Genomic DNA, 70,313 nt, shown 5'->3' on the forward strand with positions numbered 1-70,313 from the left:
ATTCTTTGGATTGGGTCAAATTGACGTGTCTTTTCCACCATGAACAGGTCACACCTCACCTTTGGAGCTAATTCTGCACTAATTAGTTACAAATGTTCCCTCTCATCCTTCCTATGGGATTCCATGAAATTCAACAGCCATTTACTGAGTGTCCAGCAAAAACCAAGCTCTGCTCCAAGCAGGATCCATTCTGCGCTCCTCTAGAAAAGCCCTCTCCCTCCAATTGGCAGAGGTAGCTCAGCAGTGCCCTTGCTAATTCCTTCTTATTTCTTTACCATGAATACTCTCCAGCCCTTGGGGGAGCAGAAAGAGAGAAGAGGCAAATAAGAACTAAAAGAGGAAGAATGCAATAAGCCTGAGAGATACTCAGGAAAATTTGTTCCCAACAGTTTGGAGAATGCAGATCCCTTTCTAACAAGTAGATATTTCACAGACTGGGGATTCGCTTTGAGTATCTGTTAACTGAGAATATGTGGAACAGAAAACACTAAATTCAGTAATTATTTGAAACAGGATGCTTTCATTGGCAAGACACAGAAATTCAGACGCACCTGGCTTTAAAAATATGGATATTATTTTTTTTATCTCATACAACAGAAAGTCCACAGGAAGAAATTCATAGAGGGCTGATTCACCAGATCAGCATTGTCATCCTGAACCCAGGGTCTTCCCTTCATGCCACTCTGCATCCTCACTATGAGTCTCATGCTCAGACTGTCAGAACAACAGCAGTGACACTCCAGCTGTCACATTCAGACGCATATCTGAAAGGTAGGAACCCATCTCTTCTTATAGCTCTCTCTTAGAAAAAGGAAATTGTCCCCAGGAACCTCCTGAAAACTTTTCCCTCAAATTTCTTTGGCCTAAATATATATGCATGCCTATTCCTGGGCTAATCAGGAACAAAGATTAGAATTAGACAGACAGATGAGGATTACTCCTAAAAATGGGAGTAGAGTCAATTTAACTCAGGTTCTTGGATGCAAGGAAAGGGAGTAGATGCCTGGGGAAAAACTGGGATTCTGTTAAGAAGAAGGAAGGAATACACATTGGGTAAGCAAACAATAGTGTCTATCACAGTCTTTTAAGTAAATCCATAGTTCACGAACATGCATTTGAAAAATAGAAGTGAATATATGGCACTTTTAATGGCAAAAACCACAATTATTTTTGTACCAACCTAATATCCCTGAAGCCCTTTGTAGATACCCCTTTAACTAATGTCTCATGGTTTCATTGTCCATGACTGTGTGTCATGCTCATCCCTAAATGCAAAGGAGGCTATGAATATGTGCATGTGCCATTTATAGCCTCCGGAATAAAAGGTGGGCTTTGCCAGCAAAACACATGAGAGTGGGTATGTCCTGATCTGTGTAAGGTATTGTTATAAACTCCTTGTTAAATTTCTGTGCCCAAGGAAAAGAGAGGAGAAAGTCACCAAGATGATTTGGATGAGACTGCTGGTTATTCTCTAGCATCCTCTCTTCTCTTCCTCCACACTTACAGAATATTTGGGGCAGCGCATGTCTGCCCAAAACAAAGGCTGCAATTCCCAGCCTCCTTCACAGCCAGGTGGGTTTTGTGCCTCAGGTCTGGACAATGAAACTGAGCAGACGTAGTATGTGTAACTTAGCGGGTGAGAGTCAGAAGGCTTTTTGGAACCGCAATAAGAAAAAGGAAAAATAAAGAAATAACAACATTTTATTCTGTTTCTATTTTGTTCTCAGCCGGGTCTGTTGCTTAGATGGTACTTCATTTTTTATCTTCGTGTCAACCTGTGAGGAAGACATTATCATCTCCATTTTATAGCTTAGGAAACTGAAGCTCAAATATACATTTGGAGCTGACATTAAAGACAGAGGGAGTCATGTAAGGGAGGCAAGATTATTTCCTTTAGTAACTGTCCTTTTGTTTCAGCGTATTTCCTTCTCCTCTCCTCTCCTCTCTCACAGGTGTCTTGAGGGTCTTTTCCCCTCCCCCAGCGACTCTCATAGTTGTCAGAGTCATTCAGTTGGTGAGTAACTGCAAAGACCAAGTGCCTTAAAGCAAAAGACAGAGGTTTGGGGTGCTTGTTTGCCCAGAGAGGTTTTTCCTCTACCCAAAATAAGATTAGACCCAGTAGAATAAAAGGAAGAGGATGAGCAGGGCAACTGTGATGCTTGGGAAGGAAGTGAAAATTTAGTTCTACTGGAGGGTGGATTGGTGAAGTCTTTGCATCTCAATGACCAGGGAGCTGGAAGCAAGCTGAATCATGCTCAGTGACACCAACCTGAGGACCCTGCCAGGTATTCTGCACCCCCACTGGCCCACCATTTACACAAAACCCACTACCTAACAGTCCTAATACCTTAGGGTGGCAGATGGCCAGAAAGGAAAGGCTCTCCCCTAACCAAAGGGGGCCTGGGGAAAACCAATTGGATATATCTCTACGAGCCATGTCATGAAGGTAGCTTAGCACAGGAGTGACATGTGGAGTGTTGAGTTTGGTTTTAAAATAGATATCTAGTAATTGTGCAGAGTAGTTGAAAACAAAGAGAAACTCTTGTCAGTTCAGGTATGAAGAGACAAACACAAAAGATGGGAAAGAAAAAGGAAGGATAAATTGGTAGGCATTAAAAAGAAAGACTAGACAAGGCTCAGTGGTTAGCAGCATATGAGAGGAGAAGGAAGAGGAGGAGGAGGGCTGGGAGTATTGGAGTTCTCATGGACCCCAATGAGAAGGGTGAGTGATGCTATTATAGGCTGAAATAAAGAAGGAGAAAGAATGAGGACTCAGCAGCTAAGGAAAAATAACTTCTGCTTTGGACATAAGGAATTAGAAGCAATGTCTGAATGCCTATCTGGAAATGCCCACTAAGCACAGAAACAGTACAGGAACTTGGAAAAGATATCAGAGCAGAAGACAGTTCTAAGTCCATTTAGCAAGCATCTGTTGAGCTATTGGGTAAAAGACTGTGAAGTGTCCTGGATACAAGATTAACAAGATTGTTATTGGCCAGAAGCTCATCTGATCTCAGCTGGTAGGTTTTCAGTACATGACTGGGCTTTCCCAGGGGTAAAAAAGTGAAAAGAGAGGAGTCAGAGGGCTGAGGTTAGGACCTTTTGGAGGGGAAAATTTATAGGATGGAGAGACACTCCAAGTGCTATAAGGCAATCAAGGAAAAGAAGAGCTGAGTAAAGACCTGCTTTTGCAATGAGGAGGACCTGGATGCCTTTGCTAGTTCACTTTTGATAATCTGTAGGAGCAGGGAATCGAACGAAGAATATTAGGATTGAAGTTACAGGAAAGATATGGAGCCAGAGGCATGGACTTTTCATTGTAGACATTGGGAGCTGTGCCCACTATTCCAGGAAACTCAGCACAGCTCATTTCTATTCCTGCTGGAGTACAAAACCAAGGAATATTTTAGAAAGGGGAGAGGGACCATAGGAGGTACACTGATGATACGGCACAGTCAGCTTGCCTTTTGCCTTAGGACAGGAGAAACCAGTGCCCATCCCTAGACAGAAAGGATGAAGTATTTACAGAAGGCATATTAATATAAAGGGTCCATGCTCTAGAACAGGAAGAGGATACAGGAGTGATGCAACAGTGGTAGAGGAAACTTTGGAGAAAAAGGAGGGTACTTCCTTTGAGCCTGGGAGAGAAAGGAAAGATGGGGAAGAACAAGCCATGTTTAGGCATGGAGAGGGGCTAAAAGAGACCTCACAGTTTTACCTGGCTGAAATCTGATGGATCTTTAGTGCAGCCCCACCAAAGTAAGTGTAGTCAGAACAACAGATGAGAAAAGAACTGCTAAGCAGCCACAGTCAGCTGGAACACGATGGGCAAATTCAGCACAATTGTCTCTGAGGAGATACAACCCCAAATCCCACTGGGGCCAACACCATGTATTTCCAGCAGTTGTAAAGGAAGAGCAGTATCTACCATCCCAAGGTCATTACAGGGAGAAACTCAGCACAGCTCATTCCTATTCCTCCTGGATTGCAAAACTGAGGGATTATTTATACAGCAAGCAGATGCCAACCCAAATAAACTGGTCAGTAAAAATAATCACAATTTTACTACATTAAAGTATGTGAAAATAGAGTATACCCGAACAGAAAATCCATAAAAAGAAGATACAGATGTGCATACCAAAAGAGCTTCAGCTTCTATACATAAAAACTTAGCTGTGATTGTATAATTCAGCTAAGTCCAATTCCGGGCAAAACCTGAGAAGTAGGGAGGATTGGGTAGGAGGCTTTGCTATCACATAGGGAGCATTTGGTTGCACAAACAAAAAAGCCTAACTAAAGACGACTTAAACAATAAGAAAAATGAATTTTCTCACACATAAAGAAGTTTTAAAGTTGAGTTTCAAGGTTGGTTAATTTAGCAACTCTACAAAGTTACCAAGAAACAAGAATTTCCCCTTTTACCGCTCCCCATCCTCATCTTACTGACACGTTCTCTTAAGCCATTTCCTCTCATGGTCTAGAGGGGGCCACCCTAGTTACAGTGGTGAAGTAGTGAAATGCAGACAGCAACATCCCAAAACAGGAAAACTGAAGATCCTTTCCTTTTGTGCAACTCTTCTGAAGAGCAAGGAAAACTTTTGCCAGAGCCCCACCCCAGAACAGACTTCTGCTCTTTAGCCAGACTGGGTCATATGTCCACCTTTAAATCAATCACTGGTGAGCAGATGAAGTGTCTATTATTGATTTAATCAAGCAACCCCTGGGAAATGGATAGTGAAAAATAGTAAAGTTCTATTAATAAGGAAGAATGGGGAAATTACTGTTGGCTGGGCAGTCAGCATTGTCTGCCACAGATTTTGTGTTAGCAAGTCAGAGAATCATGATAGGATGGTTTACAAATGAGGAGGAGGTTCTAAGCCATCAACCAGGGCAACAAAAGAATTTCAGGGTTTTTGACCTAGTTACTCAGCTCCAATCCATTTTCACATATCCAAAAAACATGCTCTCCATTTAGACATCTTTAAACAAGTATTTCAGTAGCATCGCCTGGTAGAATAGGATCAGACAGACCTAGCTACGTATTTTCACCCAATGACACGCACATACATAAGTGACCTTGGCCAAGCCATTCCAAGGTGGCTTACTTTTCTCATAATCTTGTGTCTGCTGTGAAGATTAATAAACAAAGGATCCCAGTGTGTAATAAGTACTATGAAATACAAGGATTGCGATTATCTTCTAAATTATAATCCAAGAATTATAAATAGACTGCCCTGATTTATAGTCTAGGCTAATCATTGCTAAAATTATTCTACTGAATTTAGCTCTTGAATATAGGTTGATAAGGGAATCAATCCACTCTAGCATCATAAGTACAAACCTAAAGGTATTTTTAGCAAAGAACTGCTGAAAGATATATCCAGTTAAAACCATAATAACAGACCAAAATAAGCCCTTGTCAGCAGACCAGACATTCTACTTTCTGATAAAAGTAAGTTTTTAGGGGAATTTATTGAAATAATTGTAATATTAGCAAAGACATTGCACTTACTTACACATAATAAATAAGGACTGTAAATAAGTAGACAGTAACTTCCAAGTTTTTCCCATCTCTCTTCATCTATATATAACTCTCATTCTGAACTTCATAAAGTCCCACTTTTAATCTCACATCTCATCTCCTAAATGTACTATTTTGGTTGCCCATCTAATAGATTGCCAGACTCTCATTCTGACATCCAATGCCATTAGCATCTGGTCCACCTTACTCTTCACCTTTTCCCAGTTCATGTGAGTTCCCCATCCCATCTCTATAACATGCTCCCAATGTGCACATCTTCCCACCTCAACTACTTCCTTCCCTCCCCTCAGCCTATTCAACCCATTCATATTTTCGTGAAAGAAGAAAGTCAAGACCCCTGCTTCAGGCAGCCATCTGTGAAGATCCAGCTCTCAAGGATCTACACAGTTCTCCTCTGCCTCCTACTACACTTAGGTTCCATCCAAGTTCACACGTGGTTATTGTGAGGACAGTCAGGATAGAAATGGTGAGGGCTCTTGAGTCACACAACACCTGAATTCAAATCCTGGATGCACCAGTTACTAGCTCTGTGGCTTTGGAAAAATCCTGTCTAACCTTTTTGATCCTCAGTTTTCTCATCGTCAAAATGGGTATAATAACATATCTCTCTACCTAGGTCTGTTGCAAATTAAATAAAACAATGTGTGTAAAAAGTTTATGCATAATACATGGGACATTATATCAGTAAAGAAGAGTTCAATTATTGTTGGCTGCTATCTGCTACAATCGCATGCTCTCAAATTTCAGTCTTGCCTCACTGGTCCAACTGAAATCTCTATAGACAATGACCAGGGTGGACAAGTCCCTTGCCCTTCTCAACTTTCTCCATCAAGTCCTGTTGGGCCCTCACCACCTAGTATGAGGAGGCTTTGCTAGGTTTGGATCACGACTGAACGTTTGTTCATGCACAAGCTCATTTTCTCACCAATAACCCATTCTAGAATCAGAGACGAGGGGTCTTCCAGGTCCCTAGACCAGGGATGTTTTAGATACAGTGTTTCCCTTCTACATTTTTAGAGAGAGTTCCATATACCACTTCTGAGAGAGCAGGACTGCCAACAGGGCAGCATGAGGGTACTGGCTCTCAGCAGGGAGGGTAGAAAGAATGTTAAGAGATAAGACAGAGAGAAGTTCAGAAAGTTAGAAATAGGTGGTCAGAGCCAAGAGAAGGAGCAAAAGTGAAGACAGGACACAGAAACCATGAGGGATAAAACCTGAGAAAAGACAGGACACAAAAATGGGCTCCAAAATGAGAGAGAAGTGAAGAGAGACCCCAGGCACCAGGCACAGAGCAACCATTCCAGATTGGAGCAGCAGTACTTGAGGACTGCTGAGGACTGCCATTATCATGCCATCTCTTCAACCTGATGAAAATACTGGAAGATACACTCAACAAAACATGGGAGTAAGATGAGAAAGGGGAAGATGTGAGAAACTGAAATAAGAAAGTCAACCCAAAAGGAAAAAGCTTCCAGAAAGGATGTCTCCAAGAAATAGACTGGGATAGTAGATTATCTGATATGACTCACTTTGTAGAAAATTGTGTGACAGGCTATGGGAAAGTGTGAGGAGAATCAGTAACAGCTACAAAGCAAATCAAGTAAGTGGAAAATGGGGCAATGTTTAGAAAGTAGGAAAGGAAAATAGTCATAATACATTACAATGCTCAACTGTGAATATTTGCATAGGTATAATAATGTAAACATTGCTAATTAAACCAAAGAGAAAAACTGTACTAGAACTACATTGGAAGGGTGAAGGAGGGGAAGCAGAGGGGATAGAAGGATGAGAGATCTAAATGATGTTTGTTTTTTGTACAATTCTGCCAAAAGGTAGCTGTGATCCTGTCAGGAAGCAATGAAATCAGTGAGTGTGATTTAGATTATGGAGTTCTGCTACTTACAAAGCTCTTCCCAGTCTGTTATCTAGTTGGAGCTTGTGGTGGGCAGCCCTCAAGATGGCCTCCAAAGATCCCTGCTCATGGTATCCACATCCTTGTGTAGACCTCTCTCACACTGTACCAGGCTTCTGTCTCAGTACAGGCTTGGTCACTCACAGACCATTTGCACAATGGAAATCAAGCTGCCTAGTTAAGAGCAATCTTTATGGAAAGGCTCATGTGTTGAGAAACTGAAGCCTCTTGCCAACAGCCACAGGAGTGGCTTGGAATCAGATCCTCCAGCTAAGTCAAGCCTTCAAATGGCTGCAGCCCTGGAGACATCATGATTTGTTCCCTTGTAAGAGACCTTGAGTCAGAATCTCCCAACTAAACTACTACCTGATTCTTGACCCTCAGAAACCATATGACATAATAAATATTTGTTGTTTTAAGTCACTAAGTTTTAGGGTAATTTGGTACATAACAATAGATAACTGATACAGGGAGTGACAGACCACCAGTGTGGTATTATTATCCCCATTTAGCAGGCAAGAAAATGGAGGCCAAGAGAAGTTGGTAATTTGCCCTGAGTCTCACAGTAATTGGCAGACTTAGGTCTTGAACTCCATTTTATAGTTCTTTCTATAACCATCAGCTCACTCAGCAAATATTTCACTGTCTTATGAGATAAAATGTTACATGCTGTTGGTCTTCAGAACATGTTAAAATGGTGCTTGAAAGAAAAAACAGATGGGATTCTGTTCCAAGATGCCAAATAGGAAGAGCTCCGGTCTGCAGCTCCCAGCGGGATCAACGCAGAAGATGGGTGATTTCTGTATTTCCAACTGAGGTACATGGTTCATCTCACTGGGGCTGGTTGGACAGTGGGTGCAGCCCATGGAGAGTGAGCTGAAGCAGGGCGGGGCATCGCCTCACCCAGGAAGCATAAGGGGTCAGTGGATTTGCCTTTCCTAGCCAAGGGAAGCCGTGACAGACTGGACCTGGAAAAACGGGACACTCCTACCCAAATACTGCACTTTTCCCATGGTCTTAGCAACCAACAGACTAGGAGATTCCTGTGCCTGGCTCAGCAGGTCCCACACCCACTGAGCATTCCTCACTGCTAGTGCAGCAGTCTGAGATCGACCTGCGAGGCTGCAGCCTGGCTAGGGGAGGGGCGTCCACCATTGCTGAGGCTTGATTAGCTAAACAAAGCAGCCAGGAAGCTTGAACTGGGCAGAGCCCACTGCAGCTCAGCAAGGCCTACTACCTCTATAGACATCACCTCTGTAGGCAGGGCATAGCTGAACAAAAGGCAGCAGAAACTTCTGCAAACTTAAACATCCCTGTCTGACAGCTCTGAAGATAGCAGTGGTTCTCCTAGCGTGGTGTTTGAGCTCTGAGAATGGAGAGACTGCCTCCTCAAGTGGGTCCCTGACCCCCGTGTAGCCTAACTTGGAAAAACTTCCCAGTAGGGGCCAACAGACACATCATACAGGTGGGTGCCCCTCTGGGACGAAGCTTCTAGAGGAAGGATCAGACAGCAATATTTCCTGTTCTGCAATATTTGCTGTTCTGCAGCCTCCACTGGTGATACCGAGGCAAACAGAGTCTGGAGTGGAACTCCAGCAAACTCCAATAGACCTGCAGCTGAGGGACCTGATTGTTAGAAGGAAAATGAACAAACAGAAAGGAATAGCATCAACATCAACACAAAGGACATCTACACCAAAACCCCATCTCTAGGTCACCAACAGCAAAGACCAAAGGTAGATAAAACCACAAAGATGGGGAGAAACCAGAGCAGAAAAGCTGAAAATTCTAAAACCCAGAGCACCTCTTCTCCTCCAAAGGATCACAGTTCCTTGCCAGCAACGGAATAAAGCTGGACAGAGAATAACTTTGACAAGTTGACAGAAGTAGGCTTCAGAAGGTCGGTAATAACAAACTTCTCTGATCTAAAGGAGCATGTTCCAACCCATCACAGGAAGCTAAAAACCTTGAAAAAATGTTAGAAGAATGGCTAACTAGAATAAACAGTGTAGAGCAGACCTTAAATGACCTGATGGAGCTGAAAACCATGGCACTAGAACTTCGTGATGCATGCACAAGCTTCAATAGCTGATTTGATCAAGTGGAAGAAAGGGTACCAGTGATTGAAGATCAAATTAATGAAATAAAGTGAGAAGACAAGGTTAGAGAAAAAGAGTAAAAAGAAATGAACAAAGCCTCCAAGAAATATGGGACTATGGTGAAAAGACCAAATCTACATTTGATTGGTGTACCTGAAAGTGATGGGGAGAATGGAACCAAGTTGGAAAACACTCTTCAGGATATTATCCAGGAGAACTTCTCCAACCTAGCAAGGCAGGCCAGCATTCAAATTCAGGAAATACAGAGAACACCACAAAGATACTTCTTCAGAAGAGCAACCCCAAGACACATAATTATCAGACTCACCAAGGTTGAAATGAAGGAAAAATGTTAAGGACAGCCAGAGAGAAAGGTTGGGTTACCCACAAAGGGAAGCCTATCAGACTAACAGCAGATCTCTCGGCAGAAACCCTATAAGCCAGAAGAGAGTGGGGGCCAATATTCAACATTCTTAAATAAAAGAATTTTCAACAGGGAATTTCATATCCAGCCAAACTAAGCTTCCTAAGTGAAGGAGAAATAAAATCCTTTACAAACAAGCAAATGCTGAGAGATTTTGTCACCACCAGGCCTGCTTTATAAAAGCTCCTGGAGGAAGCACTAAACATGGAAAGGAACAACCAGTACCAGCCACTGCAAAAACATGCCAAATGGTAAAGACCATTGATGATGTGAAGAAACTGCATCAATTAATGGGCAAAATAACCAGCTAACATCATAATGACAGGATCAAATTCACACATAACAATATTAACCTTAAATGTATATGGGCTAAATGCCCCAATTAAAAGACACAGACTGGCAAATTGGATAGAGTCAAGACCCATCAGTATGCTGTATTCGGGAGACCCATCTCACATGCAGAGACATACATAGGCTCAAAATAAAGGGATGGAGGAAGATCTACCAAGCAAATGGAAAGCAAAAAAAAAGCAGGGGTTGCAATCCTAGTCTCTGATAAAACAGACTTTAAACCAACAAAGATCAAAACCGACAAAGAAGGCCATTACATAATGATAAAGGGATCAATTCAACAAGAAGAGCTAACTATTCTAAATATATATACACCCAATACAGGAGAACCCAGATTCATAAAGCAAGTCCTTAGAGACCTACAAAGAGACTTAGACTCCCACACAATAATAATGGGAGACTTTAACACCCTACTGTCAATATTAGACAGATCAACAAGACAGAAGGTTAACAAGGATATCCAGGACTTGAACTCAGCTCTGCATCAAGCAGAACTAATGGACATCTACAGAACTCTCCACCCCAAATCAACAGAATATACATTCTTCTCAGCACCACATCAAACTGATTCTAAAATTGACTGCATAATTGGAAGTAAAACACTCCTCAGCAAATGTAAAAGATGGAAATCACAACAAACTGTCTCTCAGAACACAGTGCAATCACATTACAACTCAGGATTAAGAAACTCACTCAAAACTGCACAACTACATGGAAATTGAACTACCTGCTCCTGAATGACTACTGGGTGAATAACGAAATGAAGGAAGAAATAAAGATGTTCTTTGAAACCAATGAGAACAAAGACACAACATACCAGAATCTCTGGGACGTATTTAAAGCAGTGTGTAGAGGGAAATTTATAGCACTAAGTGCCCACAAGAGAAAGCAGGAAAGATCTAAAACTGACACCCTAACATCACAATTGAAAGAACTAGAGAAGCAAGAGCAAACACATTCAAAAGCTAGCAGAAGGCAAGAAATAACTAAGATCAGAGCAGAACTGAAGGAGATAGAGACACAAAAAACCCTTCAAGAAATCAATGATTCCAGGAGCTCATTTTCTGAAAAGCTCAACAAAATTGATAGACCGCTAGCAAGACTAATAAAGAAGAAAAGAGAGAAGACACAAATAGATGCAATAAAAAACGATAAAGGGGAGATCAACACCAATCCCACAGAAATACAAACTACCATCAGAGAATACTATAAATACCTCTATGCAAATAAAGTAGAAAATCTAGAAGAAATGGATACATTCCTGGACACATACACCCTCCCAAGACTAAACCAGGAAGAAGTTGAATCTCTGAATAGACCAATAACAGGCTCTGAAATTGAGGCAATAATTAATAGCCTACCAACCAAAGAAAGTCCAGGACCAGATGGATTCACAGCCGAATTCTACCAGAGGTACAAAGAGGAGCTGATATCATTCCTTGTGAAACTATTCCAATCAATAGAAAAAGAGGGAATCCTCCCTAACTCATTTTATGAGGCCAGCATCATGCTGATACCAAAGCCTGGCAGAGACACAACAAAAAAAGAGAATTTTAGACCAATATCCCTGATGAACATTGATGCAAAAATCCTCAATAAAATACTGGCAAACTGAATCCAGCAGCACATAAAAACATTTATCCACCACGATCAAGTCAGCTTCATCCCTGGGATGCAAGGCTGGCTCAACAAACACAAATCAATAAACATAAGCCATCACATAAACAGAACCAATGACAAAAACCACATGATTATCTCAATAGATGCAGAAAAGGCCTTTGACAAAATTCAACAGCACTTCATGCTAAAAACTCAATAAATTAGGGATTGATGGAATGTATCTCAAAATAATAAGAGGTATTTATGACAAACCCACAGCCAATATCATACTGAATGGGCAAAAACTGGAAGCATTCCCTTTGAAAACTGGCACAAGACAAGGACGCCCTCTCTCATCACTCCTGTTCAACATAGTGTTGGAAGTTCTGGCCAGGGCAATCAGGAAAGGGAAAGAAATAAAGGGTATTCAATTAGGAAAAGAGGAAGTCACATTGTCCCTGTTTGCAGATGACATGATTGTCTATTTAGGAAACCCCATCATCTCAGCTCAAAATCTCATGAAGCTGTTAAGCAACTTCAGCAAAGTCTCAGGATACAAAATCAATGGGCAAAAATCACAAGCATGCCCGTACACCAATAACAGACAAACAGAGAGCCAAATCATGAGTGAACTCCCATTCACAATTGCTACAAAGAGAATAAAATACCTAGGAATCCAACTTACGAGGGATGTGAAGGACCTCTTCAAGGAGAACTACAAACCACTGCTCAACAAAATAAAAGAGGACAAAAAGAAATGGAAAAACATTCAATGCTCATGGATAGGAAGAATCATTATCATGAAAATGGCCATACTGCCCATGGTAATTTGTAGATTCAATGCCATCCCCATCAAGCTACCAATGACTTTCTTCACAGAATTGGAAAAAACTACGTTAACTTTCATATGGAACCAAAAAAGAGCCTGCATTGCCAAGAAAATCCTAAGCAAAGAGAACAAAGCTGGAGGCATCATGCTACCTGACTTCAAACTATACTACAAGGCTACAGTAACCAAAACAGCATGGTACTGGTACCAAAACAGATACATAGAACAATGGAACAGAACAGAGGCCTCAGAAATAACACCACACATCTACAACCATCTGATCTTTGACAAATCTGACAAAAACAAGAAATGGGGAAACAATTCCCTATTTAATAAATGGTGCTGGGAAAACTGGCTAGCTATATGTAGAAAGCTGAAACTGGGTCCCTTCCTTACACTTTATACAAAAATTAATTCAAGATGGATTAAAGACTTAAATGTTAGACCTAAAACCATAAAAACCCTAGAAGAAAACCGAGGCAATACCATTCAGGACATAGGCATGGGCAAGGACTTCATGACTAAAACACCAGAAGCAATGGCAACAAAAACCAAAATAGACAAATGGGATCTAATTAAACTAAAGAGCTTCTGCATGGCAAAAGAAACTACCATCAGAGTGCACAGACAACCTACAGAATGGGAGAAAATTTTTGCAATCTACCCATCTGACAAAGGGCTAATATCCAGAATCTACAAAGAACTTAAACAAATTTACAAGAAAAAAACAAACAACCCCATCAAAAAGTGGGCAAAGGACATGAACAGACACTTCTCAAAAGAAGACATTTATGCAGCCAACAGACACATGAAAAAATGCTCATCATCACTGGCCATCAGAGAAATGCAAATCAAAACCACAATGAGGTACCATCTCACACCAGTTAGAATGGCGATTATTAAAAAGTCAGGAAACAACAGATGCTGGAGAGGATGTGGAGAAATAGGAATACTTTTACACCATTGGTGGGAGTATAAATTAGTTCAACCATTGTGGAAGACAATGTGGTGATTCCTCAGGGATCTAGAACTAGAAATACCATTTGGCCCAGTGATCCCATTACTAGGTATATAACCAAAGGATTATAAATCATGCTACTATGAAGTCACATGCACACGTATGTTTATTGTGGCACTATTCACAATAGCAAAGACTTGGAAACCAATCCAAATATCCATCAGTGATAGACTGGATTAAGAAAATGTGGCAAATATACATCATGGAATACTATGCAGCCATAAAAAAGGATGAGTTCATCACATGGACACAGGAAGGGGAACATCACACACCGGGGCCTGTTGTGGGGTGGGGGTGGGAGGGGGATGGCACTTGGAGATATACCTAATGTTAAATGACGAGTTACTGGGTGCAACACACCAACATGGCACATGCATACATATGTAACTAACCTGCACATTGTGCACATGTACCCTAAAACTTAAAGTATAATAAAAAAAAAAAAAGGATGAGTTCATGTCCTTTGCAGGGACATGGATGAAGCTGGAAACCATCATTCTCAGCAAACTTTCACAAGGACAGAAAACCAAACACCACATCACATGTTCTCACTCATAGGTGGGAATTGAACAATGAGAGCACTTGGACACAGGACAGGAACATCACACACCGGGGCCTGTTGGGGGCTGGGGTGCTGGGGGAGGGATAGCATTAGGAGAAATATCTAATGTAAATGACAATTTGATGGGTGCAGCAAACCAACATGGCACATGTATACCTATGTAGCAAACCTGCACGTTGTGCACATGTACCCTAGAAGTTAAAGTGAAAGAAGGAAAGAAAGAAAGAAAGAAAGAAAGAAAGAAAGAAAGAAAGAAAGAAAGAAGGAAGGAAGGAAGGAAGGAAGGAAGGAAGGAAGGAAGGAAGGAAAGGAAGGAAGGAAGGAAGGAAGGAAAGAAAGAAAGAAAGAAAGAAAGAAAGAAAGAAAGAAAGAAAGAAAGAAAGAAAGAAAGAAAAAGAAAGAAGGAAAGAAAGAAAGAAAAAAGAAAGAAAGAAAGAAAGAAAGAAAGAAAGAAAGAAAGAAAGAAAGAAAGAGAGAAAATAAACAGATATGTGAAAATAGGCACTGTTAATGTAGCACTTTTTGGAACTGCCAACTGCCCTAATATTTCTTGCTATTTAGGCTGAGAGCAGAGGCAGGTACCACAAAAAATAAAAAAGGAAGTGTTCTGATCCTTGACTGGGTCTTGTTGCCAGCGTTTGGTCTTATCCTCTGCAGTGAATAATTTGTGATAAAACTGGCAAGATAATGTATGCTTCAATAACTTGGCCAATTGCATTAGGCAAACACAGAACCTTAAACAGTATTGTTTATGATAAAAGCTGACCAAGAATTCTTACATTAGAAGAATGGGGTTAGGGGAGCCCTAATGCATGAGAAACACCGGAATACAATAAAACTTGAGGCAGAGGCACACAATATTGACACTCTTTTGGCTTTTATTCATAGAAACAAAATGTGTCTTTCCTGATCTTATAACCACTGGGAATTTTTTTTTAATCTTAAGAAACCTCATTAGCAATAAGAAACCTCATATACAAATCCTATATTTCTCAGGCTGAGATATTCAAGATGCCTAAATGTGGACGCAGTTTCTCTGAAAAGGGTCGACTCAGAGGTTCAGGAGGGAAGTAGAACTCCACTTGGCAGGAAGTGGGAAAAGTAAGTCAGATGGGCAGTGGGCTGCTAATACCTATTGGGTATAGATGGATATATCCCTCCTTGTTTTATTCCTTGGCTTCCTAAGGGTACAGGAGACTGTAAGAGGAGTTCAAAGCATTTAGCAGGGTTTCCCTTGCTCTTTAAAGGATGGTCAGGCAGCTGATCCCAAGGCCAGTAAAAAACAATCAAACAAACAAACAAAAACCTGTCAATTTAAAAGTTTCTGTCCTATGGCTACAGGTGACATTCCTCCATAAGTAGAATGTCCAATAATCAATATTTCTTTGTATGTGATTGTTAAGATTATTGTGAAATAATTCTGGTGAGTCTTATTGTAATGATTTCTCAGTACATTTAGAATAAAACCCAAACCCCTTATGGAATTTACAAGACCCTGGATAATCTGGGCCCCACCAATCTCATCCACCTTTTCCTTATACTCTCCAGGGTCATGGCCAGGGTTCAGCCACACTGGCTCTTCAATTCCTTTGTGGCTTCAGCAGTTCTTCTCCAGGTAGTGGAGTTTCCTGCTCCTGCTGCCTGGAATGACCTCTACCCTGTGCCCTCTTCCTTCAGAAGGCTGGCTCTCCCCAGGTCCCTGACTGCCAATGCAAATCAGACCACCTTTCTTTGTCCACTCCATTTTCATCATCCTGATTTACTTCTTAGCACATACCACTATCGGAAGTTAACTGCTCATATTAAAAGACAAAATAATATTATCTGACCAATTATTGAGCAGTTTCTATATGTCCAGCACTATTCTAAGGATGTTTCTCATATTAAATCATTTTGTTCTGATAATAATTCTTTATATCTGTTTTACAGTTCAGGAAGTGAGGACACAGACAGGCTAAGCACCTTGCTTTAAGTGACACAACTACTTGGTGGTTGAGCCAGGAATCACCCCAGGAATTTGTTTCTTGTTTATTCTCTGTCCTCCCATTGGGCTGTAACAATCACTACTAGAGAAGGACTGTGGTAGGTCCTGTTTACTGCTGTGTCCCAGCACCTAGCACAATGCCTGGCACATAGTAGGTGTTCAATAAATAGCTGTTGAGATAATGAATGAGTAAGGAGATTTCAAAGCCTTATTCCTGCTCCCACCCCTTCCATTTTCTGGGAGATTAGCGTAGATGTTGTGCAAACTTCTATTAAATTTGTACTGAGGCCGGGCGCGGTGGCTCACGCCTGTAATCCCAGCACTTTGGGAGGCCGAGGCGGGCGGATCACGAGGTCAGGAGATCGAGACCATCCCGGCTAAAACGGTGAAACCCCGTCTCTACTAAAAATACAAAAAATTAGCCGGGCGTAGTGGCGGGCGCCTGTAGTCCCAGCTACTTGGGAGGCTGAGGCAGGAGAATGGCGTGAACCCGGGAGGCGGAGCTTGCAGTGAGCCGAGATCCCGCCACTGCACTCCAGCCTGGGCGACAGAGCGAGACTCCGTCTCAAAAAAAAAAAAAAAAAAAATTTGTACTGAGTTGGTGAGTCACATGAGCTCTGCTACAAACAGACTCAAACTACTCAAGTTAAGGCAGTTTGAAGCAAAAAAGTCTCCTTACCTGGGCGTGCTTGGGATGTTAAGACAGAAGTATCCTTCAGCCCAGCCCAGCACTGCTCTAACAGCTCCAGGATGCCAAACATGTACCCCTGGTTTTGCTCGGCTTCTCTTTGTTTCTTGGTGTAAGCGGTGCCCTCCTGTGCCATCTTGTCTGCAAGAGACAAGTGGGATTTTACAAAATTTCAAGATGCCGGCATGGGCTGGGCTGGGTTGGGTTCTGGAGGGAAAACCCCGGAGAAATTACCAAGAAATGTCTTAATAAGACCAGAGCTCTGGATCCTCTGGGCACTCTCTAGAGGCGGGATATATACAGTCTCTGAATTTTAAAATAGAAAACAGTGGGCAGCGGGGAACGGAGTAGAGGGAATCAGAGGTGCCAAACATTAAAGATATTTTGGGTAATAAAAATTAAAAGTTCATGTATCGCAAGGACAAAAAACCAAACGCCGCATGTTCTCATAGGTGGGAACTGAACAATGAGAACACTTCGACACAGGAAGGGGAACATCACACACCAGGGCCTGTCGTGGGGTGGGGGGAGGGGGGAGGGATAGCATTAGGCGATATACCTAATGTAAATGACGAGTTAATGGGTGCAGCACACCAACATGGCACATGTGTACATATGTAACAAACCTGCACGTTGTGCACAGGTACCCTAGAACTTAGAGTATAATAAAAAAATTAAAAGTTTATGATTTAAACAAAGATTCTTATTTCCTGGGATCATTTTGTCACCTCAGTGCTTGCTTCTGGGTTATGGACACTTGGGGGGGTGGGCCGGATTAACTGTCTTGTCTCTAAACACCTGGGTGCGCTGGCGCTCACTCTCAGCTGCGAGCTGAAGCCCACGCTGCTCTCAGGCTTCCCGCAACAGGCACCTGCGACTTCGCTCACCAAAATCTTCCAGTGGCCACAGTGAGCGGGCAGGACTGGTGCCAGCAAGCCCCAAGCATCCCAGGCCCTCTGGACGCAGGTGACTCTTCTGGCCTCTTTGGAAAGCCATTGGAGCTCGAGAGGCATAGCCAGCTGCCTCCTTTCCGTCCATCCCCAACCGCGTTCTCTAAGCCACGTTCTGTGCGCCTTACTCCCAGCACTCAGCCATTCCCCAGCCCCAGAGGCCTTGGAGTAGTGACCTCTGCCCACCAGAGAGGAGGGGGCCGGAGGGTGGGGCGGAGCCTTGTGGCAAGGCAGGTGGGTGCAGGCCTCTGGGGCCCCAGACTGCCGCGTCTGGCTCTACCAGGCTGTGTCTCGGGCCCCGTGCCTGCAGCTGCAAGGCGGGGAAAGACCTATCGGGAAGATCCACCTCGGCCTGGGCAGAAGGAAACTTTACTGAGAGTCTTCTCTGAGTTTGGAATTATGCGGAAATTGAACCCAAGATGAATAACACGCAGCCACAGCCCCAGAGAAGCTCGAAGTCTAGTGGGCTGCACCGACTGCGACAGGGACCCAAAAGAGGCTGGGGAACAGGGATTGAAATGGAAGTGTGAGAGTGAGAGCATAGAAGGGGTCCTAGCCCAGCCCAGGAAACAGAAAAGTCTCCCCATAGACAGTGAGAGGCTTGTACTGATACCTGAGGTACGCGCAGGAGCTGCGTGAAAGGAGAGGCCCAGAGCCAGAAAAGAGGAAGGCGCATCCTGGACGCTCTGCGCCCTGGAGGGAGACGAAAGGCCCGGAGAGAAGCAGATTAGGTCGGTGCCCTTAGAGGCCTCTTCCTTCACTTCCGGGAAACAGCGGCGGTTCCCTGACAAAATCCCTGTTGCTCGGGGGTTCGGACGCCTTGCTAAGGCTGGCACGCAGCGGACCTTGAGTAGCTGCGCTGTGTACTGAACGTGTGCACAGCTTCTCCAGGCAAATGTGCAAGCGGAAAGACCTCATCCAAGCGTTATCTCCAGCCCTGGAGGAGAATGAACTGGTAGCCTGGGGCCAAACTTCAGGCCGTGGACAAAGCAGGAGGAGTATTTAGGCAACCTCTGTCCTAATGCTTGTTCTGGTTGTGACCGAAGTTGCTGACTCTCCTCAGGGGTCACGTCTCCAGGACGTGCTACCCGGTGGTTTAGACCCGTCAGGGAGGCACAGCGTGAAGGGACAGCGCAGCGCAGTAGAGGCACCTGCTGGAGACAGCACCAGGCCAGACCCCAGGATCACGGGAACTCCTGCTCCCGCCACAGCTCTAAAGAGTGTTGAATAAACCGGTGGTCACCGGTACTGCGTAAGGGGTGTGCGTGGCTTTGCAGTTCGCCTAGGAGACAAGCTGATGCACGGCCTGGAAGGTGCAGCCCTCATCCCTGCGTTCCCTCCCCGCGCGGAGTTCCTGTCTCAAGGCCAAGACGCGCAGCGCTGATGCTGGCCCCTTCCTAGGTCAGTGCAGCTGGACCAGGCAATCGGGGTCTCCGAAACGTCGGGGGGTCAGCTGGCGCCCTGCCCACCATCGAACGCCCTTCGTATCACTCCGCTCCTCATTGCGAATTGGACTGCGCATTGGCTGCGACCCAAGGCTGAACACAAGAAGCTTGGAGAGGAGCTCGGGCGTTTGAGGAGAAGGAAATATGAGGAATTGCAGGAAGGCGCTCGCCTGCCCGAACTGCCTCCGGGCAACTGGAAAGGATTGTCCTGGAAACTGAGAGGAGAGAAAGGACGTAGGACCTTGTGCCAGATCCCCTTGCTGAGTAATTTCCAAGAGCTTGGTTTGCATTAACCCAGAACTTTGGGTGTGCGTTTGGTGTCCCCTGGGGGGTTCTAGAGTGAGAGATTGGCGGGTCCCCTCCGAACGCTGGATCTCGCTGCAGATATCAGTATTTCTCTCATTCCTTCCCAAAGCCGTCGGGATCGCCCAGTAGAATTAGAATTGGGTGATTCCTGAATCTCCTATCCCTGGCTGGCTCTGAATATAGCGCACCGCTGGTCAGACCTGAGTAGGGGTTGCCAGCGACGCTCGGAAACCCTTTCCAGACTGGGCTGAAAAGTGCGTTTGCTTCCTGAGACCCTAAGCTAAATGAAACTTCCTGCAGAGAAAGCAGGGTTACAGGGCTGGATGGAGGCTCTGGAGAAAGGCCAGAGCTGGGGTTGGGAAGGAATGTAAAGGCTGTGCACCTGTTTGCCAGCCCTCGGAGGTGGAGCCCATGGCTAAGCAAATCAAGCGCAGGATCAGTCTTTCCAGCGTGGTTTATCTGCATGGCAGGTGTCGATTGCCCCAATAGTCTCATCAGGTGTTCCACATTGGGCTGCAGAGCCATGAAATCCCTAGGCGTGACGTCTAGTGGAATGGGGGTGAAAATAGGGATTTTCAAATCCTATACATCAAGCATCACTCCCAGAGTCACTTTTGACAAATCACCTAGTTTTTCTCAACCTTAGTTTCCTAATCTGTAAAATGGGGATATTGCCCACCTCTCTGAAAAGTGCGCCAAGGGTGAGAAGTTCCACGCGTCTTTCTAATTTTAGGAAGGGGAAGCAAAGTCTTCTCCTCAAACTTGATACACTACATGCTAGAGAAAGATCCTCCCTTCCGGCCTCCTCATTCCCTGTCACCCTCCCCCACTCCTAGCCCCTCGGAGCCAACGGAGCCTTGCGCGTTTCTGGCCGGTCCTCCCAAGAGAGAATGGTGCAAAAGCCAATAAGCCTGGAACACACGCAGGTCCCGCCGGGCCTGGGACAATGGTTTCCATTTAATAAATATTTCCCCCAAGGGCATTTCACATCGGGCAGGCAATTATTCAAAGGAAACAGGCGCGCAGGTTGGCTCTGCGGGTTATTTCGTCCTCTTTACCCGAAGAATGCTCATTTGACGCAAGAAACGAGTCTCGCAGCCTCCCTGGGTGGGAAGAGGCGCCCAGGGACAAACCGACCCTGGTTGCGATACACCGTGAGACTCCGCTGTAGGGCCGCTGCAGAAGGGGCACCGGGAAGAGCCCCATACCCAGCCTCTAGGCTCTTCTTACGGTATGAACATTTGTGGAGTAAAAGTTGGAGGTTTAAAGACACTAAATAATAATAACATAAATGGGAACTGCAATAGAAATCTCAGCCCCATCCCTGCCCCAAAAGTGAAGAACAGGTCGTAGTGCTTTTAAGGGCTCACCAACTAGGGTTCGAAATCTCTGCATTGCCTGACGCGAGGCCTTCCAGGAGCAGGTCAGACAACATTGCTCAGCCACCCAGGGTCCCAGCGCTACGCCCGGGCGCCGCATCCTGGGGCAGGGGTGGATGCCTAGTTGCAGGGGCTTCCCGGGAGAACACTGCCAAAGCACCGCCGAGGGTGGGGCGCGAAAAGTTTATTTCGCTTTTACCCTGAGCCTGCTATATGTTATTTTTCTCTTCCAAGGATATTTGACAAGAGGGCAAAGTGCTGTCCTTGCATTTCGCGGCAAAGCTGTCCTATTTATCAACACAAGCTCTCGCCTCGCTCCCTTTGCTGTCCCTTCCCCGGCCTTTGTATTTCAAGCCCTAATTCTCTTTCACAACCGGGAAAGGAAACAGGAGACGCGGAAGAGTTTTATTTGTTGACAGTGCCCGAGACAATGTGGAACCGAAGTCCCCAGTCTAGAGCTAGCCTCTCTGCTCTAGCCCTCTCTCTGCCTCTGTCCCTCACACCTCTCCCCGCCCCCACCAGTCGCGCTCTCTGTTTCTTGCACCGGCGTGTTGGCAGGTGCGCCCCCTCGGCTTCTCTGCTGCTGATTGGCGCCCAGGTTGGGGAGTCGCCGCCCCGCGCTTATGTCAGAGTGCGTGCAGTCCCGGCCCACCTCGCCTTTGAACTTCGCCGCTTTTGGCTCTCGTTCACCAGCCTCCCCGCATTCTCAGCCAGGTGCAGCGCTAGGCGCGGCAGCTCCGGGAAAGCCACGGGAAGGGGGAGCCACGACTGGAAACGCAAGAGGAGAGAAGGGAACTAGAGAAGGCAAAGGTGGAGAGGGGGAGAAGGAGGAGCTTCTTGCCCTGGCTAAAAAATTACCTGGCCACTTAATCCCGGAGACTCCGATACTTGGGTCCCAGCCCCTGGTGCCTGAAGCCCCCCGGCCGATCGCCCTCTCCTCCCCCGCCCTTTCTGCCCCCACTCGCTCCCCCGGGGCTGCCTGGGCGCTGGGACTGGCATGATCAGCTGAACTTTGTGGGGTCAGCGCTTCTCTCTGGCTTCCCCTCAGCGGCGCCAAGGCGAGGGGAGCGCAGAACCCCGGCTCAGGACGGACAGACAGACGGCCAGCCGCGCCCAGGCTCGTCTGCAGAACCCTTGCACTCCCTACCCCCACCCACCTAGCCGCCGGGACCATGTCCAAACCTTCAGACCACATCAAGCGGCCCATGAACGCCTTCATGGTATGGTCCCGGGGCCAGCGGCGCAAGATGGCCCAGGAAAACCCCAAGATGCACAACTCGGAGATCAGCAAACGCCTAGGTGCCGAATGGAAGCTTCTGTCCGAGGCAGAGAAGCGGCCATACATCGATGAAGCCAAGCGGCTACGCGCCCAGCACATGAAGGAGCACCCTGACTACAAGTACCGACCTCGGCGCAAGCCCAAGAACCTGCTCAAGAAGGACAGGTATGTCTTCCCCTTGCCCTACCTGGGCGACACGGACCCGCTCAAGGCGGCTGGCCTGCCCGTGGGGGCCTCCGACGGCCTCCTGAGCGCGCCCGAGAAAGCCCGGGCCTTCTTGCCGCCGGCCTCGGCGCCCTACTCCCTGCTGGACCCCGCGCAGTTTAGCTCGAGCGCCATCCAGAAGATGGGCGAAGTGCCCCACACCTTGGCTACCGGCGCTCTGCCCTACGCGTCCACCCTGGGCTACCAGAACGGCGCCTTCGGCAGCCTCAGCTGCCCCAGCCAGCACACGCACACGCACCCGTCCCCCACCAACCCTGGCTACGTGGTGCCCTGTAACTGTACCGCCTGGTCTGCCTCCACCCTGCAGCCCCCCGTCGCCTACATCCTCTTCCCAGGCATGACCAAGACTGGCATAGACCCTTATTCGTCAGCCCACGCTACGGCCATGTAACCCCCAGCCCGGCCCGGACCTGAGGCGTGGTCTGAAAGCCGGGTCTGCACCCTGTCCTCTGAGCCTAGCCCCGGCCTGCAGACGCCTCCGGGGTCAGCCCTGCCGCTGTCCCTTACACCACCCAGACTTTTCCTCTCTCTTCCAGGGGGAAGGGTGGGGCGTCCTCCCGGACCCAAGGCGCAGACAGGTACCGGAAACTTGCAAACGTTATGTCAGCTACACAGCTGCCCCTATCCCGACTCTCCCAAAACAAATCTCCGACTGTACCCCCTTTGGACAAAAAAGTAGGCAGTTTTGCTTTATTTATATCCCCTTCACTCTCCTCGGATAGGCTTTGGACTCTGAACTCCCAGATTCTGATATTATATCTACAATATGCATATATTTTTTCCTTTTGTCCCCTGAAGAAAAGAGTTAGCTGTGTCTCTGTGTTTTGCCATCAGACACAACTAGGAGCCATTTGCTCTTCATGTATGGGGGGGAAAGGCTTCAAAGTTTTAAATTACAGAAAGGGAAACATTTCTATTTAAAACCATGCTATGATAGTGTTTGCTTCTTTAAAGGGAAAACAAAAAGGACCTACATGGTTATTTACTTTGTGTAAAGCAGTGCTTCTAGAGATCTAAGTTTACTTTTAGACAGAATGTCGGGTTATGAAGTCAGGAAGTAGAAGGTGAACAAAAAATTAAAAGAACAAAAACAACCTAAATGGTCATAAATGTTTTGACGATGTCTTGGAAATGTACCTAGAAGGATTTTACCTCGTTGCTCTGTTCATTTGTTGAACAAAGACGTTTTGAATAAAGACAATCTGTCATTGTAAAAAAGTAACCTTTGATGTGCCTAAAATCTGAAGTCAGGAGCCAGGTTGGAGGGACTGGAAAGTCGGGTGCGGGGAGGCTGAAAGTGCATAGAGCGACTTTAAGCAGTGATGGCTGGTGGCTGCCCCCCGTTGGCCCAGCTTGGTGGTCTGCGGGTTGGGTGTAGAAGGGCCTAGAGCTTCGGATCCGTCCGGAATGCGCCCTGGAGATTGCTTTTTGCCTTTAGAGGCTAGACAAAGGTATCGTTCCCTGGGACTTCACTCTCTCCTCCCATTCTTCCCAAAAGGGTCAGGCCACTTCAAGGAATGAATGAACTAAGTCAAAGGCCGACCCAGACCGCTGAGATCTGGGTGAGTTTACTTTTTAAAAAACCAAACGCTGAAGGAGCAGGGAGAAGCACCGAGTCTCCTGGGAACCAGTTGCGCGCTGAACACCCCGTCCTGCATTGGATGTTTAAGTTCAAAGCATGGGAGAAGACTGGGGGAATCAGGTATTCTGCCTTTTTAGGTGTTTGGAAAGGCTGCTGCCCACTCTTCTGGGGATTTGGTGCTTGATACTGGTTCCTAAGTTAAAAAATAAAACTCTAAGAAATGCAGAAAAATGTGCCATAGGTCCCTGCCCCAGAATGTCGAACACTTTTTGCTGAGACCCTGCAGGAGCAAAGGGAAAAGGAAGGCGACATTGTCATGGCTCAGGCAAGGAGTTTTTAAAAATCGTAAAAAATCAAATAAAAGCACAGCCCATGACGTTAAACAAGGAAAAGAGTCCTTTTCTTTCCCCTCCGGGTGAATGTTTTCTTGAAGATTATTGTCTTTCCTGAGAAAGGACCCTCCGATGTTATCCAGCAAAACTCTTTGGAATTTGTTCTCAAAATCGAAGGGTGCTTTCCACCCTTGGTCTTGGAGTCTCACCCCAAAAGCCGCGCTCACGCGTGGTTTTCCTTAATTTGCGTGCTTTTCCCACTGGCTTTGATATGCTGTGGGGTGGGAGGTGGGGCAGCCTAGAGGTTTGTGGGCTTTCTGCTGCTGTTGAGAGATTTGTACGCTTGCCTCCGCTGTTTCCAAAGGAGTCGGTGGCTCGAAGTGCACGGGAAACGTTGTCAACAGACACCAAAGCCGAAACCCGCGGATTAGCATATTGTCCTCAAAACAATTAGAAGTGTTTGAGGTGTTATTTGGAGCCTATTCATCCGAGCCCCTTTGTCAAAGGGGGATTTTCATTATTAAAAAAAAAAAAAAGTTAGCAGTTGTCCATCTGGCTAAGCTGAATAGCAAAGTGATCCATGTTGTATATGCTTTTCTCATTAAGAGCTCTTTTGAGACCGATGTTAGAATTAAATGGTATAACACAATTAACATACACGGGCGCTGAATAGGAGAGGACGCCTATAAATAATAGATAGATAAATAAATGAGCGATCAGGCGAAGGTAAACAAAGGCGGGCTGAGGGAGGTGTAGGGGGAGTCCGGGCTGGCTGCGCCACGCTTACTTAGCATTACAAAACCCTTTTACAAATCGAGACAATTAGGAAGTGACTTGCCTCTGGTGGCCGTCCGGTCTGGGGGCCTGGGCGCTTAGGGAAGGCCCCTCCTCCCGCCCCCTAGGAAGCCCAGGAGGCCTGGGACGGAGACGCCACGGTTTTCCTGTCTGATATAACCCCAACTGACAGTCCTGTCAGCCGCTCTGATAGCTCCCATAGCTCAGTGTCCCTTAATATCTCCTAAGATGAAGCTTACAGGGCTCTGGGTATCTCCTCGCAGATCCCAGCGCAGGAGCGCCCTGGGCACACAGAGCCCCCCAGCTGGAGAAAGAACCTGGCGCCCACGACCCCACCTGAAGCAAACCTGAAGGGTTAGGCTGGAAAGGGGCACGTGGCGAGTGCGAGGGCAAAGTGCGAGGGGCAAAGGCCTCGGACGGTGGCTGAAGCTGGAAAACCGAAACCAGGGTTCCGGGTTGCGCTTGGTCTTAGGCTCAGATGGGGAATTAGGAAACTAGGGTGCGCTGTAGAAGAGAGGCGCTCAGGGGGCTGCGGCCTCACTCAGAGGTGGCTGAGACCTCTTTCCAGCCTGCAAAGAGCCGGGGGCCCAGTTCGGGTCCTGAGACCTAAAGTCAAAGACTTGGCTCGGGCGGTTTTTGGCCATCACACTTCGTTTCCTTCCTTCTCAGACTGGCCTTCCCCAGCCATCTGCCCTCCTTAGACCTGGTCCCAACCTCTGCCCCCACCCCCATCCCCGCAAGAGCCTGCCTCAGCTTTGCCTCCGTCGCCCCGAGGGCTGCGGAGCGTCCGCCGAGGTGCGCGGCCGCGACTCGCCCTAACAAACAGCCAAAATCCTGCTCGTCACGCCGCTGACAGGGGCCGATTACTGACTTTGAAGTCAGGCGCAGACAAAAAGAAATCCCCTGGGGGGTGTGGGGGGGCAGCAGTCCCTGTCAAACCTGTTTGCTCACAACTGTCTCTTTCTTTCAAGAAAATCATTAAAGCAAACCTGTAGGGAGAGGAGCGCCCCGCCCGCCCGGAGTGGAGAAGAGCCGCTTCTCCCGAGCGCGCGTCGCGCAGCAAAGAGCAGCCAAGAGTTGCCCTGGACAGACTCCTGGCATCCGGAGAACCTGAACTCCGGCGCTGCAAGGGGCGCCCGTGGCCCTGCAGGAGGAGGTTCTGCAGATCCCTCTGCGTTAGGCACGCGTCCGGTAGCCAGGGAGCCCCAGACTTCTCTCGCTTAGCAACCTGGGCCTCCTTCGAGCGGGGTTGGCAGGGAGGGCCCGGACCTCTCGCCTGAGGCTCCCATTGCTTCCCCGGGACCCTTCTCCCCGCCAAAAGTGACCCAAATACATGCCGCGTTCAGCGCCGTCGCTCCTCTGCTGGGTGTTCCCTAGGACAGCAGAGACCTGAACAGCATGCTGCTGGGGTGGCAGCCATCTGCGCCGGCGCGGCAGGAGCAGAGTTGTTTGGGTTTTACCTAGGTTTGCTTTCTTAAACCTTGGCTGCCATCTGGCTCAGGGGTACACTGGCTACATCTTCAGAGAGATGTGGAATTCTTGACCCCTTTCCGCCTCTGGCCTCCCTCATTCCGAGAACTCCGTCAGCCTTTCATGCACTTCTCGGTTTTGGATCTGACTCCAAAAATCTTTGATTCCCTTCCAGTTTCCGAGTTTTTCTATTTAAATATTAATTTCCTTAGGCCCGATGACTTTAAAGACGGAAAAGACCAGCTACTTTGAGTAAATTACGCTGAGGTGTGAGTGACTGACATCTGAGACCCCCTGAACGTTTGCATTTTGGAACTGGAGCGAGCTAACCTGTAGGAATCTCCGGTGAACCAAAGCGGGATGATGTTTCCGTCTGAGTAGGGCCAAGGTACTTTCAATACAGCTCACCATTTAGGGAAGTGTGTCCCGCCGGTCAGCTTCTCTTGAGAGATCCGAGACTGCCAGGGCCCGGAAAACTTGGCGAGCTGTGGTGCCAGCACTCTTGTTTCCTTCATCTCCTCCCCAGCTCAGGCCTTGTTACCATTGTTCAAGTGGACAGCGAATTTCAAACCATTTGAATTTGAATATCACCTAATTCACAAGATTTGTGTAAAGAATTCTCATCTATTTGCTGAGTGGATTGTGTGTGAGTGTGAGAGGAAGAGGCACAGGGACAGAAGGGGTCCGTTAGATTTGGAGGCAGGAGAGCTTCCCGCCTCCACCGAGGTGCGTGCTCTCCTGGCCTCTGTCCTGCCCTGCCCTGCCCTGCCTCCTAGGCTCTAGTGGACCTAGCAGTGGGAGAGCTACTTGGGCTGGTTTCTTTCCTGACGCTGCAGGGATGGGCATCGGCCTGGAACCAGAAGCGCAGGAGCTGGGCCACGGCAGAGTAATTAAGAAAATAATGAAATTGATGGCGGATGGGGGCGCTAGAAATCCTGGGGCGTCTACTTAAAACCAGAGATTCGCGGTCGGCCCCACGGAATCCCGGCTCTGTGTGCGCCCAGGTTCCGGGGCTTGGGCGTTGCCGGTTCTCACACTAGGAAGGAGCCTGAAGTCAGAAAAGATGGGGCCTCGTTACTCACTTTCTAGCCCAGCCCCTGGCCCTGGGTCCCGCAGAGCCGTCATCGCAGGCTCCTGCCCAGCCTCTGGGGTCGGGTGAGCAAGGTGTTCTCTTCGGAAGCGGGAAGGGCTGCGGGTCGGGGACGTCCCTTGGCTGCCACCCCTGATTCTGCATCCTTTTCGCTCGAATCCCTGCGCTAGGCATCCTCCCCGATCCCCCAAAAGCCCAAGCACTGGGTCTGGGTTGAGGAAGGGAACGGGTGCCCAGGCCGGACAGAGGCTGAAAGGAGGCCTCAAGGTTCCTCTTTGCTACAAAGTGGAGAAGTTGCTCTACTCTGGAGGGCAGTGGCCTTTTCCAAACTTTTCCACTTAGGTCCGTAAGAAAAGCAATTCATACACGATCAGCGCTTTCGGTGCGAGGATGGAAAGAAACTTCAGAAAAACTCTCGCCAGACAACCCGGCAGCACTTGGCCCCGGAACAGAGAGGAGAGAAAGACCTGACCGCCGCACTCAGGGCCACCCGCCGCACTAAGTTTGAGGGTTCCCTCTGCCTCCAGGCCTCTGTCGCCCGAGCTCAGGCTCTCCTAGGTGCTTCAGGGCCGGGCTGCACTCGAGCCCCGAGGAGGCCCTGCTAGCGCTAGCGCGGCGGTGATAACCGAGGGAGGTGGGTGAGAGGTGCGGCTGTCGAGGCAAACGCAGAGCACCCGCCCAGTCCTCCAAGGGCCGAGAGCCGGGAGTCCCGAACGCCGCTTAAGCAGCTCCTTGCTTCCCGCAGCCCGTCCACATCCCTGCGGGATTTCTGGACGCCCCGCCCGGGGACCTAGGGAGGAGGGAGAGAGGAGGGAGGGAGTGGGCAGCCTGGGCGCACGCCACCGGTCCCCGTACGCCCGGCACCCCCCGTGGCGCGGCGAGTCAATGGGATTTGCACACTCGAGGTGTAACAGCATTACTGCATTAATTACCATTTCCATTTCACGTCCAGATTGTTTACTTATCTGCGGGAAACATATGTCGGGAGAAGTTCACATTCCGGATTCTGCTCCGCTGCCCAAGGTGCAATTCCGGGGAGGCGGCGAGGGGGGAGGGGAGGGCTTCAGATTTTTTATTACACCCTCTAGCCTTATCTGCCGCTGTAAATTATGAGGATCCTCCATTGAGCGGCATATGGAGATTATATACTTTTTTGAATATCGTTTCCCAAAGCCTGCAGATTTTCACTTTGAAATGAAACAATCCTCCGCTGGTTCCCCCGGGGACAGGCGTCTCCTGCGTTCCCCCGCGCGGCCTGGGGGACCCTTCTCGCAGAGCAGGCGCGCACCCCAATGCCGTGGCCGGCGCCCAGTGGAGACTTCTTTCACAGGGTCTAGAATAATCTTCCGCGGAACACCCATCCATATGCAGTGTTTGAGAACTAAGGCAGCTCCCTTGCTCTGTTTTCCTGCGCCTAGCCCCCGGACTTTTGTGCCGTTTGCAGCTCTTTTTCATTTCGAATACCCGCATAGACGCGAGCCCACTTCTGCCCTCTTCCTACGCTGGGCGGCTCCAAACCCGCCGCGAGGGCTGAGGTGTTCACACCTGCCCACGGCAGCCTGCCTCGCCCTCAAGCGCCTCAAAGCTTCCTAAGCGCTTACATTGGTCTTGGGACAGCCGACTTTGGCTTCTTTGTTTGTTTGAGGGACCGCGGAAGTGGCGGGGAATGTGCCCCCGCTTGAGACCGCTTATTGTGAGCCCTCAACGGAAATCCTGCACGGAAGGCAACCGCCTCCCCGCTCGCGGTAAGCAGGATCCACCCGAGTAGCGGGGACCGAATCCCATCTTTCTTATCTCTCGAAGACTCCTTTCAGGCTGAGATCAGAGAGGGAGGGAAAAAGAAGAGAGAATCATTGTTCTTCTTTTTTTAATTTAATATACCAAGCCACCAGCTCAGGTCATTTATATGCTTAATTTAGTGATAAAAGTCAATAAGCGGAATCACAGGGTTCTTCCCTCTTTCTATTTCTTTTGACCACATTTTTCTACAGTAATTGGGAAAACCGTAAAATATATACACCCGCTTTCCGCCTTCAATGCTTTGTCTGCAATGCGATTATAATAAGTGTATTTTATTAATGTAATTTGTTTGCTTTTTTGAAGGATGCAAGGGAAAATGTGCCTTTTAGGAGATTTTTTTCCATCTTATCTGGGTTCAGTTTGCAGAATTACACATACTCTGTGTGTACACACTCACCCTCAAAAGCCAAACTCAGAAATTTCCTTGAAATGCCCGTTTTTATGATTCAGAAATATCCCGTGGGAAACCTATTGTGATGTTATACCAGGAACAATTAAATGGACCAAAGCAATGCAATTAAGGCAGAGAAGAAATAAGATGGAAAATGGGGAGAAATAAACAGATTCTTTTCCATTAAGTATTGTTTTGAGATTTCTAATTTTTTCAGGACCTCTAAGAAAATTGTGAGGTGTCACTTCTCTCTTCTGGGTCTATCTGTAATTGAATCTAGGTCACTATTCTAAGGCAAGAAAAGTCTGCTTTCCACTTTCCTACATCAGGCTGAAATTTGGGGGAGGGACAAGGGTCTTGCAATTTCATTTAAAATGTAATGGTGGATGAACTGATAAGCAAATACGGAAAAAAGAGTCTGCTTAAAAGAAAAAAAAGGCATGGTTTTAATATGCTACAGATGGGGGGAAAATGATTTACATGAGAGTTTATTTCCTCTTTGCTGATATGAAAGAATTACAGATACAAAACCCACTGATCTATAGAATAAAAAAAGAAAAGAAATGTTATTTTCCTGTAAAGGTGTCAGTTCATTTATATTCATTTAACCATCCATCCATCAATTCACTTTCTCACTCCTTGCACATTCTCTCTGGCTCTGTTAAACCTTCCCCTACCAATACACTTTGCTAGAATATGCAATGAAGTTTTCTTTTAAAAAATAGTGTGAGATTGAGATGAAGTAGGTAAAGATAAGTAAAGAGAGAAGGTTTTGTTGTTGTTGTTAAATAATTACCCCCTCATAATTCAGCATTATGATTTATGATTTTAGAACAAAATTTTACCCATATTCACATCTCATTACTACTGCAGTTTGAGTACATACAACATGCCAGTGGTTAAGAATATATGCAGAAGATATGCAATTATTTTTTCATAAGATATGCATGCAATACAAAGAAATTTATTAGTTATAAACCTTCCTGTAACTTAAAAAATGTAGTAAAAGATGAGTCAGATGTTGGGTCAATAATTCATTGTTTTATTAAAATAGCTGTTTTAATAAGTATGAAGTAGTTCACATTTCCCTAAGGATTTCCTGCTTGCTCAAGGTATGAGCAACATCAAATCTTTTGTGTTTAAAGTTTTCAGGTCCAAAAAAATGTATAGTAAAATTTGCATATATTAAGAAAGAAATGAGAGGTGCAGTCATTTGAGGAGCTTCTAAATGCTGGAGAAGATTACATAAGAATACGTTTTACTTTTCCTGAAATAAAAATTGATGACCAGTATGACAGATATTTCCTCCATATTCTCCCAAATAAAGGGGTAACATAGTGTCATCTCCTCTTTCAATGACACGCAAATGAATGACTGGAAACCTATAGATCTAAGCAAGGACAAGACCAACAACCAGCATCTGTTGCTGGTTTTCATAAGTAAGAAAAACAGTACATTGTTTAAGACAGCAATGCATTCCCACAGGATGAATCTTCTCCAGACTGAAGACCGTTTCCTTCAACCTTTTTTTTTTCTGTCTTATTCCTTTCTCCTCCTCTTGTTTAGTTTTCTTTTTTTTTTTTTTAACCTGTAAATACTATTGATGAATCAGAAATTTTCTTTCTAGGTCTTCATAAATTATCAGTATAATTCTTTGTCATGCCTGCTTCTTCCTGGTCTCACTTTCTCTCACTGTGGTAATCCATTTTCTTAATCACCTAATTTTTAATCAACCAAAGTGAGTATGAGGTAAAAGGATTAGCAGTTTGGGCAGAAGTTAAAATGTCTCATGGATGTTTTGACTCAAACTCTATAGACTTATTTGTAGCAAGTGCTTATGATATAATTCAGCTGAACGAGAGGGCAGCTTTAAGACATTTTAGAATTGTTTCTTACCATTGTCTTTTACTTCCTGGGCTCTTCAATGTTTGTCATAATTATACCTAGTTAGAAGGCTTCATTTGCTCTGAGTTATCATTGAGAACTAAATGGAGAAGAAAAGAACTGAAGGCCTGAAGATATGTCATCTGTAGAAAAGGTGAGCTGAACTTTTCTCTGTCTGAACATACTTTGGGTTTACAATGAGACATTTACGTATTTGTATAAATCGGTTATACTCTGAGCTAATGTGAACACAAACTTGGTATAAATACAGATGACTCCCTCTCTGCTGCTGTGGGAGGTTCAACTGACACCTGGGGCTCAGACCAGTCTTGTTACCACATGCTTGGTGAAATTCAAAGTGTGTCACACAACTACAACAGCATTCATGGCCAACCTATTTGGTAGAAAGGATTGAAGTCAGATGGGAGGTCAATTTGCTGTCTAAATCAAAAAAACTTAGCTCCTTTGCAGATAATTGAAGATGCTGCAACATTGCCCGAAAACATTTTATAATAAACAGGTGAAATAAGTGATAATGAAGGTGGGTTTGGATTTTTTATTTTAGAAGGAGAAATTTCATAGAAAATATGAATCCTTGTCTCATGATTAGTGTCTCTCTGCAACAGCCCCATCCTTCTGCAGGTGGCCTCTTCTCAAGCTTTCTTGGCAAATCAAGAGCTTCTGCCTTTTGGAGGACATCCTCTTGACCTCCCACCCATATCAGCTCTTAGAGGACATTCCACAGGAACATTGCCTTCTTGTCCTCCAGTATTTTTTATGGAAACAGAAATTAGGTTATCTTCCTTATGCTCTAGATGGACATCTGAAATCATCAAACCCTTGAGAGAAACAGCCCTCATTCTTTTATGAGACAACCTGGAAGAAAACAGGTAAATTTCATTTGTGATGAACTGTTGCCAGAAAGAAAATTGCCATTATGATTTCATTCTTCTTCACTGGGGAGGGCTCAAGAGTAGGATAAACTCAGAAAGAAAAATAGTTCTTTGGATTGAGGCCAAAAAGGATATTCATTAATTTCTGTCTTTTGGTCATCCTCTGAATTTCAACTAGAAGTCAAAATGTATTCCTTTAGTTAGTAAGGGGGAAACCAGTTGAAAAGGCCTTAATTAGTTAATGCGTTCGCCAGCCCCTTATGGTTCAAATTCCTTACTTTCCTGAACAGCAAATAATTTCCTACTCCCCAGAAGAATTCAGACCCTCTATGCTAAGATTCCACACCTCTGTCAATGAAGCAAGGTAGGAAAGTGATGGCGAAGGGATCAGCATGCCACTGCCAATTAATCATGAAAATTTTAATAATTGGCCTTTAGTTCCCTACTGATGGTGTCAACTTCATTCATATATTCTTTCCCTTGATAAGAAAGGGCAGCATCAAAAGCTCTGACTGTCTTACTAGGAGAAATCTATGATACTTAAAGAAAAAAACCTGAAGTGCCATCAGGCCAGCCCTGGAAGTCTGTTGGAACCTGGTAGAGATATTGCCTGGCACAAAAGCTAAAGGCTGAGCACCAAGCCTCAGACCATTCATTTAATGAAGTCCTGGCTTGGATGCAGAAAAAGAAGTCAGAAAACTTGTATTTTACTTCCCGTGGCATCGACTATGCCTGGATTGGTGTAAAATAGTCCACTGGATGCGAATGAGTAAGATTTTGATTTCTCTGCAATCAGTGACTAAAAGAAAATCCAACATTGTTAACAGTGTTTAAGTATCATCTCAACTAATGAATTAAATGAGATTGCTTTTTCTTTCATTAAAATGTGTTTTAGGAATATGCTTTAATTTATTGTATCTCTTTCCAGGACTCTGAAGATTTGTCTCCATATTCTCTGGAAAGATGTACTCTGTTTGCAATAAGAGGGAGCCACATGGTTTATTAGATGGTTATTAATTGAGCATTCTGTGCAAAGAAGTTTGTGCCTTAGGTATTTTATCTTGTTAAATTCTCCCCAAAGCATTATTAGGTAGGTACTGCTATTATGCCAATTTCAGATATGAGGAAAGTAAGGCTCAGAGACATTAAGTGACTTACCCAAGAGCTCACAGACCTCACATGGAGCTGCTATACCCAAGCTCTCTGTCTTCCCACTACTGTCTTTAAAATCAAAGGCTTACTGGAGGTGGGTAAAGGAAGGAACAAAGAACCCATGGCATTCACAGCTGAGGAAGAGTCCAAGGAAGGGGGGTAAGGGGGAGGAGCTGAAACACCTTCCCTGTCTCAGTTTGACCTAGAATATTCAGAATCAAAACTGATCAACATCTCCTGTCACTGAACTCTTACTAGTTGGGCCCACACTGCTTCAGCTTTATCATCCCAAGTCTTACTGGCTGCTTCTGAGTCTTGCAGGCAGAGCTAGGGACCAGGACACCACCAGGGTGATCCCAAATCATCACATATGAGAGGCACATTTACAGACACGGATTTCCTGCAAAGCCTACCAGATGAGCCCCCAGCCCCTTCCAGTCCCATTTCATTATGCTCACTCCAGAGCAGCCTTCTTTACCACACAGCTTAGCAATTGAAAGTAAATATGTTGGGAAGGAAAGAAAAAATATTCCTGAAAGTCCTATGTCTTGTTCTCCTGCGCTTAATCGGGTTTAGTAAATCTGTTACCCTGATCATCCCCTTGAATTTCTAAACTAGATTCTTCAAATCTGCCCAATCTCTATGTCTTTGTCTTGAGATAGGAACAATGTTTCTTGCTTGCTCAGACTGCATTGAGCTGTTGGGTATCAACCATGGAATACCAAGTGGCTTTTGCATTTCCCTGCTAATAATAGTTTGCATTCGATGCATCTTTCTGGAAGGTTCAAACCTTGCCATAAATAAAAAGTTACTGATTACAATATTTATGTTTAAGGCAATATTGGGATTTTCCAAAGCCTCTCAGTTGTTTTGGGCTCAACTTTTATAGAGCTTCTCTGAAACATGCTCGTTTACTCATTCTTCTAGATTTAGAATTCCACCCTCAGTTGGAATACAGATGATCCCTAACAAGTCACATGAAAAAATGAACTGTGGAGCCAGAAGAGTGAGTTCTTGGAGAACTAAGGGCCAGAGACCTGTGAGCAAGATTTGATAATTTTATAAAAATTAAAAGACGATTTGAAATGTTATTGGTCTTACTAAAACTTTTACTTGTGAACTGCAATTGATGACATGATCACTTGTGCCAATTATAATTTTATACCAAAGGACTGCAGAGCATTGGATGGGTTTGTTGGGCAGGTTTCTCACAAACGCTGACAGAAAGGTATGACGAAGGATGGGAGGACAAACTGGGGGGGTGCCAAGTAGAAAAACAGAAGCGATGGCTAAGTGCTCGTCCTGGACTCTGCCCTTTGATAAGGGACTGAAGGTCCCTTATGATCTTCTTTCAAATTCCACCGTCACAGTTTTAGTCACATCCATCTATAATATTATTTACTATCAGACTTTTCTTTAAATTGACTCGCTTTTTCACTTTAGCCTTATCCCAAGCAATAATGCATATAAATCATAAGTTTGTTGTAATAGATTTTTTGTAATACTAATCAAAATTAAATTTATTCCCCTGTAACAGAGATAATTTCTCAAATTACTTTGGAAAACACCAATTTAAAGTGCTCAGTTTACCACTTGAGGAAAATGAGAGATCAGAGGAGTAAAGCCAATTTTCCAAGGTCACACAGCCTGACAACTGGAAATCCTGGCCTAGCACCTAAGTCTTTTAGGTATTGGCCCAGTACTCTTTCCTTCTATCATCTTTCTCAGAGGCAAAGAAAAAAAAAAAAACTATCAGGCAATTAGCACTATCTCTTGAGGGTAGAGGGCGTGAAGATTCACCAGGTTCTCTCATAAAGTTTAAACACTTTCTCGGTGGTGCTAAACCTTATCTTGGTTACTCAGACTGTCTTCAGTCTGTTAATTATATTGCATAAAACCTAACACATTTCCATGAAAGGAGCTCTAAGGGAAGAAGGACCTGAATGGGTTTTGAGAGCCAGGGCCTGCCTATCCTTTAAGAAGGTCGTCTGGGCAGGAGAAAGCAGGAAGGGAAGGGAAAGGCCACTAACCATAAGCAGTCCAATTGTGGGTAAGTCACTAGTGTCAAGGAATGTAGTCTCCTCAGTCAGGCAGGGTCCAGGTGCTGCATACTGCCCAAACTGCCTGCCTTCCCCTGGATATTTGTTTTATCTTGGAGCATGTCGTGGCCTCAGAGAACTGAATTCTTAATCTGTGGCCTTTCAAAGTCTATGGTTGTTTCCAACATCACATTGTCTCAGATTTGTTACTCGCAGCACAGATTCGAAATGAGCCTTCAGTAAAAGTAAAAAGAAAGGAAGAAAGAAAGAAAGAAAGAAAGAAAGAAAGAAAGAAAGAAAGAAAGAAAGAAAGAAGAAAGAAAGAGAAAGAAAGAAAGAAGAAAGAAAGAAAGAAAGAAAGAAAGAAAGAAAGAAAGAAAGAAAGAAAGAAAGAAAAGAAAGAAAGCCAGCCAGTGGAAGAGTTTAGCCCCCACAAAAGCAAAAAGCACCCAGCAAATCAAGCATTTTCTTGCAGACTTGTGCTAATTTTGTTTATTTGTTTATTACAAGGTGCTCTAAACCTCCTGGGGTATTCCACAGCTTTAATGACTATGTGTAACACCACCTAGCTAACACTGCTTTTCCATTCAGTCAACTCAGTCTCACAGCAGTCCTCACAACTACGTGGTTTCAGGTATTATTTTACAGAGGAGGCTGGAGCTTTGGGAAGTTAAGTGGCTTGCCTACAGTCACAAAGCCAATACGAAGAGGACCTGAAACTCAGATCTTTTTTCCCTCCCAGTTTGGGATTCTTGCTATCACCCTATCACACTTCTAGACCTGTATCTCTTGCATCTCTATCGTTCTTTCCTCAAGTCAACATACATTTCTCCAGAGTCCTAATGTCCTTCATCTTACCTTGGCACAATAAGCAATTCATTGGGACTTTTCCGCTTTGGATTTGTTTTGTCTTTCTCATTCTTTTGAGGCTGCAGATTAGCATTTTGGCTAATCACTTGGGTATTAAAAGTTAGACCCTCTGGGCCTAAATCCTAGAACTACTCCTTGCTAGCTATGCCAACATTAGCAAGTTGCTTAACCTCTCTGTGTCTCACTTACCTCATCTGCAAAATGGAAATTGAAATAGTCTTCGTAGGTAATGATAGCCTTGAAGGCCTTACAGGATTATTTTGAGGATTAAAGGACACAATGGTTGTAAAGTACTTAAGTATCATGCCACGCAATTAATGTTAGATATAATTTTGAGTGTTTTCTCTTTTTTCACCCCTTTAAAAAATCTTCTTTTGAATTCAGGATTCCTTTTCCCCATATATTTTTATGGTGAATGAGAATATCGGCTTAGGGTCTACTCTGTTCATCTCTTGAAAACGACATTATACTTTTTCTTCTAAAAAATGATACAAAGAGAATCCCCAGCCTTTTCCCCCTCTCCCTGTGGCTACAGTTTTCCCATCATTTTAAAAGGTTATTTCTTTTCTTCATAGCACAATGTGGTGGGATGAAGGGGAAATGGTTTAGAAAATTTTAAATTGATGTATCTTATTTGTTTCCCCCAGTTATATTGAAAAGAAGAAAATCTCTCCAGTTTCAGAAACACTGGCCTTTTGGATACTGAGGAGTTGGAAATGGAAAGGGGATTTTAATGAGTTTCTCGGCAATGAGGCTAGAGAAAATATTATCCATCTCCCCCTGTTCTCCAATTCAGCAGCTCGGACTCCTGTTTTCATCACAGTCCTGTTAGATAATTACAGCCCCAAAGGCCTCCTGTTCCTTCTTTCTGTGTTCCCTGAATCTTCTTTCCCAGAGCCAGGACCTCTTGGAAATTCTCAGCCTCTGTTAGTTGCCCGCTCTGGGAGCCCGACTCCTCACATCCGTCATCTCTTTCTTCTCCCCCTTCACCTGCTGTAGTGTCCCCACTGTCTCTCTTTACCTCAGCTCCTTACCATTCCTTTCCCTCTACACCCTTTTCCTTTGGTTCATAGTCAGGATGTGCTAGTTGCATTCAAGCCCTTTTTGATACTAAGAATTCAGGGGGACAAATCCAAACCCTGGAGACTACTGTCTTCCCCTTAGTGATGCTAATGAATATAATTCCTGATCTGAAATTACCTGCACTTTATTTGGCTCCATCTACTTTTCTGCCACTTACTCCCTGTATAACCATAGGCTACGTACCCTACCTCTCTCTGGGTTTGTTTACTCCTCAGTTAAAAGGAGGATTAAAATGGCAATCACAACACCTTGCTACAGATATGTTAGGAAGATTAAATGGGATAACATGCAGGGTGCCTAGCCTTCCTGGCATATAGTAAATGCCTATAAAATATAACAAGTGTCATGTATTATTATTAAATTGTATCTACCTGGTAGAAACTAATGGAGTGGACTACTTTATTAATTTAGATTTCTCTCTTTTTCCTTTCCTATGATATTTAAGCTGGAAAACCCAGTATAGTTTAAAAAATCAGTTGTTCAGTCATTGTTTATACAATCTAGATTCACTTAAATAATCTCTCCAGTTTTTATGTAGACCCAATGACATGCAGAATAATAAACTAAGGGAGAGGGTTTGGTCCACACCTTCAGGGTCAGAAAACAGAGTTTTAACCCAGATAGAATGGTGAAAGGGCTTATAAGAAATTACTGAACTTTAAAGCTGTGGTCTGTGCATACCCAGAGTCTTTTTTTCTTTCTTTCTTTCTTTTTTTTTTTTTTTTTTTTGCGACGGAGTTTCGATCTTGTTGCCCAGGCTAGAGTGCAGTGGCACAATCTCGGCTCACTGCAACCTCTGCCTTCTGGGTTTAAGTGATTCTCCTGCCTCAGCCTCCCGAGTAGCTGGGATTACAAGTGCCTGCCACCATGCCCAGCTAATTTTTTGTAATTTTTTTAGTAGAGATGGGGTTTCACCATGTTGGCCAGGCTGGTCTCGAACTCCTGACCTCAGGCTATCCAGCCACCTTGGCCTCCCAAAGTGCTGGGATTACAGGCGTGAGCCACCGTGTCAGGCCTCCCAGAGTCTTATTTCATTTTATTTTATATATTTTTTGAGACAAGGCCTTGCTCCGTCACCCAGGCAACCTCGACCTCCTGGGCTAAAGCTATACTCCCGCCTCAGCCTCTCTAGTAGTTGAGATTACAGGCATATGCCATCACATCCAGCTAATGTTTTTTGTATTTTTGTAGAGATGGGGTCTCACTATGTTGCCCAGGCTGGTCTTGAACTCCTAGGCTCAAGCAATCCTCCTGCCTCAGCCTCCCAATATTCTGGGATTACAGGCATTCACCACCATGTCTGGCCTACCTGGGGCTTTAGAAGTTTAGAGCTTAGAGAAACACTTGAGAGCTTTGAGGTCACCCTCCCATTTCCAGATTAAAAAAAAAAAAATCAAGGGCCAGGAACAGCAAAGTGTCATGGTTAAGGTCACACAGGGGACGGTGGCAGAGAAAAGTCATTTGGGGCCTACCTTTATGTAGGCTACACTTCCCTATGCTGCCAGAACAATGAATGAGAAAAGGAAACATTTAGTCCATTGTTTTGGGCCTTCTTTTGATACTGAATGCTTTTGTTTTTGTGCCTGTACACATGCGAAGCCTCTGGTGGAATGGTCTGTGGGCACTGTGACAGACAAGCAGCACTATTAATACTGGTGGCTCAAAGTAATGACTGCCTGTGTGTTGACTGCCTATGCTATGCCGGGGGCTTTGTGTTCATATCATTCCATCTTTACTAGTTACTACAACTCTTCAGGGTAATGTGATTCTACCTTGTGGATCCAGGAGACTAAGTACCCGGCCCACCGTCCTTACAGACCCAGGTGCATATTGAGAACTGTGTGTCTGCAGAGAATATGCACTTTTTCCTGTGTCATGCTGCTTAATCCATGCTCAGAACTGACTTCCTGAGAAAGTGACAAGGAGAGAAGGAGAGTGTGAGAGGACAAGGCCCAGAACAAGAGGGTAAAGATGTTTGGAAGAATCAATTCGGGAAGACTTCCTGGGAGACGAAGTTTTGTAAAGAGTTGAGGGTAAGTCTGTACGGGGGCATGGAAAAACAAGTCTAGTTTACAAATGTGTCTTTTTACTGCCTCGTATTCAGTTTCTGTGTCAAATGTTTAAAAAGGCTCGCTGTGTTTATTTAAAAATATAAAACCAGGCAAGACTGGCTTTTTCACTCAGCATAATTTCTTTCATTTACGTGACATTCTTGAAAAGATAAAAGTATGGTGATGAAGAAAAGATCACTGGTAGCTGAGGGTTGAGAACTAGGGGAAGGTGTGACCAACAAATGGGTCACACCAGGAAATTTTTGAGGCCTTAGAACTGTTCTGCATCCTGATTGTAATAATGGTTGCATGAATCTACCCCCATGTTAAAATTTGTAGGACTGTCAATTGCATTGTATCTTATTTTTTCAAATTTATTTATTTTAAATTGACATACAAAATATGTATTTATCATGTAGAACTTGATGTTTTGAAGTATACATACATTTTGTATATACATTTTTTAAATAAAACGAAATTATAAAACAAGGCACAGAAACATATTGAAGAACACTTGGGCTGTATTCACGGTGATGGGGAAGTATCTCATTAAATCAGCCCCTCTTCAGTATGTCACCTGGTGCCTCTCATAGTATAGACCTGATTTCCAGCTAACAACTGAACTTCTCAGGGTACCAGCCGAGGGCTAGGGGCTTATCCCTTATAATTCTAGGTTCCAACTCTTCTGTGGGCCCCTTTGTTCACTCCATCTGAGGCAGTAGGGATGGATGGACAAGGAAAGGAGGGGGATCACATTTGGGTGGGAATGTACATCTTGCTAACAATGTTTTTTTTTTATTTTTTTAAGAGGCCTTGCTATCGTCCCAGAGTATGGATGACATTTCCCCTAAACCTATTATCTCATGAAATTAAGTACAGATAAAGAAATTCTCTAAGACGGAATGTTATTCTAATGTAGCATTAAACCCTCTTGCAACCATAATAGCAACTGCTACCATTTACTGAGAGCCTTCTCACGGGATCAGGCATTTTACCTACATGTGCTGCCTCTGTTCTTCCTCACAACCATCCTATTGAGAAGTTTGTCATTTCCTCATTGCTCATGTGAGGAAATAAGAGCTGATAACTTTGAACACAGTTAGAAGGCTAATCCTTGGCAGAGCAGGGATTTTAATCTAGGTCTCAGACTCCAAGTGTTGGTGTCCTTCCTGTCACTTCCACTGGCCATTTCAGCTGGGGTCATCCAGGTCTACTGAGGAGACTGCCCTGCCCCACCTCTCCTCCTCCTCCTCACTCACCACTACAGGCAACCTCATTTCCCAACCTGCCCACTTAGACTCCTCACCCCAGATCTTACCTTTACAACCTGTCCCCACTGTCACCCAGCCTCTTAAGAGGTTTGTCCCTGCTTTGACTCCGTCTATTCCCAGCCCTCCCATTCTTCCCCTTTATGCTCTTGGAACTATCACCAGTAGCTTGGAAACCGGGAGGATACACGAAGTCAGGAGAAGTTGAGCTCCTGGCACTCCACATGGTCAGCCACACTTATCCTTACAGACCTTGTTATAAAGGGTGGTCAGGCAGCATAAGCTGTTGGCTGATCAGACCATTACTCTTTTTCTCTTCATGCATAGATATGAGTGTTGGAGGGAACCTCAGCCCTTATCTTGTCTAAGTTGTAGGAATTGCCAAGACCTTGGTGGGCTGACTTGGGAATCCAGTCATCATGCAGAGCTGTGATCCTCACAGTGTGTGCACCAGCATCAACTGGGAGCTTGTTAGAAATGCAGATTCTCAAGCCCCTGCCCAGATTTACTGAATCAAAAATTCTGGGGGTGGGGCCCAGCAATCTGGGTTTTAACAAGGCCTCCACGGGTGCTTCTGAAGCATGGTACGTTTGGGATTTACTGATCTAGACCAATGCTTCTCAGACTTTAATGTACATAAAAATGCCAAAGAGTCGGTTGCCAGATTTAGCAAATAAAAATACAGGTGTACTTATGGAATATGCTTATACTAAACAAATGCATTGTTTATCTGAAATTCAAATTTAATTGGGTGCCCTGTATTTTATCTGTCAACCCTACCTGAGTATTTTTTTAAATGCAGCTTCTGATTCAGTAGGTCGAAGGTGAATCCTGAGATTCAGTATTTCTGACAAGCTCCCAGGTGACGGATGCCCAAGCTGCCAGACGCACTGAGAGCAAGGATCTAGAGCTACTTGTTACATGCAGATCCTGAAACTCTCTCTCAACCTACTGAGTCAGGTTGTCCCAGGGAGACACTGATTTAGAATGTTGTAACCAAGGGACCATGCGTTCTGAGTCACAAACATCCCATTTACAAACTGTAAGTTCAGGATTCACACATAGGTGAGACTCTGCATACACAGTAGTGGAGATAACCAAGAATGGGGTGGTTTTGCTGAGAGGCAGGGAGGAAAAGAGAAAAGTGCTGAGGTAGATGACCAACTCACTGTGGGAGTGGAGGACCCAGGAAATAGGAGGCTTGTTGCAACTCTGGGAAGGAGTAAAACGTGGGGCTGCCTGTCCCCCAGGACCCCAAAACACAAGCAACACCTCCATGTGCAAGATGCTAATAGGCACATTTATTGAGCCTCTCCTGTGTTGAGAAACTCCAGGTGATATCTCATTTCAGTTTATTCTCAAGCAATACTTTGAAATTGAAATTCTTTACCCCATTGAGAAGATGAAGAACCCAAGGCTCAGAAAGTGCTAAGATCATACAGCTAGCAAAACCTGGAGTCAGGATTTGAACACAGGTCTGTTCTCAAAGCCTCTCTCCACTGCCTCATGTCTCTCTCTGCTGATGCTCATTCTGTGGTAGCTATTGAAGCACAATGGTGGTTCCAGGAGACAAGTGGCCACTGTCCTCTACAGCTGCAGCAGCAGATTCCTTTCCTTATGGCATCTGCCTTCAACACCCTCCCACCTGGGCCTCTCCATTCCATCACATGATGCTCAGATCATGACCTGCACAGACTCAGCATGCTCGGTGACTCACCTATGGCTTGTTTCTCTCCAGAAGTGTACCCCACATGTTGGAAGCTACTAAAGAGGGCCTGACCACCTGCTTCATTAGGCCCATTAGCTTTCTTCTTTTGCAGGAGCCAGATTTGTCATGTATTTATTCTTGATGCATTTTTTTTCCTTTGATCTTCCAGAACAGCCACTTCAATTTAGGTTTCTACCTGGACATGATAAAATTCCAAGCATGTTCTCACCCCCATCCCAGGTTTCAAGGTGTATTAGTTTAAAGAATTCCTCTCCATCTGAGGAAATGTTATTGTCTGAGCAATACCAGAGTTGGAGGTCCCAGACTCACTGAGGGTAAGATGTTAGAATTTCAAACTCTTAATCCTATTGATTCCAAGTCCTTTTGATCTTTTCAACACCTGTCAGGGGAGTTGAGTTTATATAATTGGGGGGAGGGTGACTGATTGGCTCTGGTTTTATTACGACCTGTTTGTGCCATTTAATTAATAATAAAAACAGCTGCCAGCTGCCGAACCACTTGAGGACATCTTTGCAGCTTCTGCTTTTCCAAAAGCTCAGGCAATTATTTGGGTTTCAGGAAGGTGACTGAATCAGATCATCAGCCTGGGATGGATTTTGTTTTGCCTTTAAGCAACCTCCATTCGTCCTTTGTAGAGTCCATAAGTGAATTGAAGAACCAAGAAACACACAGCTCTTTTCAAGGACAGGAAAGGGGAAGAAAAGTACTATTTCCTGAGTGTTTAGGTTGTGCCAGGCACTTAACTCGCTTAATCCTTTCAACAGCTTTGAGTCGTAGATCTTATTATCCCCATTTTACAGATTAGAGAGTCTAGCCTCAGAGGTTAAGAAACATGCCCCAAGTTCAAACAGCCAGAAAATGACAAGGCTGGGATAAGAACTCGTCTGTCTGATTTCAAAGTCATTGGGTTTTCACGCTGTGTAGGTTGAAGAATTTCTTAATGCATCCTGAAAAGTAAGAAAACTTGTTTGGTTCTGTTTTGTTGTTTCTGCATTTTTTAAATGAATAAAATGTGCTGTTTAAAAGTCCTAGGTTCTCACTCAACCAAATGTGAAGACTCATTAAAAGCTCTGCTAAGTAAGTGAGAAATATAAATAGGTCAGTGAAATGATATAGGAATCTTGAGAAACAGCTCAATGAAAATCAGTCAGGGAAGTGATAGACTAATAAATGGTGTTGGGAACTGACTTTCAATATTAAAATAAAGCTAAGTTCCTATCTCATCTCATACACAAAAACAAATTCCAGATGGCTGAAGTATCTAAAGCTTAAAAGAGAAAAAATTAAACATTTAAAATTATTAGAAAAAAATAGAATATCTTAGGGCAGAGAAGACATCAAAAAATAGAAATAATAATGGAAAACATAAATAAACTTAGCTACCTCAAAATTTATAAATTTGTAAATTTTGTAAAACAAAAAAACCCAGCTTACAAAGTTAAAAGAAAAGTAGCCTGAGAGAAGATATTAGCAAGACTTACAACAGTCAAGATTAGTATTGAGAATGTATTAAGAAAGAAATTTTTAAAAAACTCCTACAAATCAATACCCAAAGACAGACAACCTAGTAGATAAATGGGCAAAGATTATAGAACAAGAAGTTCACAGAAAAGAAAGCCACACCCTCAGAATGAACAAATAAAAAAGTGTTCAACCCAACAGGGAAATAACAGCAAAAATAACACAATTGGCAAAAATTAAATAATATATCCTTGTTATGTATGAGTGAGAATATAGGCTAATGGAAATGTTCACAAATTACTGGTATCAGTATAAATTTGTACAGACATCATGGAAATTATTTTGGCAGTATCAGGTAAAAATTGACAATGTGTATCACCACCCAGGAACCCGCTTCTAGACATATCTAACAAAGAAATTCTTATGCAAGTGTAGGGCCAGCTTCATGGACACAGAGTTCTGCCCTCAGAAGGGCCCTGTGCTTGGTTTAATGCTCTGCTTTCACTGTCTTGAAGTTCTTAATCGTTTTACTTTTGAACTTGTGCTTTTAAGTGGTGTTTGCTGGGGCACTGCAGCATGTCATGAATGGAGGAGATGGGTGCAATATGCATGTCAGCCACATCTTGCTGCCCTGTTCATGTTAGTATTCAGGAAGCCCCACGAGCACAGAATCCCAGTGGACCCATGAAGTGTGGGAGTTCAACAGGACTCAGGGCAAGAACAAAGTAAGTATGTTATGTCTTCAGCTGAGTAAGTGGGGAGGTAAATACTCGAAGAGGCCACTCTTTCCCTTTGAACTAGAACTTGCTTCAAATGCAGAAACACGGACTGGCGAACCGAAAACTACAAACAACCAAGGAACCCTGTTGTACTTTTTCTAACTCATGTTCTTCCTGTATTTGCCAACCACTTATACTGAAAATGACAGCAGAGAAGGAAAGGGAAAGATTGGACATCTCACAATCCCTTTTTCTTTCACTCCTTCCTTATTCATCAGTAAGCCAAAGGTAGAGTGTTGGTAGACTGTGCATGAGTCAAGAAATGAAATAAAAACAGTTGGGTTCGTTTTGCAGCATTTCAACTCCTCTGGTGAGAATGAAATACATACACATTTAGGAGCTGCGAAATGCAAGTTGTATCATTTCCATGATTTTACATACAAGTTAAATATGCTTATATTTGCATTTAAAACAGGTATTGAACAATATAAAAATGAAAGGTAAGATTTATGATAATAGCTTACATTTTTAATTTTTCTTAGAACAACATTAGGACGACAAATAAAAAAACACCACCATGACAAGTCAAGAGCGAGATCATGGAAGAAGGAAAAAACCTTAGCTTTTATACCTTTAATGGCACTTTTTTCCTATATTTTGAACAGAAGGGCCAGCTTCATTTTGCACTGGGTCCACAAATTATGTAGCCAGCCCTATGCATTTGCACAAGGAAACATGAACAAGAATGTCCATTTTAGCATAATTGTAGAGGTTAAAAAGAAGGAAAATAATCCAATGTCCAAGAATAGGAACATGGAGAGATTACGATATAGTCTATAGGATGGACTACTGCATGGCAGTATTAAGTATATTAAATAAATTAACCAAATCCATAGGTACATAGAAGGAGATAAAAAAATTGAGAAGAAATTCAAGCCGAAGATCATTACAAGATATAAGAGCATGCATCTATGTAATTTTATAAAACACCCCAAAATTCATTATTTATGAACACATTTATATATATGGTAAAGTATAAACTCATCCACCAGGCACACACCAAATTCATGACAGTGATTTTATTTAGGGAGAGAAAAAGAGAATGTCACCAAGATGAAGAAAATGGAGGATTTCATATTTAATTTTAATCTTTTATTTCTTAAAAAATTTTTATAAGAAAATGTTTAGTGCTGAATTTTATAACAAAATGTTTCGTGCTGAATGCATGAGTTTGACATGCTGTTCTTAATGCTCTCTATATTTTTTAATTAAAAAAACTCCTAATTTAAATAAAGTAGACCAGCCATTCCTTCCACTATCCCTCCATTCCAAGCACAATTTCTATAAAGCAGAAAGAAAATTTGGTGAGAATGCAGAGGGGAGCCCTCCATGCATATGTTTCTTTGAACAGGATACTAAAACATGATTTTACCTACTTATCAATATGAGAGAGATGGCAGAGAGGCCTGGAGTAAATCTCCTCAATGTTTGCGAATGAAAGTTATGCACAGACCGTTGGCTAATCATCGGATTGGCACAGAAAGACCCCGGTTTCCAGAGTAATGTTGATTTTTAACTCTCTTAAATTGACTTTTTAAAAAATGCATGTGACTTTTATGTCCTGAATTTGCTAATAAGTCAGACCTTTGGAATCTTCCATTACCTTCTGGAGGATGGTTACATTCTTGGCCCTGGACCAAACAAGAGCACAGTGGTGATTTACTGACGCATGCAGCCCCGCAGTCCTGGCTCACACACAGAGCTGTAATAGCTCTTTAAACTCTGAGGGCTTGAGTTCCAATTCATTTACCATAAGCACAATATAACATGGAAATTATTTTGGCTGCAGAGGCAAATGTAGCCCATTCATGTATAAAACCATTGCAATAAAAGGAAAAGAAACTTAATCTAGGAAAGTGATGCCTGTTTTTGGTTTCTTTTCTAATTCTCTTTCTTTCTAGATGCTGGCTCGTTACTGGGAATTTGGCTGCTATTTGAGGCCTGGCCCTCTTAAGAGCAACACAGTGCTGGTAATAGTCCCTGGAAGGTGACTTTCTCAAGCTCAGCCCAATTATCCATTTTTATTCTGGCCACTAATCTTTAACTCCATCCCATCCACTAATCCATTCCCCCATGAGCAAACAATGCACAGGTAAGTAACAGGGGACCTCCATGACACTTTTAATTGAAATAGCACTTAATCCACAACCTGCACCGCTGTCGCTTTTCTACCCATACCTCAAGACTTGGCAAGGATGAAACATGACTTGTATTTGAAGAATACAAAATTCAAGTATCTCTTCTGTGGAAAGTAGAAAGAGAAAAAAACCTCTCTATAAAAGCTAGATGGCATTTGGAATTATTTTAATAACTCACCCACAACTCCTATTTTATCCAAGTTGGTTACAAAGACAGAATTAATCTTTTCAGAATAATTTATAATATTTATTCTAATTTACATAAGAAATAATAAATATTCACAAAATTATAAAAGTCTCTGTCACTGACATTTGTAGACAATCACAATTGATCTGAAGTGTCTTCACACTAACTGTTCACTCCATGGAGTGGTTGTAGCCAAGGTAGGATCGTTAGCAAATAAAGTTGGAGAAGCCATTTTGTGTCTCAAGGTGAGAATGACATGCTGAAGGGAGCTTGCTGAGTCAGGGCAACCTCCTCCAGTCTTATTGCTTTGCCTGTCCTATTACTTTGACTCTGATGGGTATGTGGTTAGGAACCTGGAATTTTATCAGCTTATATTATACTGTATCTGCACAAAAATCAATATACAATTAACTATTAATTATTTGGAGTCCTGTAAAGAAGAACTGACAAAAATATTCTCCTGAAGAACCCGTAACCCTATCCATAAATCATTCATATTTGTCTTTGGAATATATGATATGATTTATATTTCAACCAATTTGCCTCACTAATTGTGTATGATTTTGACTAACGCGAGAACTGTTTGCAGTCTGTGTAGGTAGCAAGTGGAGGAAGATAAGAAGTCTGTTAGATGGTGGGAGGAGGGGAGTCAGTCATGGAGAAACCACGTTTTTACCCTATGTAATCCATAAAGTTGATAATGTACAAAGTGGATGCTACTTGATAGAAAGAGTAAAGTTGATTTCCCTTTGCTTGCTTACAGCATTTTTTTTGTTCACTAACTCAAATCACTGCCAGGTGAGAAGGGAGAAGCAGGGGGACAGTTGTGACTTCTTTGTTTCCATTTTGCAGATTGCACTCAGGAATACAGGAGAGTTCTTAGCATGACTGAGACCATATAGCCATTTACTTGGAAGCTGAAGTTCCTGTCATGGATGTCCTAACACCAAGCTCAGTTCTGCAGCAAAGCAAAAGTGTACTCACTGGGCAGACAGACACCGATTACAGGACTCTCTCTAGAGACACGGCCATACCCTGAATCTATTTACTGCCCCCGAACATACTAGGCACCAGGCACTGTTTAGAGAGAAGCCCCATTGCTGCAATTGGAATAGCCCTGGCCTAGCAGGGCTATTCCTTGTCCCATTGCAGATCATTATTTTCACTATACCTCATAAAATTAGCGTTTTTAAATGTTACTAAATGGTATTTATACTTATTTTTAATACTGTGTAATGTTTCATCCAGTAGTTAGGTATACCTTAAATATCTAATCACTATTTTATCATCTGTTCAACATTTAATTTTTTCAATTTTTGAGAATTACAAATGCTACAAAGAATATTTTTGCAAATGGCTCTTTTTTTTTCTTTTTTTCGGGGGTTGTGGGTGGTACCAAACTATTTAAAGAAAGGGTACAAATGAAAGAACTTATGTGTATGTTTTGGTATATGTGTTTCCCCCGCCCCCACCACCAAATTATTCTCTTAGAGTTATTCTCACTAGTGCTCTTACTAAGTCAAAGTCTAGAAAAATTTTTAAGTCCTTTTCATTTTGTTTTTTTTAAAGGGGTATGCCAATTTATAATGTCAATACTGAGTGTTGCTATTTTAAAATTTTAGTCTAACTTTATATAATACATTTTTAAGTACTTTCTTGATTTTTTTCTTTTGATTTTCTCAGTTCCAGCCCTGTCACATTCAGTGCCTCTGCTGTCACATTACTTGACCTAACCAGCCCCTGTCAAAGCAAGAAAGTTGCTGGGTTTTGCTGGTAACCCATCCCACTTAACCAAAAGGGCCCAGAAGTTTTTCTTCCTAGGATAAAAGCAGGACACTTCTTGTGGAAAATACAACCAATATGGTTTGAATAAGGGTTGCTGGACGCTGTTTTCCTATTGACAAATCCTTCTGTTCTGCAGGTACACAGGGGTGGGATGGCTGGAGGATGGGGAAGGGAGAGGATCCAAAGGCACTAAGAACTGTCTTGGCCTTTCTACAATAAATTTCCCAGCATGACACAGAAGCACAGTTACACACTTGCACACACACCACTGAGCCTCCCAAGTGTTGAAATACTACATCCAGGCATATATTAAACTAACAAATTTAAAAAGAAACTACCATGTCCAGCAATACTCTAATCATCCAAAGTAGTAATAGTAAAGGTAACTGATGCTAATGTCTATTAATGCCCCAAAACATTTAAAAACTCAAGAAGAAAAAGAAATCTACCCTGATAAATATGAATATATGTTTTTAATTTATGCTTTTCTTTATTTTTAATTTATGCTTTTCTTGAAAAATTATTGTCTTCCAATGATTAATTCTTTTGAGTCAGGGTGATGTATGGTTTTGCCCTGAAACTTTCTTTCTAAAAGAAATCCCTAGTCTCAGTTTGCTTTCTAAACAAATGACAGGAGAAACCATAGGAAAATGTAATTCAAAATCAAAAAGGCTCATAAGTTTCACTTTCTGAAAAAGTTGCCAGCACCTGGATATATAAAATTATACTATTTCTACAAACACAATCCTTGAATTGGAAGCTGGCCCAGATTTCTACTTCCCCAGATTCCTACATTCCCTGTGCAACCCTCTTCAATCCTGGGCTTGGTGTCTTTTTGGCTTTTCACCAGTATTCAAAACGTTCCCCTAGTTCAGGCTCTGCAGCCAGCTGTCCAGGAGGCTCCCTGATGGTTGCATTAACATCCTGGGGCAATACTGCCGTCGTGTGGGCATGTAAAATGCTGCAGGTTCATCCCAAAGTGAAGTTGCATTTTCCCAACTACAGGCACAAATGAGTCTTCTCTCTGCTCTTTCACTTCTAGGTTAATGGGACTCCTGGGTGACTGAAGATGTCAAGAGGGTTTTGGGTAGACAATTTGTAGTGCCTGTTTGTCCTGTCTCTGAGATCTTGAATAAACTTTGGGAACCTATTGGGTGAGAGTTGTTGGAAATGTAAATTTACAAGATGCATTCTTAATATATCAGACCTAATTAAAAATTTTGCCAATAAAACAATGTGGCAACCCTGTACCATGTGTGATGGCATGCTTGTGACTTGATTTATCCTTGTAAAAATGACTTTACTGGATATGTGGTCACCAGACCTAATGGCCTCTGTGATTTAATTTTTTAAATATGGGAAATATCTTTGCTGCCGAAACTCACTAACATCTTTTTGAACTTTACGGGAATTGATGTTTCCAGCTGAAAGATGGATTTAGAGTTTGGGACAGAAAACACAGTGATGCTAAAAACCAAAAGTTATTTGGAAAAAACATTTGAATCAGCACCGAAATGATGTAGTTTAGCAAAAACATTAACAATAAAACATTACCTTTCTTGTCATAAGACTATTTTCTTTTTTACAAACAGCTTATAAACTTTCTCTGTGATGAACCTTCGTATACAGTTCAGCTGAAGACTATAAGCCTGTTAGAGTCCCTTGGGAAGAAGAAACCTATGCATCTAGGTTGTTCCTAAAAAAGCTGTTGTTCAACTAAGACATGCTGTCCTTACAGTGCTGTCACCGCCAGAAATAATCTTTAATTCTGTCTTCTTGGTGTGAATTCTCAACTAGTAAAACTCTATATTGAAATGCAAATTAGCTCTTCCGAGTACAAGCTTGTAAAAATGTCAAAACACCTCACAAAAATTCTAATTGCCACATAATTAGGTATCTAAACAAAAGTTCTATGCTGATATTTTAATTTTGCTTCATTGCAATAATGTACATTCAATAATGGGCCCAACTAGGACAAGGTGATAAGTTAGGGAAGAAAGTAGCTAATAGCACCAAATAAGGATGCCCCTGAACCCAGAGCCTGGCAGAAAATAGAATGGACTTCCAGAGAAACATCATGGGGCCTAGGGAAATAAACACCGCTTAGGGAGAATTAGATTAGCCAGAGTACAACAAACTTCCATTACAAGCTGGAATTTCTTTTAGAAGGAATACATGAAAGTGTGTCTTTATAAAGAGGTGGTATCCTGGAGTGAGCACTAAATCAGTCTAATGCCTTCAATCTTCTTGATTTCCCCCTACAGAACTGTACTTCTTATTAATGTTTGTAATGACCACCTGTGGCACTGTAGGATGCTGAATTACCAAAGAAAGATTAAATTATGTCCTATTGATGACACTTAATAGACGTCTAGCAGGTGCACATGTTACAGAATGATATTTGACAAATGTAGAAATGATAAGGGTTATCTGATCTGTCTGAAATTAATCAGAAGCTTCAGTTAAGTAGAACTCCAGTTCTGATAACATTCCATTATTATTATCATCATTATTATTGTTACTATTAAGAATTATAGCCCCTTTTCAACTCATCACTACCTTTATTGTGGAATCACCTGTGTTCAATGTACCTATATTTTAGAAGGACAACGGGGCACCAAAGTTGCTAGCCTGATCCTATAATTGCCATCTTCATCTTTCAGTATGGAATATATTATATTTACATTAAAAATTATCCCTTACAAGATCCCTTTGAACAATTTTTCAAATATATGTTTAAAGACAAGTACATTAATTTCAAGAAAATTTCTTATGAGATTAGAGGATGTAATGTTAGTATGATCTACTAATAACCTAGTAACTATCATTTATTGATTACCTACAAAGTCACTTGTGTTTTATATTCATTATCTCTAATTTTTAAGGTACCCCTGCAAGGTTGGCAGTATTATCTTCACTGTCCAGAAGAAGAAATAGTTTCAAGAGGCTAAGTAATCACAGTAAGATCATATGGTCAATAAGTGCAAAAACAAGACTCAAGCCTCACTGGGTTTTAATGGAAGAACCATGTGGTGTTTGAGTAGAAAAATCTATTCCCTCTCCTCTCTCTCTCCCTCTCTCTCTCTCTTTTCCCAGTGATAAACAGTAGGAAGTGGGATTAGTCTGTGTTGAACCCTATTACTTCAGCCCACATTCATTGCTCATCTTTCCACTATTTTTAGTTTTTCCTTCTGTTCTGGACTCTTCCTTTCTTCCTTCAAATAGAAAAAGGTCACACCTCTATTTAAAACATCACAGAACACCCATATTTTTGCTCTTCTATCAACTTACCAGTCTAAATCTTTTTTATTTTCAGCTAAACTTATTAGATGAATGTCATAATTGCCCCATTTTCACTTTGCTTTCACTCTCATGGCCACCACTGGAATGAAGCTGTTCTTCAGACTTACTTATGACATCTGCTCCAGTTTCAAAGGCTGTCTCCAAGTCCTGACTTTCTGAAATTCTCTGCAGCATCTGACACAATTAATCTCATCCACCCTCACCTACTGCCAGTAAAAATACTGGCAGCTGACACACATGGAACAGCGACTTGGTGCTAGGCTCTGGGTTAAGCACTTTATATGCATTATCTCATTTAATCCCCACAACATCCCTGTGAGGTTGGCACTGTTATGGGTCCCCATTTTACAGATGAGGAAACTGAGTCTCGGGGGGTAAAGTAACTTGACCAGTATTACACAAGCAAAAACATGGTGAAGATAGCTGTTGATCCAATATGCTGTGCTATCTTTAAAATTATTTAGCCAGTCTTTTACTATCTGCTGGGCACAAAGCCAAGTTCATTAGAGGTATTATCTGATTATTTTGTGTTATATTTTCTCCTATTATACCTAACTCTAGGTCTATTGCAAGATCAAGTTTGTGATCCTCTGCCTATTTCTCCTCTTGACTACTTCAAATTCCAAGTATTTTTTAGAAGATTTTAACTTGCATCAAATAATTATTGATGTACAGGTCATGGTGGCAGGGCTCTGGACATAGGAAAGTGAACAAGGTAGGCTTGCTGCCTGCTTGAAGTTGACAACATAGTGGATAGAAAGTGAGACAGAGAAGCCACAAATCATTACCTGAGCCAATCAGTGGCCCACTGAGAACACTCCTTCCAGGTCATGAAATTTCAAGTGAAGTGGCACACCAGCTCACCCACCTACTTCCCACCCCGACCCCAGAATCCCCTTCCTGGAAACCTTGTGCTACCTCCAAAGCCAAACTCTCAAATAAACCCCAGCACCTTCCAGAGATGCCGTTTCAGTGGTGGGGTTTGAGGTGAGTACTCTGGGACCCAGCCTGGGTTTCACAGAACTAGGAGACTATCTGCCCTGGGCTGGCCCCAAGGCCAGTGTCAGAAGTACCCCCACCCTCCTGATTATCAGTCAACCCAGAACAAACGCTTTCCTCTACTTTCCCTTAATTGTACTTGGTGCTAGTCATCTCTGTGGCAAGAATATGAGCTTCTCACAAGCTAATAATGAAACATATCTTTGGTTCTTTCACAGCACCCAGCTTTGGGCTAAGTATGTAAATGTGGGCGTCAGATACACCTGCTTGAGTAAATGTCTCCTCTCAATACCTGGAAGAATGATGAGTGTTTGCTCTTCTACAAACCAACTCAAGGCACCCAGAAAGCAAGGAAGCTTCCAAAGAAAAATGGAGTTATATTAAAAGGATGTAGGCATTATCTTGAAGGGTTTTCTACTGGTCAAAGTTGGGATAATTTAAGCATCAAATAAATGATAGCTGTAAATTGAATATATAAGAATCCATGAATCTATAATGATAATCAAAAGAGAGACAGCCAAAAGGAAAATCACTCATCACCAGTGAAGGAAGCTATTATAATAATATAATAATATTAAGTTATAACATTATTATACAATATTTAAAATTCTATAATAATGGGAAAGAATTAGGCATTAGCCTGCCTTTCCAACTAGTACCAGATGATGATAGAACATTCTTCTTTACAGTAAAGCCCCAGCTAATAATATATAGATTTACAGAATTTAAAAATCACTATTTTGTATCCCCTAATAAGAGAAATGATTCATGCATGTGTCATCAATACATGTTAAAACCATAATGGGATAGTTTGGTGCCAAAACGTCACCCCCAAGATTATTTCCCAGTCACAGGGGGGAAAGTCTGACTTAATAAAGGAGGGACCTGGCTGTTGCCACCTAAACTCAAGGCTCTATCTCAGTGTTCAGTGGGACAACCAGACAGTAGGCGCCTTCCATAATGAAGCAATGTGAAGTACAACATCAGCTATGACATGCTCTTGCCAAAACCACTTAGGCCGAAACTAAGCAAGTCTTTAGTTTTGACTTTCAGTTTACAAGAAATACAAAGATTAGGGAAATGAGTGAAATGATATCACAAATGACCAAATGTCCAGAAAGTGGTACACTGTAAAGGACCAGTGGCCTGGTTTTTGACCAATTATTGTTAAGGGGAATAAAAGGAAGGAGGTTGTTTAACATTAAATAAGGCAATGAGACTTAACAGACATAACAATGAAATGCAATGTGTGGTCCTTGATTGAACTCTAGTTTGAATAACCACTTGGAAGATAGTTTGGAGAGTTTTTCACATAGACTGAGAATTACATGATGTTAAGGAATTGTTGCTAATTTTGTTAGCTGTGATAATGGAATTACAGTTATATGGGAAAATATTCCCAAACTCCTCCACCCCAAAATAATCATTGTTAATATAGATAAACTTCATTTCAGACATTTATTTCAGAGTGAGAAAGAATAAGCATGAGAAATATTTTATAAAAATAAAATAATGCTATAGACTAATGTTAAGAAAAAAATATTACATTGAAATTTAATTGAATTTAAAGAAGAAAGAAAAATCAAAATGAAATGAAGAAATGCCTGAACTTCAGATAAATGCTTTTTCACTATTAGAGATTCCCTAAATATAGCACTAAAATTGATAACAAAGTTTAAGAAGCACTCTTAGAGGCTGGGGTCATTACCTTTTTAAATAAACCAGATGCTTAAATTTGAGGCAGCATTGATTGATTCATTCATTTACAAACTAAGGAAATTCGCCTTCCTTTCTTTCCTCCTATTGTCTTCTTCACATTTTAAATCTATTCTTACTTGTTTTTATTGGTCAAGATGCATAGCCATAGTTCTCACAGTTGTTGAGTCTTAGTTTAAATTTAATGGATTCAATTCCCAACACCAATTTGTTTATCATGACTTCTCTATTTTTAGCTCTTTATTTGTATTCATCTCTTAATTGGCTGGATTTTATCAAGCCACTTTTGCAAGGCTCAAGAATGCCTCAAAACACTTACAGGTAAAGCAGTAGAGATGGAAAAATGGAAAACTTCATCTTTCCAACTATTTAAAAAAACCACAGGATTTTATGATAGCAAGCGTACAAATACACTGAAAGAAATTTATTTTCAGATTCTATCAAAAAGGATGCAGGAAGTCAGCATAAATGATTAAGAGAAAGAGCCCCAAAGCAAGGATTCTGAAACTGACTTTTCACCCCAGTAAGTGCTAGTTATAAGTTTTGGGGGCCAGTTATAGCTGTAAGGTCCTGAGCCTTCATTTCTCTATCTGGAAAGAAAAATTTATGGAAAGAATTAAAGAATAAAAATCTGTGCAAAGGGCCAGGACAGTGCCTGGCACATAGTGAGTGCTCAATAAATACTAGCTATCTCTAATGGGAATCCTAGGAGAAAGACTTTCATCTCTTCTGATTAAGTTAGAAGGAAGTCAAATTAGAAGTGAGAGATTATCAGGAGTTGCCCTCTAAGGTTTCTGACGCAGAGTTGGCCAGAGTTCTATCACTGTCAGTGTATCAGTGGGCAAGCCCTAAATGAAGTTAAAGCACGTAAGGAATTAACCTGAAAAGTCCTGTCCACCTTTTAAAGAGAAATAAATTAGGAAAAATTGTGACTGATACTAAGTAGTCAAGGATTAGTGAGAAAAGCACCTGTTCATAACTCAACATTTCCATTTCTTCAAATTTTGCTCTAATAGAATTTTAATTTAAATTTTGGTGATAAAACCAGGTTTTATTGTTCTAATAAAACTAAGGAAGGTAATTAAATCATTAAATAACATGCATTTCTTATCAATACAGTCTATCCTTCAGGGATCAAGTGACAAATTGACGAAGCATTTTTCTTTTGAGGCTTTGGGGACTGGCTATGGGATATGAACATCTCTCAGAACAGCTCACAGGCCAAGGCTATTGTCTCATGGCACCAACATTTATTGAACTACCTGACTTCCTCCAAAACTTCTGAGAAACTGAATTAAGGAGGAAATGACACTGATGCAAGCCTAGATCTTATTCTTACTATAACAAGCCTCAATCTCAGTAAAACTCTTCCTTCACCCTTTCATTGCACAGCTATTTATTGAGCACCTGCTATGTGCCAGGCACTCATGAATGTGATGTTGAACATAACACATAAGGTCTCTCAAGTACAGTTACAGTCTATTATTCAAAGTAGCATGCAAATTAACATAGAATTACATCTGTGATAAATGGTATAAAGAAGTGGTGTCTGGTACTTTCCAAGTCAATGAATACAGGAAGAAACCAACTGGTTTTCCTCTCATACACCACTCTCAATACTTCACTTCAGACACAAGACATGTGGAATTTTTTCCATACCAACCAGTTCTCTGACATCAAATAGGTGTCCTACAATTCAATTCAATTCTGACACTAGTGCAGACTTAGCACAGACCTCATAAGTGAGGAGTTCAATCCCACATGACTTCCCCCCACTTCAGATGCTAGTCACAAGTGCCAGGTTGTGACCTGTACTCTTACCAACTGGCTATAAATTGAAGATTCCCACAACCCCCTCCTCAGGTTTAATCTTTTGCTAGAATGGCTCACAGAACTCAGGAAAACACTTAGGTATACTGGCTGATATAAAGATACTACAAAGGATACAGATGAACGGCCAGATGAAAGGATATGGAAGGCAAGGTTCAGAAGAGTCCTAAGCGCAGGACCTCCCTCCGCATGGAGCTGGGGTGCACCACCCTCCTGGTCATGGATGTGTTTTTGTTCACCAATGTGCAAGCTCTCCAAACCTCATACTTTGGGGATTTTTTATGGCAGCTTCATCATATAGTCATACTCAATTATTAACCCTATTTCGAGCTCCATTCCCCTCTGTCAGAGAATGGAGATGGGACTGAAAGCTCCAAGCTTACAATCATAGCTTGGACTTTCTGCATCCATCTAGGAGCCCACCAAGAGTTGCCTTACTGAACAACAACAACAAAAACACTCCTATCACCCAGGAAATTCCAAGAGATTTAGGAGCTCTGTGTCAGACACTCCTATCACTCAGGAAATTAGAAACTCTTTGGGGCTCTGTGTCAGGAACTGGGGATCAAAGACCAAATATTAGAAAAAAAAGACCCTCCTAAAGCACTCTCATCTACAAGAGTTTTAGGAGCTCTATGTCAGAAACAAGGGGGTAGAAACCAAAATATATTTATTATTATTTCAAATCAATAACAGAGCTGTGTAGTTTGAAACTCTATTGCACCAGGAAAGGCATCTTTGAGGACGCAACATTTTAGCTGAGGGCTAAAAGATAACCATTTGCTATTGAGTAAAGTAGAGTATGTGGGAAGAGTGTCAAAAAACAAAGGGAATAATAAGGGTCAAGATTCCGTAACAGGGAGAAACATGTCAATTCCAGGAAGACAAGAAGGGCTAGAGAACAGGGAGCTGAAGAGAGTGCAGTCTGAGAAGAGGCTGGAAAGGTGGGCAGGAGGCAGGCCTCCAGTGGCTTTGTATAAGAGCAAGCAGAAGGTATTGGGAGATCTTAAACTGAGGCTGAATATAGCATGGACAGATTTGTGCCTCATAAAGTTCACTATTTATTGGAGTAGGGAACAAGAAATGAGACTACTGCAGTTAAAGCTGTACTGGTTAAAAAAAAAAGAAACTTGTATCATGGTAGTGGTGGCAGAGATAGAGAAAATTGGTTAGATTCAAGAAACATTTAGGTGATAATTTGATAGCACTTGATGAGTCAGCTATGGAGAATGAGAAAAGGGAAGCCATTAAAGATGTCCCCTAGGTTCCTAATTGTGGGGTTGGATGGGTGATGTTGGTGTCACTCACTGGAGTAGGAAACAATGGAAGAGGAAGAGGGTTGGGGAAGGGGGTGATAAATCATAGATTCCATTGGGACGAGTAGAGTTTGAGGGCTTTTTAAGTATTTTAAAACTCTAAAACAGGGCCTGGAACACAATAGACTCTAGAAAAATATTCACTGATTTAATGAATGAAACTGTCGAAAAAAGGAAGTTGAATTATATGTCTGGGTCTAAATGACAGGTGTGGCTGGAGCAACAAGTTTGTGAGTCATTGGCCTACATGTAGTTAGAAAATTTGGATATTGAAGACGGTTCCTTAGAAGGGAATACAGTAGGAAGAAAAGAGAGCTACGGACTTAACGGAATTCCAAAATTTATGATTCAGTGAAATAGGAGAAATCTGCCAAGGAGACAGAGGAGGGGACAGAAAGGTTGGATGAAAGCAGGACAATGAGCTGACATGATGCCCAGTAAAATATGTTTCAAGCAAAAAGAAATCAATATATATTGGCATATCAAAAAGAGGTGACGAAAGTGTTTAATGAATGGATTATTTGCAAAGGGGTGAACAGTGTTAAGGAAAACCAGCACGGAATATTGAAGCACACCAGGGCCAGCAACAAGTTAGTCTTACCACCCCTAGGCTCAAAGGGGAATGAGGAGAGAGGGATTCTACCTGAATCCAGTAGAGCTGTAGCTGTCAGAGCGGGCTGCCCAGCAATTGCCAAACTAAGCCTGGTGGGGAATAAGCCAAGGGAATAAATACCCCGACCTTTCTCTCTTCTCTCTGATCTCCTCCCTGGACTTTCACTGGCCAAACCTAAACGTTACTCAGAAGGCATGGGGGCCTGTTGATGTAATCTGGGGCATAGAACAGGGTGGCAAGGATAAAGAACAGATCTAGAGGGGCAACAGAGACCATCCAACACAAGCAAACAGTGAAAGATTGAGGCTGAAAGGGCAAGTAAGATAAGGGCTGAAACATGTTCACCGGGAGGCAGAAGTCCTAGCTAACTTGGAGGTGTTGAGGACAGAGATGTTGTGTAAGTCTGAATGGAGTGGGTTGAGGAGTGAATGGCAGGTGGAGAAATGAAGAGATCTCACCAAGTTTGGCTGAAAATGGTGACAAAAGAGAGCCACCGCTGGAGGGTGATGTGAAATGAGAGAGATGGTGTGGATAATATTTCAAAGAGTCCACTGATATGTTCCTTGCATTCCCACCCTGCTCAGCACTCAGTGAATTTCCTTCCTCATACCCTGAGGGCTTTCCCTTATCCCAGCCAACCCAGTTAGATGTGAAGCACATACTGATTTGAGAGAAGGGGTCACTGTGAAACCAGGTAGACAATAGCAGCAAATTATGGTTCTTAAGTTCAAAAACAACTTGTCTGGGTGTAAGATAGAAAAACTCAGCCGGCAACTTGTAGAACCAGTTTATCCTACTCTCTGCAGCTGAGATAAAAGACCCTCTGGGCTGCTTTACCCATACTCACCTCTCACACCTTGGGCTGAATCTGACACACCCTCCCTTAGTTGGGACAGAATATTAGAGAGGAGTCATGCCTCACGCCAAAGTGCGACCCAGGAACGTGGTGGATGTCTTAGAATAGTCGCCCATGCATCCTGTGCAGCAGCTGTGTAGTAGAGAGATGTCTGTCATTTTGGCAGCCCACAGAACATCTGTCATTTTGGCAGCGCACAGAACATCATCCTACTTCATCACAGCAATGACATTATGCTAACTGTACCCCTGCTAAGTGGACCTCGGAAGCAGCAAGAACCCTGGATTCCCTGGTATCTTTAATTCTCAACATGGACCTCAGGACACCAGTTATAGAAAGAGGGACTATAAAAGCCACCCTGTATATTAATTGATGGGCTCCTACCCCTTTTCCTCATACTATGTATGAAGAACATTGGTGGTGTCTAATGCTTTAGATTTCAGAAGAAAGTACAACCAAATTTTAGCATATGTGGAAAATGGAAAATAAAGAAGTTTTTTTTAAAAAAAAGGTATGACCAAATTGACATCACTGCACAACAACATGGTACCTGACGGGACTTTACGTATTTCCAGTGTCAGAGACATGAGCCTTTCACCTCAAGGAAGGGAAGGAAGGGATGCTATGGGGCAGAAGGGTGGATTTTGCTTGACACCTTCCACTTACTTTTCCAGATTCATTGTCTTCCCTTCCCTACCCTTGTGGAAACCTGAATAATGGCCCCCAAAGATATCCAGATCACAATCTCTGGAACCTGTGAATGTTACCATCTATGGCAAGAGGAAGTATGAAGATGTGATAAGGGTAGACTATCCTGGATTATCCCATGAAGCCCTAAATGTGATCACAGTGTCTTTACAAGAGGGAGGCAGAAGAAGATTTGCTGACTGTGAGAAATAAGCGAGAGAAGCTGTATATCTGCTGGCACTGAAGATAAAGGAAGGGGCCATGAGCCAAGGAATGCAATGAATGAAGCTCTTGACTCTAGAATAAAGGCAAGGAAACTCATTCTCCCTTAGAAACTTGCAGGAGCATAGATCTGCTGATACCTTGATTTTAGCTTTCTAGGGCTCATTTCCAACTTTTGGCCTACAGAACTGTAAGAGGATAGACTTTTGTTGCTTAAGCAACCAAATTTGTGGTAATTTGTTACAGCAGGAATAGAAAACGAATACAACTCCATTCTCTGCCCTGAAGATGCTGACCTGCTTCGACTAAATTGAAGGTCTTTTGCCCTCTGATTTCTGGTTTTGTTTGGCCTGAAAATGTTTAGTTGGTCTTATCCAGGATTGAGGTTTTTTTGTAGTAGATTCAAGGATATATTGGAGCTGGTTTGTACCAGCTTGCAAGAACCAATTGTGTGCATCTCTTCCAAACCCATGTTCAGTTGCATCCTAGTGATAGCTTGAAATCATTGACAGTAGGAAAATTTACACCAAGAAAATTAGCAAATGGTACAAATCAATACATGCACACCCAAGCTTCCTGTTGAACATTTACAAGCACTCTACTAAACAGGTTCAATGAAAAGAGAAAGAGAGAAAAGAGATTATGATATTTGGAAGAGAATTACTAATTTTTTTAAAACATGCTGTATAATAAGTGGGCTGATGGATTCAAAGAATGTAGAGAAAGTAAAGGACTGGGTCACTCATTAAGATTAAAGACCAATGTAGTGAGAGGAGTGAAAAAGTCATCTGCTATTTATAGTTCAAAACCAAGAAGAAAACAAAACACTGTATGATTTAAAGATATCAACATGTGCTAAAACAATCTAGAAAGGCAAAGAATTGATAAGCACAAAATTCAGGTGTGGTTACCTCTAGAGATCTATGGAAGGAGATACAGGGCTGCTAAGGTCCTTATGATGATATACTTCTTAACTGTGGTGGACACATGGTGTTCATTTTACTACTATTTTAAAAACTTACAGCTATGTTTCATATACCTTTTTTGTAGGTATGGCTTACTTCAATTTGGTATTCCTAAAGTTTGTTTACAATGGTTTTAGGCTGGCTATTATACAGACTCAAATATTTTAATTGAGAGTGAATATCATTGAATGGTAAAGAATTTGGGCTTTGCAGTCAGACACAAGGTCCAATTCTGAGTCTTCCAATATCAGTTACATGACATATATACACCATGGAATACTACTCAGCCATAAAAAGGAATATAATAGTCTTTTGCAGCAACTTGGATTTCACCATTTTGGCCAGGCTGGTCTCAAACTCCTAACCTCAGGTGATCCACCTGCCTCAGCCTCCCAAAGTGCTGGGATTACAGGCATGAGCCACTGCACCCTGCCTGAACAGACACTTTTCAAATGAAGACATACATACAGTCAACAATCATATGAAAAAAAAAAGCTCAACATCACTGATCATCAGAGAAATGCAAACCAAGACCACCAGATACCATCTCACACTAGTCAGAAAGGCTATGATGAAAAAGTCAAAAAACAACAGATGCTGGCAAGGTTGTGGAGAAAAAGGAATGTTTTTACACTGTTGGTGGGAGTTTAAATTAGTTCAAACATTGTGGAAGACAGTGTGGTGATTCAACCCAACAATCCCATATACCCGAAGGAATATAAATCATTCTATTATTAAGACACACGCAAGCATATGTTCATTGCATCACTATACACAATAGCAAAGACATGGACTCAACCTAAATGCCCATCGGTGATAGACTGGATAAAGAAAATGTAGTACATATACACCATGGAATACTATGCAGCCATAAAAAAGAACAAAGTCATGTCCTTTGCAGGAACATGGATGGAACTGGAGGCCATAAACCTTAGCAAACTAACACAGGAACAGAAAACCAAATACTGCATGTTCTCACTTATAAGTGAGAGCTAAATGATGAGAACACATGGACACATAGAGGGGAATAACACACACTGGGGCCTATCAGAGGATGGAGAGTGGGAGGAGGGAGAGGATCCAGAAAAACAGCTAATGAGTATGAGGCTTAATACCTGATGATGAAATAATCTTTACAAAAAACCCTCATGACACAAGTTTACCTATGTGACAAATTTGCACATGTACCCCTGAGCTTCAAATAAAAGTTAAAAAAAGAAAATTTAAAAATTAGTTACTCGACATTGGACAAAATATTTTTCACTTCACAAATGTTCATTGAGTACTAACCATATTCCAGACACCAGTCTACATGGTGGGGATACAATGATTCCGAAGACAGACAAGCTGCAATCACAGATACAGTTCCCTGTTGTTGAGGAGTTTACACTTTAGCTTCTCTGAACCTCAGTTTTTATTGAGGACTGGAATTTTTGAAGACTAAATGAGTTAATTTTACAGGCATTAGCATAGGGTATGGTACTTGGTAAATACTCTGTCAGTGGTGGCTACCTTTACAATTAATACGTATGAGGAAGCAAAATGATCCTTCATTTATATGCCAACACTGGGAAATAAGATGTTCCATATAAATGAATTTTTCCAGAATTTAATACTTCATTGTCTAGGATTTATATATATATGTATAACATACATATAGTAAGTGCACAAATCTTAAATAGGTCTATATTTTTATGTAAGTATATACCTATGTAACTGCCATTGTAGATCACAATACAGAACATTTCCAGAACTCCACAGAGATTCCTAAAACTTTCTGATTTTTCACATTTTTAATAGTCAAATTACTGAAAAGTTCTACAAATTTCTGAAACATCTTGTATTTAGGAAAGAAGGACCAGAAACATAACCATGTCTTGATGGCTATTGCCAAAGGCTATTTTTCCTTCATTTTCCCCCTTACAATCTGATTGGTTTATTTTTAATCAAACTAATACATGCTCAAAATATAAAGTTTCAGCTACTTCAGTGTAATTTGCTCTCTCATTTTCTTCTTTTTTATTCTGTATCTCTTTTAGATATACAAACAGAACATAAACACCTTCTCTTTGTAAAAGGTTGGATACATTTATCTCTGATTTTTGGTAGGGCTGACCATCTCTTTCCTAGAGAACATTATACCTTTCTTTTAAGGTCCAAACTTTCTTATTGTGTGTTGCTTTTAATTTGTTGCACAATGATAAATACATTACTACTGATAACTGCATATTAAATAAGAATCAACATGGTGCTAATGGTCAACAAAGCCCAGTGAAGGACTCTGTAGTACTAAATTCTGGGACATCTGCTTTAGGGCTTCATAGGGATTTTGTTTGCTTGTTTGTTTTTAATTATCTTTTTTCTCTTCCATGAGAAGCTTTGCATATGTTGGGCTTGAGATAGAGTGTCCTTACATACTGACTTATTTATCCTTGTAGCATCCATGCAAGACTAGTAATAATTTGATTCCTTCTGATAGATGGGGAATGAGACACACTGCATAAAGGCTGGCCTCACACCAGAGCAGCATTCTTTTTTTTTTTTGAGACGGAGTCTCGCTCTGTCGCCCAGGCTGGAGTGCAGTGGCGGGATCTCGGCTCACTGCAAGCTCCGCCTCCCGGGTTCACGCCATTCTCCTGCCTCAGCCTCCCAAGTAGCTGGGACTACAGGCGCGCGCCACTACGCCCGGCTAATTTTTTGTATTTTTAGTAGAGACGGGGTTTCACCGTTTTAGCCGGGATGGTCTCGATCTCCTGACCTCATGATCCGCCCGCCTCGGCCTCCCAAAGTGCTGGGATTACAGGCGTGAGCCACCGCGCCCGGCCCAGAGCAGCATTCTTATCCAATGTCTTTCCCCTCCCAGCTGGGCACTTGAGATTTTAGAAATATCTCTTTTCACTTCTTTAGGAACCAAGTAAAACTGAGAGTTGACAATTATCTGAACAGCCAGCTAATCCCAGCAATTATTTCCTTTAGGATGGACTGTGGTCCACTGGAGATATACTCCAGATGACTATTTAATCTTGACTAATTTCCTTCTGTTCAGCCATGGATAATTCTAGACTTCAGATCACATTAGGGGATGAATTACTGGAATGGGATGGATGCACTGTGTATGCAGCACAAATTTCTGAGTGGGTGCAGCCTGCCCAAATGTAACCCCTAAGGCTGTTTGTGGATACTCGTCCCAGCAGGTTTATTTAATTCTTAAACAGAAATAGAATAAATAAAATATTAAGACTACACTTTGGGAATGTATGAATCTCACATTCATTCATTCATTCACAACTTGCTATGTGCCAGGCACTGTGCTTGGAGGTTCAGGTAACTCCTAAGAACACCTGGGCCATCCCTTCCTGCCACTTCTGGATGGATATGCTTTCTTGGCTTGGTTTCATTTCTCTTTTCTCAGAAGCCTATCATCTCCATGCAGTATGGACCCAGTTTAATCTTGGCTTGGAAATAAGCTCATTTTTCTCCCCATTTATGGAAGGGATTCTCCACAGAAAAGAGGTGATGTTGCTTGCTGGGCTGCTGGGGAGAGATCATCACACTGCCTGAGATGGCTTTTCTCCCCTCTGCAGATTCGTAGAGTCCCACTTGGACTCCAGAGTCCCATTGAGAGTATGACAGCAATGTTTATGTGCAATTCTAATGCTGGTTTTAGCAGCATAAGTGCTTTTTAATGCATAGCACTACAGCGAGTGGGCCCTATTCTCTCAGCCTCTGAATAGCTGTCTAGAGGGGCGTAATTCCCAGCTCTGCCTCCAAGCACAGTTATTTACAAGCTCAGTTACACGTTTACGTCAAGTGTGGTGAACGCCGGGATGGAGACAGGCTGAGTTTAAAGCAATTTGGCAAGTCTTTATTTCCTGCATAATCACTCAGGTCCCTCAGCGGCCCCTGACCAGAGCGTCTGTTCACATATGTCAAAGGGAGCCTGGGAATTCGGGGAGACTGGCTGCAGGAGTAGAATTCCTTCCTTCTACCTCTCTCCCTCCAAGGTTCCCCACTGGCCTTTTAGTTGCCCGTTAGATCTCCACTTAAACCAAGATTCTCAGCCCAAATCTGCGTACTGGTTTCTACCTCCACAGCCTTCACCCCGTCTGGAATTCTGTTAAAGTGTTTAAACTTCCTGTCCCACGCTGGCCCCCGGTTTCCATCCTCTGCCCCAATCCAGCCCCAGAAAATCAGACTCATTTTTTAAAAGAAAAAAATCAGATACTGATACTACTCTGCTGAAAATCCTCCAGTTACTTCCCATCAAACTTGGAAATAAATCTCTTTACAAGCACCTACGAGGCCCAGCAGGATTTGGTTTCTGCCTGCTTCATATACCCATCGCAGGCTCCCTTCCCCCACCGCTCACTACCACCCAGTCACATTGGCTTCCTGGCTATTCCTCAGACACACCAAGTGTGTTCCTACCTCAGGGCCTTTGTATGTTCTAAGCTCAGAACACGTTATCTCTGCCTCTCCCATGGCTGCCTCTTCATTGCTCAGGTCTGAGCTGAAACCTTACTTCTTTAAAGAAGCCTTCCCTGACCATCCAGTCTGAATAATCATTTCTTTCTCCCAGTTACTCTCCACTCTACTATCCTTTATTTTCCTCAAAACACTAAACATTATTTTAAAAAATCTTACTTATTTGATTATTTATGCACTTTTCTGTCTGCCCCACTAGAATAGAAAATCTAAGAGAGCAGGAATCTCAACTATTATAATTACCATGGCCTGGCACATACTGAATGCTCAATAAATACTTATCAAATAAGTGAACTTTCTTACCAAAGTATTAACTGATGCATGTTGTCTTATTGTTATTGCTATTACTGACAGTGCTGTTTTGTCTGTGACTATGACCTTTTTCTATATAGTCATCTTAAAATAAATGAAATTGGGTCAGCATGATTTATTTTTCCTTCATTTTCCCCCTTACAATTTGATTGGTTTATTTTTAATCAAACTAACACATGCCCAAAATATAAAGTTTCAGCTACTTCTATAATATATGTTGTTTAAAACATAAACTAAAACAAGCCAGGTGTGGTGACTGATGCCTGTAATCCCAGCTACTCAGGAAGCTGAGGCAGGAGGACAGTTTGAGGCCAGGAGTTTGAGACCAGCCTGGGAAAAATAGTAAGATACTGTCTCTAAAAAAATTAATAAAATAAAATAAAACAAAACAACAGACTTTTCCTCATCTCTTTCTTCCTCCTTCCCACAGGCAACCATGTTTTCCTGTTTTTGCTGATTATTTTCTGATTATTTTAGGATTTTCCTCTATGTTTCTAAATAACATATCTATATTGCTGATTCATGATTTTTCATTTTTAGGCATTATTTGTTGACTACTCTCTATCAAAGATGCTAATTTATTGAGCTCTCACTATGAGAGATGGGGGTTTAGGTCTCTTTCCTACTCCCTGGCCAACCATATATATGTGCCCTTCTCAGCCATGAGCCTTCCACTAGAATAATCTTAGTTTTGGTGAAATTAATATTCCATGTTTACATTATTACAGCCAAAGCATAGAATAAAATAAGAATATTTTCCTGTCCTGCACAACCTCTGGTCACCAAGCAGGTGCCCAGGTATTCCTATCCAAGATCCATTTGTCTTCACAGGAACTGGAGAATTGGAGATTCCTCCTTGGACTTCAGAATTGTGATGCAGCTTGGACATTCCGTCTGTGGAAAGCAAAAACGCAAAACTCTGCTTAAGTCAGTCTCCCATGCCTTGACACGTTCGCTCATCCAAATCACTGAAACTTGGGAAATTGGTTCAGAAGCACATCTGATTATGTGTCTCATGTATTCACACTGTGACACCATCATGCAGGATCCCTCTCTAGGGGGCTCTTCTCCATGGAAGCCTGAGGTTGTTGACAAACATTGTCATCAAGAGATGTAGCTTCTAGTGCACAGCTTTGTGGTCCTAGGCTTGGCTAATGCAAGTTCTTCAGTAGGAGGCTCTGAAGAAGGGCCATTTGGTCATTTGGTTCCCATTGGAGTTAAACAGAACTTATTCTAGAATAGTACAACTCTTTCCCAATCACTTGTGTTATGAGCTGAATTGTGTCTCCCCAAAACTCATGTATTGAAGCCCTAAACCCCAGTGTGACTGTATTTGGAGAAAGGAACTTTTAAGAGGTAATTAAGGTTAAGTGAGAGCATAAGGATGGGGCCCTAATCCAATAAGACTGGCATTCTTGTAAGAAGAGGAAGATACACCAGGGGGCCTCTGCACATAGATAAGGCTATGTGAAGACATAGATAGAAGACAGCCATCTGCAAGACAAGGACAGAGACCTCAGGAGAAGCTGAGCCTGCCATTACCTTGATCTTGGACTCCATTCTTCAGAACCATGAGAAATAAATTTCTGTAGTTTAAGTCACCCAGTCTGTGGAATTTTGTTATGGCAGCTACAGCTGACTAATACACCTTGTGATGTCCATGGCATTTTAGAGCCAAGAAGGGCTCACTGTGGCAGAGAGGAACATTTACTCCTGCCCAATTTACTCAGCCCCTACAATTTCTTGGGGGCTGATTATTTGATTATTTTAGGATTTACCTCTATGTTTCTAAATAACATATTATATTGCTAATCCATGATTTTCTCATTTTTAGGCATTATTTGTTGACTACTCTCATCAAAGATGATAATTTATTCAGCTCTCACTATGATAGATGGGAGTTTAGGTCTCTTTCCTACTCCCTGGCCAACCATATATATGTGCCCTTATATCAGCCCCAACCCCTTTTCTGGACCATACTGGGTCCACACTGGGACCATACCCCTTTTCTGGTGTATGCATATGCTGAGTGGAATTTAGAATCTCTTTCTTACCGACCTACATGCTGCTCAACTGCTTTTTCTACACAAGTAGAAGTATTTCACTTTTAGAATTCATCTTGATTCCTGAGGATTTACATGCTGAGTTACTTCAAGTTGAAGGAAGCCAGAATTTGTATGGACCTCATGCCTCCACCCAGGGTGGAATTTACAGCATTATAAAGGCTTTTCATGGCCTTTGTAAAGTTTTAAAACTGTTAAATTTTAACAACTCAGGTTGTAGGTTCATAGAGACACCCTATAAGTATTCTCATAATGAGCAATGAATTTTCTTCTGGAAATGGATAGAAGCTCATTTCTGTTGGGTGCAGTTTCATCTTTTCTAAGGAAGCCATTTTTCATTTGTCATAGGATTTGAAATTTTAAAAAATTGTCTAGAGTTGTATAGCATAGCTGTCTTAATCACAAATAAATTGGCTTTTAAATGCCATTCACATACTTTCTCATACCTCAGCTTGAGTTGACTTTTTATTATTTGCTTCATTTTTTATCAATGTAATACATGTATGTTTTTTAAAAATTGCACTTTATCAAAAAGGAAACAATGGCCCTTTATCCTAGCCACCTCCATCCTCATTTCTGTTTCCCCAACACCAGCATTTGTTTTTTACTTGTTTAAGCTATTTTTTTCTACTAGTTACTTCTATATTTCCAGATAATGTGCTTCTACCACTATTTCAATGATTTATCCACTGTTGACATTATCTATTGATTATGGTGTTAAGATTAATGGATGTTTAACTTTCTTAGGCTGTCCCCTCCTCACCCATCCATGTCCTCCTAATATAGTTATTTCACCATTTTTGTTAAATCAATAATAGGTAGCTTACATCATTATGACACAGTAAACGTGTCCTCTCCAAAGCAAAGGAAGGTGCATAACTACATTTCCTCTCTTGTATAGTGTTTTGTCTTGTCTGGTGTCTCATTGCCTTACTCATTTCCTGCTGTCTTTCTGTCATTAGCATACCCATAGCATGTGTTTACATCATAATATCAGGAATTGCATTGAGTCCCCTCTTTCCGGAAGACCCCTTTCCCAGATCCCCCTCTCCAATCTGCACCAAGTACACTCTGGACCTGCTGCACAGTCGCTGTCCTGGAAAGTCCGTCCACTGCTGTGCTGGGTTGACTGCCATCCTCCTGCATGCAGTTACTACTCTCGTCTTGTTTCACCTCTAGTTTTACTCAAGCACATCTAAGAGGAGAAGGTATCTGTAACTTTGCATGTAATAAAATGTTGTTATTTTTCTCCTCACGTTTGATTGGTAGTCTGATGAATGTAGAATTCTAGGTTGAAAATAATTTGCCTTCACATTTTTTGAGACACTGTACCACTGTATTCTTTTTTTTTTTCTGAGTCAGGGTCTCGTTCTGTCACCCAGGCTTGAGTGCAGTGGCACAATCTCTGCCTCCTGGGGTTCAAGCGATTCTCATGACTTAACCCTTAGCCTCCTGAGTACCTGGGATTACAGGTGCAGGCTACCGCTCCTGGCTAATTTTTGTATTTTTAGTAGAGATAGGGTTTTGCCATGTTGGCCAGGCTGGTCTTGAACTCCTCAGCTCAAGTTATCTACC

At 42.7% G+C, this 70,313-nt stretch overlaps 1 protein-coding gene and 1 long non-coding RNA gene across 2 annotated transcripts, besides 13 other annotated features; both read left to right on the forward strand.

Annotated features, from left to right (window-relative positions):
* Positions 20,886 to 22,217: a promoter, noted in NCBI's record as "PstI fragment from -1123 to +201 used in the 5'1300 CAT6 reporter construct". NCBI's record gives its function as "drives SOX14 transcription by reporter assays in HepG2 liver carcinoma cells {active_cell/tissue: HepG2}" and the evidence as "EXISTENCE:reporter gene assay evidence [ECO:0000049][PMID:15451172]".
* Positions 20,886 to 22,626: a biological region, named in NCBI's record as "SOX14 promoter region". NCBI's record gives its function as "regulatory_interactions: SOX14".
* Positions 21,015 to 21,820: an enhancer, noted in NCBI's record as "H3K27ac-H3K4me1 hESC enhancer chr3:137482381-137483186 (GRCh37/hg19 assembly coordinates)". NCBI's record gives its function as "activates a minimal SCP1, AML or CMV promoter by ChIP-STARR-seq in naive H9 embryonic stem cells {active_cell/tissue: H9 hESC(naive)}" and the evidence as "EXISTENCE:reporter gene assay evidence [ECO:0000049][PMID:30033119]".
* Positions 21,540 to 22,217: a promoter, noted in NCBI's record as "XbaI/PstI core promoter fragment from -470 to +201 used in the 5'700+CAT6 reporter construct". NCBI's record gives its function as "drives SOX14 transcription by reporter assays in HepG2 liver carcinoma cells {active_cell/tissue: HepG2}" and the evidence as "EXISTENCE:reporter gene assay evidence [ECO:0000049][PMID:15451172]".
* Positions 21,628 to 21,731: a protein binding site, noted in NCBI's record as "F23/R20 amplicon". NCBI's record gives its function as "binds NF-Y in HepG2 liver carcinoma cells {active_cell/tissue: HepG2}" and the evidence as "EXISTENCE:protein binding evidence [ECO:0000024][PMID:15451172]".
* Positions 21,675 to 21,681: a transcriptional cis regulatory region, noted in NCBI's record as "CCAAT box motif bases mutated in the 5'1300mut CAT6 reporter construct". NCBI's record gives its function as "necessary for full activity of the SOX14 promoter in HepG2 liver carcinoma cells {active_cell/tissue: HepG2}" and the evidence as "EXISTENCE:site-directed mutagenesis evidence [ECO:0005528][PMID:15451172]".
* SOX14 (SRY-box transcription factor 14) lies at positions 21,791 to 23,810 on the forward strand. The gene has a single exon (NM_004189.4). It carries the CDS (start codon positions 22,261 to 22,263, stop codon positions 22,981 to 22,983), a length of 723 nt encoding a protein of 240 aa, NP_004180.1. The 5' UTR covers positions 21,791 to 22,260; the 3' UTR covers positions 22,984 to 23,810.
* Positions 21,821 to 22,626: an enhancer, noted in NCBI's record as "H3K27ac-H3K4me1 hESC enhancer chr3:137483187-137483992 (GRCh37/hg19 assembly coordinates)". NCBI's record gives its function as "activates a minimal SCP1, AML or CMV promoter by ChIP-STARR-seq in naive H9 embryonic stem cells {active_cell/tissue: H9 hESC(naive)}" and the evidence as "EXISTENCE:reporter gene assay evidence [ECO:0000049][PMID:30033119]".
* Positions 23,677 to 24,373: an enhancer, noted in NCBI's record as "OCT4-NANOG hESC enhancer chr3:137485043-137485739 (GRCh37/hg19 assembly coordinates)". NCBI's record gives its function as "activates a minimal SCP1, AML or CMV promoter by ChIP-STARR-seq in naive H9 embryonic stem cells {active_cell/tissue: H9 hESC(naive)}" and the evidence as "EXISTENCE:reporter gene assay evidence [ECO:0000049][PMID:30033119]".
* Positions 24,651 to 25,198: an enhancer, noted in NCBI's record as "OCT4-NANOG hESC enhancer chr3:137486017-137486564 (GRCh37/hg19 assembly coordinates)". NCBI's record gives its function as "activates a minimal SCP1, AML or CMV promoter by ChIP-STARR-seq in primed H9 embryonic stem cells {active_cell/tissue: H9 hESC(primed)}" and the evidence as "EXISTENCE:reporter gene assay evidence [ECO:0000049][PMID:30033119]".
* Positions 25,199 to 25,745: an enhancer, noted in NCBI's record as "OCT4-NANOG-H3K4me1 hESC enhancer chr3:137486565-137487111 (GRCh37/hg19 assembly coordinates)". NCBI's record gives its function as "activates a minimal SCP1, AML or CMV promoter by ChIP-STARR-seq in primed H9 embryonic stem cells {active_cell/tissue: H9 hESC(primed)}" and the evidence as "EXISTENCE:reporter gene assay evidence [ECO:0000049][PMID:30033119]".
* Positions 29,251 to 29,911: an enhancer, noted in NCBI's record as "H3K4me1 hESC enhancer chr3:137490617-137491277 (GRCh37/hg19 assembly coordinates)". NCBI's record gives its function as "activates a minimal SCP1, AML or CMV promoter by ChIP-STARR-seq in naive H9 embryonic stem cells {active_cell/tissue: H9 hESC(naive)}" and the evidence as "EXISTENCE:reporter gene assay evidence [ECO:0000049][PMID:30033119]".
* On the forward strand, positions 29,387 to 38,354 carry LINC01210 (long intergenic non-protein coding RNA 1210). The gene is made up of 5 exons (NR_109987.1): positions 29,387 to 29,606; positions 32,004 to 32,090; positions 32,752 to 32,826; positions 33,758 to 33,880; positions 37,538 to 38,354. It is a non-coding gene; the product is annotated as a long intergenic non-protein coding RNA 1210 (long non-coding RNA).
* Positions 65,041 to 65,545: an enhancer, noted in NCBI's record as "H3K27ac-H3K4me1 hESC enhancer chr3:137526407-137526911 (GRCh37/hg19 assembly coordinates)". NCBI's record gives its function as "activates a minimal SCP1, AML or CMV promoter by ChIP-STARR-seq in naive H9 embryonic stem cells {active_cell/tissue: H9 hESC(naive)}" and the evidence as "EXISTENCE:reporter gene assay evidence [ECO:0000049][PMID:30033119]".
* Positions 65,546 to 66,049: an enhancer, noted in NCBI's record as "H3K27ac-H3K4me1 hESC enhancer chr3:137526912-137527415 (GRCh37/hg19 assembly coordinates)". NCBI's record gives its function as "activates a minimal SCP1, AML or CMV promoter by ChIP-STARR-seq in primed H9 embryonic stem cells {active_cell/tissue: H9 hESC(primed)}" and the evidence as "EXISTENCE:reporter gene assay evidence [ECO:0000049][PMID:30033119]".

This window comes from Homo sapiens, chromosome 3 (genome assembly GCF_000001405.40).
Source record: "Homo sapiens chromosome 3, GRCh38.p14 Primary Assembly".
In the NCBI taxonomy this organism is placed as follows: Eukaryota; Metazoa; Chordata; class Mammalia; order Primates; family Hominidae; genus Homo; species Homo sapiens.

What these genes read in the sequence shown, in the direction of transcription:
- SOX14 (NM_004189.4), top strand. Translation starts at nt 22,261, where the DNA reads ATGTCCAAACCTTCAGACCACATCAAGCGGCCCATGAACGCCTTCATG.